At 35.5% G+C, this 72,089-nt stretch overlaps 6 protein-coding genes and 1 non-coding gene across 8 annotated transcripts in view; 4 read left to right on the forward strand and 3 right to left on the reverse strand.

Moving 5' to 3' along the window:
- The first annotated feature begins 11,455 nt into the window (after positions 1–11,455).
- On the forward strand, positions 11,456–11,562 carry LOC146904016 (small nucleolar RNA R71). The gene has a single exon (XR_015020814.1). It is a non-coding gene; the product is annotated as a small nucleolar RNA R71 (small nucleolar RNA).
- Positions 11,563–24,016: 12,454 nt separating this feature from the next.
- Positions 24,017–30,517, forward strand: LOC146904017 (TMV resistance protein N-like). 2 transcript variants are annotated; one of them, XM_085723370.1, is made up of 8 exons: positions 24,017–24,277; positions 24,915–25,441; positions 25,499–25,566; positions 25,738–26,842; positions 27,120–27,395; positions 27,500–28,312; positions 29,002–29,458; positions 29,860–30,517. In XM_085723370.1, the coding sequence occupies exons 1-7, from the start codon at positions 24,103–24,105 to the stop codon at positions 29,389–29,391; spliced, it is 3,354 nt and encodes a 1,117-aa protein (XP_085579496.1). In that variant the 5' UTR covers positions 24,017–24,102; the 3' UTR covers positions 29,392–29,458; positions 29,860–30,517. The 2 variants fall into 2 exon arrangements, with proteins under 2 accessions (XP_085579496.1, XP_085579495.1); XM_085723369.1 differs by having other exon boundaries at positions 24,915–25,566.
- Positions 30,518–31,833: 1,316 nt separating this feature from the next.
- On the reverse strand, positions 31,834–40,155 carry LOC146904018 (disease resistance protein RPV1-like). Its single transcript, XM_085723371.1, has 9 exons — positions 40,026–40,155; positions 39,846–39,897; positions 38,865–38,896; positions 38,687–38,738; positions 36,398–36,872; positions 35,195–36,299; positions 34,624–34,899; positions 33,476–34,276; positions 31,834–32,524 (listed from the first exon to the last, which is right to left on the reverse strand). The coding sequence occupies exons 1-9, from the start codon at positions 40,071–40,073 to the stop codon at positions 32,063–32,065; spliced, it is 3,303 nt and encodes a 1,100-aa protein (XP_085579497.1). The 5' UTR covers positions 40,074–40,155; the 3' UTR covers positions 31,834–32,062.
- A 21,931-nt stretch (positions 40,156–62,086) lies between these two features.
- Positions 62,087–62,524, forward strand: LOC146904019 (uncharacterized). The gene is made up of 2 exons (XM_085728213.1): positions 62,087–62,237; positions 62,313–62,524. Exons 1-2 carry the CDS (start codon positions 62,087–62,089, stop codon positions 62,522–62,524), a joined length of 363 nt encoding a protein of 120 aa, XP_085584339.1.
- Positions 62,525–66,814: 4,290 nt separating this feature from the next.
- On the reverse strand, positions 66,815–70,601 carry LOC146904020 (pentatricopeptide repeat-containing protein At3g61360-like). The gene has a single exon (XM_085724748.1). It carries the CDS (start codon positions 70,405–70,407, stop codon positions 68,875–68,877), a length of 1,533 nt encoding a protein of 510 aa, XP_085580874.1. The 5' UTR covers positions 70,408–70,601; the 3' UTR covers positions 66,815–68,874.
- Positions 67,184–67,795, reverse strand: LOC146904021 (two pore potassium channel c-like). Its single transcript, XM_085724750.1, has one exon. It carries the CDS (start codon positions 67,793–67,795, stop codon positions 67,184–67,186), a length of 612 nt encoding a protein of 203 aa, XP_085580876.1.
- Positions 70,602–71,335: 734 nt separating the features above from the next.
- Positions 71,336–72,089, forward strand: part of LOC146904022 (uncharacterized) — a 6,542-nt gene continuing 5,788 nt past the window's right edge. Inside the window, exon 1 of the mRNA XM_085724749.1 lies at positions 71,336–71,594. Within this exon, the coding sequence (XP_085580875.1) occupies positions 71,398–71,594 (197 nt within the window). The 5' untranslated portion in view covers positions 71,336–71,397. The remainder of the gene's footprint in view (positions 71,595–72,089) is intronic.

A 72,089-nucleotide genomic window follows, 5' to 3' on the forward strand; every position in this document is an offset into this window, starting at 1 on the left:
TTATGCACTTTTTTAAGAAGTATTCGTTGAATACACAAATTGATTAATAGGCAATGAAATGGCCAAATATAAAATGCTTGTTAAAGCCAACGGTAACAAGATCAAATAGGTCAATTAGTTATGGCAAAAATATGAAATGAAATATATTTTAATACATAATTGATTATTCAAAAATCATGCTAAAAAATGTTTCTGTCAAAAATAAATATGCAATTTTCCAAAATCAATTATGTCTTTTCATTCAAAAACATTGTAATGCATATCACATTTAAATGAAAATCAATGAATGTGTGATTTATTTTAATGAGAGTTTTAGGCATTGCTTCATATGGGGACTTAGAAAAAGATTTGTAATTATTTTCTGAGCATTCTAAGTCTTGTTAAATGTTAAGAATGATAGTGTCAAAGATAAGAACCATACTTACAAAAATATAACTATGAAGCCTAAGTCCCATTATCTTCATTCTTCAACTTGAGCCTCCATATAGTTTTTCTTCTTTTGTGATGTGAGTTTGTTATCATCAAAACCCAGCCAAGTCTAAGAAGGAAATCTTCTTCACACATTCAACTTGTTTCTGAATACCCATTTTGTTCCAATAATGTTCTTATGATGAGGTTTAGGTACCAGATCCCACACATCTTTTCTTTGAAATTGATTCAAGTCTTCTTGCATAGCTAATATCCATCCATCATCTGAAAGTGCTTCATCAACTGTTGTAGGTTCAATCATTGAAATCAGTCCAATCATTGAACCTTCTTGTTTGAAGTATGATCTTATTCTTCTTGGACTATCTTTGCTTCCAATGATTAACTCCTCTGGATGTGAAGGCTTATGCTTGAATGTGTTTCTGGGAGGATCAGCTTGATGTGAGCCGTCTTGTGCTTCATCAGAAGCAGCTTCATCTTGTGCTTCTGATGTGGGTTCAGCTTCTGGACTTTCATCAGATTCAGCTATCTGATCAGGTTCTGGAGTATCTTCAGGAACCTGTATCTCTGCAAAACTTTCATCTTGCTTTGAAGTTTTGTCTTCAAGCTCTTTGTCATCAAATTTAACGTGCATAGATTCTTCAACACAGAGTGTTTCTGAATTATACACTCTGTATGCCTTTGACCTTTCAGAGTAACCTAAGAAGATTCCTCTTTGGGCCTTGGCATCAAATTTCTTTAGGTAGAGCTTGTTATTCATAATGTAACATGTACATCCAAATTGATGAAAGTAAGAGATATTGGGTTTCCTTCCTTTAAAGAGTTCATATGTTGTTTTCTCCAAGATATGTCTGATAAAGATCCTGTTCTGGACAAAAATGTTTTGCTAAATTGTTTTCATGAATCATGGTTCTGGCCATTTCTTATAAAGTTTTATTCTTTCTCTCTACAACCCCATTTTGTTGTGGAGTTCTAGGATAAGAGAATTCATGGATAATTCCATGTTTTTCACAAAAAGCTTCAAATGGCTCGTTTTCAAATTCTCCACCATGATCACTTCTAACTTTCAAAATCTTTGATTCTTTTTCAGATTGTATTTGAGTGCAGAAACTACTGAATACATCACAAGCAATATCTTTACTCTTTAGGAATTTTACCCAAGTTCATCTGTTATAATCATCAACAATGACTAATCCATATCTACTTCCATATAAGGATGCAGTACTGACTGGTCCAAATAAATCAATATGGAGTAGTTCTAAGGGTCTGGAGGTTGAGACAATGTCTTTTGTTTTAAAAGATGATTTCACAATTTTCCCTTTCTGACATGCACCATAGAGTGCATCTGAATGATAGTCAATGTCTGGTAGGCCTTTGACAAGTTGTAACTTACTAAGCTTAGAGATTAATCTCCAGTTAGCATGTTCCAACCTTCTGTGCCACATCCATTTCTTATCATTCACTGACAGAAGACAAATTACCTTCTGGTCAGCTAGTTCAGACAAATTGATTTTGTAAACATTCTCAACCCTCTTTCCCTTGAACACAATGGATTTGTCTTCCTTGTTGATTACAGTACAGTTGGCTTTCTCAAATAACACATCATAACCATTGTCACAAAATTGACTAATGCTCAAAAGGTTATGTTCAAGACCATCTACCAACCATACGTTATTAATTGAGGTAGAGGAATTACCAATAGTTCCTGTACCTATGATCTTGCCAGACTGGTTGCCTCCAAATTTCACACTTCCTCCTTCCTTCATTGTTAGGCTGAGGAAACTGGACATCTCTCCTGTCATGTGTCTTGAGCAACCGCTGTCTAGGTACCATGATTTTTGTTTCACCTTTGTTTTTAGACATACCTGCATTATTGACATTTACAGATTTAGGTACCCATTGTCTTATGGGTCCTCTCAGGTTAGTACTGGAAGTTTTACTCTTTACTTCTTGTGCCTTGTGCTGTAAGCTGGGTTGCTTCTGATTAACCATCACCTTAGGTTTAACAACCTTTGGTTTTGGTGCTTCAGGAGCAGCAACTGTCTTCTTCTGAAACTTAGACTTCAGAACCTCAGATTTTGGTTTCACCAGACTCTGAGGAACAGGTTCTGATCTTTTTAGAATCCTGATCTTTGAAGTCTTGGAATCAGAGTTGATCATAGCCTTTGGCTTAGAGTTCTTTGGCTTTGAAGCAATCTTAGCCTTGGAGCTAGAAGCTTCAGGTTTTGATTGAACAACAGTTTCCAACTCAACACCTTCAGGTACAAAGAAGGTTTTTCAATCCTTCCTTGATGCATTCACAACATGCATTGAGACTGATTTCATTAGGTTTCCCTCCTGAAAAGCCAATCCCTTTGCCATTGTTTCTGTAAATGTTGTATATCATTGAAGCCACTCTGCTTCTGTCAATGCCAGACATGATAAAATCTTCAAGAGAAATTTCATGGTTGCTTAAAGGTTTTTCATTACACTTTTCTTGTAGCTTCTGACATAAGAACTTGAGCTTGTCTTCATACGTTTTACAAATGAAGTCAAAGCCCCTAAGTCCTTCTTCTGAAGCTTTCAGATCCAATAGAGTTGATTTTTGTTGTTTCACTAAATCAACATATTTTTCTTTTAAATCCTTCAACTCATTGGTTCTTACTTCAAAATGTGTAAGAAGTTCTTTAAGTGACTCAACAAGTTCATTTCTGGGAATTTTGGAATATACCTCGTTTTCATCTTCTGAGTCTGAATCTGATTCAGCTTCTGATGTTGTTGTTGCTACCAACCCAACAGCTATCTTTGCATCTTCATCAGCTTCCTCTTTATCAGATCCAGATTCACTTCCCAAATCATCCCAGGTTGCCATTAAACTCTACTTAATCTGCTTCTTGAATTTGCTTGGTTTGAAAGATGACTTCTTTGACTTGTCTTTTGACTTTTCCTTCTGAAGATCAGGGCAATCAGCAATAAAATGTCCAGGCTTCTTACAGTTGAAGCATCCCTTCTGATCTTCTTTCCTTGAGCTTCTAGAGTTACTCCTCTTGGTCAGAAACTTCCTATTCTTCTTGGCCAGATACTGAAGTCTGTTGGAGAGCATAGCCATTTCAACAGCATCCTCTTCAGAGTCTGAACCAGTTGGTTCTTCTTCTTCTTCAAATTCGACCACTTTGACAGCTTTTGATGACTTGTCATTGGATGGAAGAGCTATTGATTTACTCTTCTTAGTAGAATAATGTTCATTAAGACTTAACTCATGAACTTTAAGAGAACTAACAAGATCTTCAACACTTAAAGTGTTTAAATCTTTAGCTTCCTCAATGGCAGTCACCTTTGGTCTCCATCTAGCAGGCAGACTTCTGAGTATCTTGCTCACATGATCAGAAGCAACATAACTCTTCTTCAGTATTTGAAGTCCAGAGACCAGAGTTTGAAACCTTGAGTACATCTCCTCAATAGTTTCATCATCCTTCATCTTGAACAACTCATACTGATGTACAAGCATAAGAGCCTTTGCTTCTCTGACTTTCTTGCTGCCTTCATAGTTAGCACAAAGAGAAGCAAACATTGCTTTAGCTGTTGACTTGTCACTCATCTTCATGTATTCTGCTTTAGGAATAGCAGTGATAAGTGCTCCTCTGATGATATGATGCTTCTTGTAGATCTTCTTCTGAGCAGGAGTATGTTTCTTTCTATCAACAGCAGCTCCTTCTTCATCAAGAACCAAGTCATCACCAACACCTTCTTCTAGTATGTCCCAGAGTTCTTCGTCCAAACTCATGACATAGCTATAAAAGTTGGTTTTCCACCAAGAAAATTCTTCAGGGTCTCCATTGAATCTAGGAATCTTTCCTACACTGGATTTCTTGTTGTCACCATAATCATATGGAACACTGTTGTTGTTGTTGCCAGATCCATTACCAGAAACAGATGATTCACCAGACATGTTTTTCTCAGATCTTGGACTGTTACACTGTTAGGTGTTATCAACAGAACCAAGGCTCTAGATACCAATTGAAGGTGATAAAAACACAAGAAGGGGGGCTGAATTGTGTTTTGAAAAATTCTTCGTTTCTCCTAAAAACTGAACACACTGGTCAGAAGCTATGTGAGACAGCTTCTGAAGTGATAAACAGAATCTAAATGCAGCGGAATAAAACAGAGAGAAAGAGAAGAAGAAAGACACAAAGCAATTATACTGGTTCCTTCCACAATCCGGAAGTAGTCCAGTCCCCCTTGCACTTCCAAGGAGATTTGACTAGAATGTAATATCTGATTACAATTGCTCAAGCACACAGCAAGAGACTTCCTTTGCTCAAGCACACTTTGCAAAAGTCTTCCTATGCTCAAGAACACAATCAAGAGACTTATATGCTCAAGCACAACTGCAAGAGACTTCTAAACAAACAAAATTACAAAGAATAATGTTTGAGATTGAACACTTGATATACAATCAGAGGTGCTCACAAAACAAATCAGATACAGACTCTAAGACTCAAGAATTTTTAAGATAAGAACTTTGTGAAACAGAAATTCTAAGTGAATGCAGAACAATTTCAGCAGAGGTTTGACACTTGTAAAAATGTTGAGAGTCTTTCGTTCAGCATTACCAAATCTTTAAGTCTTCACTTCTTTATATAGAGGTGTGAAAGAGACGTTGTGAAATTGCCAGCACATCAAAAGAGTCGTTGTTGAAGCTTGATCTTTCATCAATGATCTTTTGCCTGATTTGGTTGTTGTCCTATGAAGAACCAATTTGAAATCCATTCCTAATGCAAAGGAACATCTTTGCAGGCGAAGCCGTATTCTGGAGTTGTTTTCTTGTCTTGTAGCGTGGACACAAAACAGAGTAGTGGAGAAGGTGGTTGTATAGTTCGTACACAGTACAATGTCAACGCTTTCGTTTCTTTTGCAAGCAAATGCCTTCAAATACATTTGAAATGGCCGTTGCAAAGTTCCATTAGTCTTCTGTTGTCCTTAGATGAATTTCGATCCAAGAAACAACTCTTGAATCCTTGAATTTTGCAAATTCAGTTGATCTTCAGCTTCTGGTGAAATGGCTTCTGATAAGGCAGCTTCTGATGATGTTGCTTCTGATGATGACGTGGCATTCAAGACCTCTAGTCTTCGGGAGCACTTGACTTCAGGAGCGCTTTTCTCTCTTCATGAGCAAATTGACTTCAGGAGCGTCTAAGCTTCAATTTTGTTGATTTCTTTTGCTCTTTATTTGCTCATTTAGTACCAATAAATGATGTAAAAAATTTAACTATGGTCTTGTACACTTGAACAAATATTAGCTAGTCTAATTTACAATTTTTAATACCTTGTTATCATCAAAACTCTTTATGGTTTATTGTTAAACACATTTTGTTCCAACACTCACTTCAGCATTAGCACCAGCACCAGCATTGGGATGTTGCCCCACGGCCTGAGCTACAGCTTCCAATGCAGCAGCAATCGCAGCATCATTTCTTCCAGCCATCCTAGTTCTCTGCACATCACACAACAATCAGAATAACATAATAATGGTATCCCAACTGTTTAAACGACACTACTCGACTCAACTACTTGGCCGGACGGACCGACCTGCTCTGATACCAATTGTAACACCCCGTTTTTTCCAACATAAAAATTTCATAAAAAATCAGAGTATCTTTCAATCATAAACGGAATGCTACACTTCTTAGAAATCGAAAAATAGAATAGATAACAATTTATCCTTCAAAAATTATTCAACTTAATCTTTAAAACTTCGCAGCGGAATTGGTTCAACATCATAAAAGTCTTTGGCACGCAGGCCTCATCATAAAAATCTCACAAAGTCTTTATAGCTTTACAATCGACTTAGAAACTAAGCAACTAAAAGGATAAAACAGTAAAGCTGCAACAGGGTAACTTGGGCCCGAAGAAAAAGCAGCAAAAGAGACTTCTGGAACGGGCACGGCCGTGCCACATGTTGGCACGGGCCGTGCCAAGCTTCTGGCTATGTGGGAACATATTTTTGTCCCGTATCTTCGTATTTTTGCACTGTATTTGCTCCAGTCCTCTTTCTTTCGCTCCAAGACACCTTCCACCATATATTCGTTCCTAAAATATAATAAAAAGCAATTTAAAGTAAAATATTCTAAAAGGAAATAAAATGCAATAAAATAAAACTAAATCTTAAATAAAACTAAACTAAATAATGCATTAAATTAGACTATTCTATGACTCATCAAACTCCCCTACACTTGAATCCTTGCTTGTCCTCAAGCAAAAGGCAATAGACATAGCAGCAACAAAAGATTTAATCATGGCAATATTAAGAACACATGTCTCAAAAAGAAAGGTTTTGCTTCAAGTACACTAATTACAATTTCAAACATTTCTCATGAACCTATTCTACCCAACATCAAGTCTCAAGTGAGTGTGTGTGTGCAGTCCAACCTTTTACTTGCTCCTGTATAAGACAGATATTATGAGGAATAAGTTCTATCCTTAGTGCTAAAGTAACCGAGAAAAGTCCTTTCTTCATTTCATATAAGAGTGATGGGAATTTGAGTTAAAATTAATTAAATTAACAATTAAGCACAAAAGGGGCTGCAGATGCTTAGGGGCTATCTATCCTCATAGGAAGTCTTTTTGGATGTAATTGTCCTTTCCTCCTAGATTCAAAATCACCCTAAGTAGTGCTGCAAAATTTTATCATCTCCGCGTAGGAAGTCTTTTTGGAGAGGGTGTCCTTTCCCCCTAGCATTGATGAATTTATTTTCCTCATTTGAGGGATTTGGAACTTAAGTTCAATTAGGGAGTCACCACCACAATTAGGAAGTTAGGGATTGTCCTTTCCCCCACATGTTGGAGCCATTCTCCCGCCCCATTTAACTTTAACAATTTAAGCATATAACAATTAAGAACATTTGATTATTTTCCCACACAAACTTATACTACTTTTACTCTGAAGACTTTAAAGGGTCTAAGTTAACACTAAAGATAGAACGTGCTCCTTAAAATACCTATTCATACACTTGCTCAAAGATTGCAACTGGGTGCTTTTCTCATTGGAGAATTTTCACAATAAAACAAGATATAGGTATAGCAAGAACACAAGAAACACGAGAAACTACTTTCATGTACAAGAAACAACCTTTAAAGAAGAGACAAAACAAAAAAATTTATGCCATATTTTACATTAAAAACAAGCTACTTGTCATGCCTCTTGCTATAAAAACAAAACAAAAAGAATAAAGTTCAAGGGAGTTTGGGAACACTACGACTCTAGACACTTTATTAGCCCCCCCCCCCCCCCCACACACTTAGGGGAAGCATTGTCCTCAATTATTCAAAAGAAAAAGAAATTGATAGAGAAGAAGAAGTAGAAGAAGAAGAAGGAGGAGGAGTAGGAGAAGAGTATGAGAAAGAGAAAAGAGAGAAGGGAAGAGAGGAAGAGGAAAGCTCACATGTTCTCATTGAGGTCCATAGGGAGGACCTTGGAGTTGTAGGTGTTGCATCATCCGGCGGAGCATCTCATTGTTTTCTTGTGTCAAGCGGTTGCCCCTTTGAACATCGTTCCTTAGTCCGGAGATTTCAACACCTTGCCTTTGTTGCTCGGTGCTCATCCTTTCAACTTCATTGTGAATCCATGCCCATCTTTGATCTTCATTAAGCTCACCGGCTTCATGGCCATGGTGTTCCTCATGGTGCAAGTTGGCACATTCTCCTTCTTCATGGTGCAAGTTAGCACCATCTCCCTCATCATCTTGCTCACCAAGAACCTGCACATCATCAACATACAACCAATTCTCTTCCACCTCGGTGGTAGTTCGAGATGGGTTAGGAAGTAAAAACATGATTGGTACATTTAGCTTGAGTTGGTAATGGAGAGGTGGATGATGTTTAATGAAATTCATAGCAATGAGGGTTTCCATTTTAAGCCTATTGTTTCCTTCAATTGGTTTGATCCCCTCATCTTCACCTACTCCAAAACACCTAGCTATGTATGTAATGATGCCACCCACCACTATGTCTCCTCTACCGGCCGGTCTAGTACCGACGAAGTCTAGGTAATCGATCAAATAGAAGCAAGTATTGACGGGGTGGTTGTAGAGCATTGCCCATAACATGAACAATTCATCGGTTCTAGTGTTTCCTAGCTTGGTTCTTCCCCAAATAGTGCAAGCCATCACCCTTTGAAGGTACCTAAGGACGGTGTTGTGAATGTTGCTAGCTTTGTTTGCCCTAGGGATGTATTTGTGAAGACCGGTGATTTGTTTCCAAAATTCAGCTGGTTCATAGGTATCCGGTTTTAGGCTAGGATCCCAATGAACATGAATATACCCCTCATTGACAAAACCTAAGGCTTCGCAAAAGTGCTCAAGTGACATATCATAAGTAGTATTCATTAATCGGAAAGACACTCTATGATTGGGGTTATCAAAATTCAACTTGTCTTTGGTGAAAACAATTGAGCTCAAAAATTCGTAAGTGAAATTTTCATAACCCCGCATAGGTTTCAACATAGCAGTCCAACCTAACTTCCCTATCAACCTAGTAACATCATCTAAAAGCTCCAGCACATCTAAAGTATGAGAATCAGGATACCGAGAAGGATGCAAGGTTTTAGAGATGAGATTTTTATACCTGTCCCGTTGCTTGTTGTCTCGGAATTGGATTCCATGATTCTTAACTTGTGCTTGCTTCTTTGAGGGAGGGCCGGAAGAGCCTGCTGGTTCCTTTCCACTTCTTCTTGTTGAAGCCATTTGACCTTAGTTGTGGTTGGGATGAAGGTTTGGGGTTGAGGAAGATTTGTGGTGGAAAGGATTGGTTTAGGATTGGGGTTAATGTTTTAGTAATGTTTATGGGTTTAGATGTGGAGATTGGTTAGGATTTTGTGGTGTTTGGGTTAGGTTTTGAAAGATTAGGGTCTGGTGAATTGTGTGTTTGAGTGGGTGAAAGTTGTTTTTGATTGGTGGTTTGTGGTTTGGGTGAAGTTTGTGGTTGTTTGGTGAAAGAATGGAGTGATTTGGTGAAGTTTTGAGTGAGATATGAAGGTTTGAGGGTTGATAGTTATGGAGGTTTAGAAGATGAAAGAAGTTTATGGTTTGAGAATGAATGGGGAGGAGGAAGAAAAATTGGTTTATAGTGGCTAGAGATCGGGCACGGCCGTGCAAACTATTGGCACGGGCCGTGCCAACTTACTGACTTCATTACCAAATTTTTGCTTAAAATCCTGGCACGGCCGTGCCAGCCTTAGCACGGGCCATGCCAACATTCTGGTCCTGGGGGCTTCAAAATTTTTCAATTTCTTGATTTTCTTCGAATCACACTTGGACAATTACCTACAAAACAACTTAAAACAAAGAAAAACAAAACAAAAGCGATTAAATGCGTGGGTTGCCTCCCACGAAGCGCTCTTTTAGTGTCATTAGCTTGACGGTTAGAAAGGGTCCTTAGAATGGATCAAAGATATCATATTGTGTAGATGACGCTACAAAACGTTCTTTCACAACATGATCATTAAGCATACAACAAGAGTAAAGAGCGGGACCTTTCATAACGTTTTCCAACTCAAATCCTACCATCTTATCACTCACTTGAAAACTATCCTACCGTTCTTGACATCTATAAGAGCTCCCGCAGTGGCGAGGAAAGGTCTACCTAGGATTATAGGGACGTCTTCGTCCTCAGCAATGTCAACGACTACAAAATCAGTCGGGATGTATATCCCTTCTATCTTAACAGGTATGTCCTCGACAAATCCTACAAGTTTCATGGTAGAACGATCAGCTAGCTTCAATTCTATTTCGGTAGGTTTCAATTCTCCTATCCCTATCCTTTTAAGAAGAGACAAAGGCAGCAAACTAACACTAGCTCCTAAGTCACATAAGGCTTTGTTTATGGTTTCATTCCCAATTTCACATGGTATGGAAAAGCTACCTGGATCTCTAAGCTTAGGGGGTGCCTCTTGAATGATTGCACTAGTGTCCTTAGCCAAGCTATTGTCTCACTATGCTCTATAGCCTTTTTCTTTGAAAAAATTTCCTTTAAAAACTTGGCATATAGAGGCATCTTAGACAAAGCCTCTGCAAAAGGAAGTTTAATGCAAATCTTCCTAAGTATGTTAACAAATTTTTCAAACTTACCCTCTAGTTTAAGCTTATCAAGATTTAGTGGGGATGGAGTCTTGTTTTCTTCAAGCGGTTTTACTTCTTCTATCACAATTTTATCACCTAAAGGCTTGACATTTTCTTTCCCAATGTTTTTAACCTTAGCAAAAGTTTCGCCTAACTTACTACCCCCAAAAGATATGACATTAACTTGGGCTTTGGGATTGGCTTCGGTTTGACCAGGAAAGACTCCCGGTTTTTGGGAAGAGGTAGCCACTTGTTGGGTTATTTGGGCGATTTGAGTTTCAAGCATTTTAGAGTGAGTAGCAATAGAATCAACCTTGGTATTGAGCTTGGAAAGAGTATCATTCAGAAATCCGGTTTGGTTTTTGAGTTCTTGAAGTTGTTTGTTTTGGTTGGCAATAGAGTTTTCCAACAAAATTTCCAAATTGGATTTCTGAGTGAATCTTTGGTTGTTTGCATAACCGGGTGGTGCTACTTGTCCATAGGGATTTTGGTTTTTATAAAAATTTTGATTATGTCTCATCCCTTGGTTGTATTGAGCATAATTCATTTGCTCAACACCGTTAATAGCACTACCTAGTTGGCAATCAACACCAGCATGACCAGTTATACCACAAATTTCACAAGAAGGAGTAGAAGCAGAACTGATAGCACTAACATTGAGTTTTTCAAGTTTTTCAGTTAGTGTATCAATTTTAGAAGCAAGGTGATCATAGTTAGAGATTTCGTATATACCTGCCTCTTTTTTGGAGGATGAAGAACTTGTGATGGCTCTCTCGTCGGTCCATTTGTAATGATTTTGAGCCATGTCTTCAATCAAGGCATACGCCTCCGTGTAGTTCTTGTTCATAAGTGCTCCACCTGCAGCTGCATCAACAGACATCTTAGTGGTATAAGACAAGCCATTATAAAAAGTGTGGACTATAAGCCACTTCTCTAGGCCATGGTGGGGACAAAGTCTTAGCATTTCTTTGAAACGCTCCCACGCCTCATAGAGAGACTCCCCATCTTTTTGGTTGAACCGTGTAATTTGGTCTCTAAGTTTAGCTGTTTTAGATGGCGGAAAGAATCGGGCAAGGAATGCTTGCCTCATCTGATCCCATGAAGTAATGGAACCGACTTCGAGGGAATGGAACCAAGCGCTAGCTCTATCCCTTAAGGAAAAGGGAAAGAGATGAAGTCTTACGGCCTCTTGGTTCTCCTTCATGGTTCCACTAATTCGTAGGAAAACATAGATGTGAAGATTGGGATCCTCAGTGGGGGATCCCGAAAATTGGTTTTGCTGCACCAAGTTAAGTAGGGCAGGCTTGATTTCAAAGTTGTCATCCTCAACCGTTGGGTACACAATAACAGCTTGTGGCTCAGCCGTATACGGCGTTGCATACACTTTGAGAGTGCGATTAGCCATGGCGGTGTTATTTTGTGCCTCTCTCCTCCTTCTATGTAAGAATCTTTTGATCTCGGGTATGAATACCGCTCGATTTCTAGTTCTTCGCATAAAAGGTTGAGAACCCAAGAAGTTAATGATAACAGAAAAATAAAAAGTTAAAAAGAAAAGAAGAAGAAGAAGAAGAAGAAGAAGAAGAAGAAGAAGAAGAAGAAGAAGAAGAAGAAGAAGAAGAAGAAGAAGAAGAAGAAGAAGAAGAAGAAGAAGAAGAAGAAGAAGAAGAAGAAGAAGAAGAAGAAGAAGAAGAAGAAGAAGAAGAAGAAGAAGAAGAAGAAGAAGAAGAAGAAGAAGAAGAAGAAGAAGAAGAAGAAGAAGAAGAAGAAGAAGAAGAAGAAGAAGAAGAAGAAGAAGAAGAAGAAGAAGAAGAAGAAGAAGAAGAAGAAGAAGAAGAAGAAGAAGAAGAAGAAGAAGAAGAAGAAGAAGAAGAAGAAGAAGAAGAAGAGAGAAATATAATCACTAAAAAAAGTTAATCAAATTAGTTAACTCCCCGGCAACGGCGCCAAAAACTTGATAGGGCCAAACCGCAAGTGCACGGCCTATCGAAGTAATAGTAGTAAGTAGAGTATCGTTCCGCTAGGGAGTTGTTCAACTTAATTAACTTTTTAAAGAATGATTAGATGAGAGGAAGTTTAGTAAAAAGGAGGGTTTTGATAGCTGAAGGTAAATAACAATATTAATAAAGAGCCTTGGGATTATTGGTTCGTCATAATAACAAACCCTTCACTAGTCAAGACTTAAACATCTAATTTCATGGTTTACACACTAATTTCTAAAGACCGGTTTCCCTTAGCCCCTCACCTTTCCGATGAAAGTCCGGCGAGAGTTTACTTCTATTAACCAAGCCTATTTCGCTGACTTGATTACTAGAAGATGCATAGAGGATTGAAACTACTCGTGTCTCAATAATTGCAAAGACTATTTCACTGTTTTGCAATTATTGTCTAGATTCACTTGTTGCAACATCAAAACTCCGCTCTCGCTTTATGAATTGATGTTTGGGATGATGGATTAACGATTATCAAACCCTCCGCTTTCGCTTCCACAGTTTGATAATTGTTAATCCAAGTTAAGACGGTGAATCTAGATTAGAAATTAGGGTTACATAGAATTAGGGTTTAAGCTTGGTTTGTTTAGGATTATGTCATTTAGACTCCCCAACAATCCCAAGACGAAGAAGTCTACTCACTCATGTTCATCGTAGACATGGGGGAAGAAGAGAGAAAATAACAGTAAAGTAAAATTGCGAGAAAGAAAGTAAAGAAATAAAGACTTTTATTGATAATAAAAATATTCTAAGCAAAAGTAAAGGTGGATGTTTATGGTGGAGAGCTACTCTATTTATAGCTTTACAATCGACTTAGAAACTAAGCAACTAAAAGGATAAAACAGTAAAGTTGCAACAGGGTAACTTGGGCCCGAAGAAAAAGCAGCAAAAGAGACTTCTGGAACGGGCACGGCCGTGCCACATGTTGGCACGGGCCGTGCCAAGCTTCTGGATATGTGGGAACATATTTTTGTCCCGTATCTTCGTATTTTTGCACTGTATTTGCTCCAGTCCTCTTTCTTTCGCTCCAAGGCACCTTCCACCATATATTCGTTCCTAAAATATAATAAAAAGCAATTTCAAGTAAAATATTCTAAAAGGAAATAAAATGCAATAAAATAAAACTAAATCTTAAATAAAGCTAAACTAAATAATGCATTAAATTAGACTATTCTATGACTCATCAGCATCAAGCCCCCAACATATATGAGCGTAAATAAGCTCCAGGGCATTAGGCCCCCACCTTAATTGAGCAAAAGCTCCAGGGCATCAAGCCCCCAACGTGGGTTGAGCAATGGCTCCAGGGCATCAAGCCCCCAACTTTAATGAGTATGCAAATGGACTCAACGTCTTACAACTTAGACATCTTGAACATCTTAATCATCTTATGTGACTCCAAGAGTTTGGACGACATTATACAAATTACAACTTAGACCAACTTATATAACCTCATGACATTAGTAATCAACATTTGAGACAACATCTTAGATCGACTCATGCAGCTTAATTCAGTAATAACAACAACGTGGTAGTACAGAAGCAACATCATAATATAACAACAACCAAGGAATATCAACAACATCTCAAACATCACACATAATTCACATAAAACATACATAACAATATCTCATTAATGATCAACCTTAGTCATCTTAAAATAAGCTCTCAGGACAACATAATGTTTATAAATAATTTCCATCTAATACCCCAAGGCTATCTCTTAACTACACGTGCGAAAAGAATCGCAAGGGAAACAATTTTGGGCAACTAACAGCATTACTTGCGAGGCGAGTGGGTGTGCTCGCATCGGCGAGCAAAACATGCTCTCTGGAACTCACAAAACACACTTGCTCACAGTGGCGAGCTAATCTGCTCGCGAGGCGAGCTCATTGGACTTGCTCGCAGTGGCGAGCTATTATGCTCGTGAGGCGAGCTCTCTAGGTTGGCTCGCAGTGGCGAACGATACTGCTCACGAGGCGAGCGATGTCTGTCAAGCTCGGGCAGAATTCTGATTTTCTCAAGTTTGCACCTAATCTCATGATTCTAACCTCAAAACAGCTCCTAATAATCACCCTATGGATATTCTAAGGTCTGTACACAACTTCTACATCAATTCAACAAGTTTTCATCATCCAATCATCAAATTCTCTCTTAAAACCCTAATCCTCAATCCTCACAATCTCAACCTACGTCATGTTAAATCTAATTTTCAGAATCATACACTTAATATTACTGAAAGTTAGTCTCACCCTTTACCTTATAGCAGATGAAATCGGCACTCTCCAGGTCTTCTCCTCTTCTCTGACTTTTTCTCCCTTTTTCACCAAAAACATACGTTCTGTGTCTTTCTACCTAACTTCTCTTATTTATATCTCTTCTATTCTTTTCTATTTCCTCTCAAACCACTAAACTCTCTAAATTTATAAAACAGCCCCACTTCTCTATAATTATTTTATTTTCGAATCTTATTTTATTTAATAATAAAATAAGTCACACCATCATTATAACTCACATAAATCTCATAAATCATATATATAAATCATATAAATCTTATAAATCACATAAATCATATAAATCATATAAATATATGCTAAAATCATTAAAATAATTAAATAATTACGACGGGCGTTACACGCCTCTCCACCGTCCTCCCAACCAAGAGTAAACATGTCAGCCACCGTACATAATTTACTATTCGATAATTCAAAAAGGCAACTAAACTGCGCACGTAACAACACATCTCCTAACCACCTGTCATACCAAAAGAAGGTACTAGTTTCGTCCCCCACCCTTTTCGACACCCTCTCCGCAAACCAACCCCCATCTGTTTCGCCTATCCCATCCCTAATCTTCTCTATCTCCCTCCATCAAAAAGAACCATTCCTGCCCCCAACCTCCAACCTCCTTGCCTCCTCACCATACCGCGCCACCAACACCCTATACCAAAACCCATCTATATCCACCAACATCCGCCAGCACCATTTCCCTAATAAAGCACTATTAAATTCCCTTAACTGCCTCACCCCCAACCCTCCATACTCCTTACGTAACCAGACTGAGCTCCTAGCAATCCAGGAAATTTTCCTGTTATCCTCACTCCTTCCGCAATTTTTTTTATTAAAAATAGATTCAGTGATAGAGATTATACCTGGCGGAGCTTTGAAGAAGGAAATAGCATAAACAGGGAGCGAAGTCAGGACAGACTTTAGAAGAACCAATCGGCCTCCAAAAGAGAGAAAGCGACTCTGCCACCCCGACAATCTAGATTTAATTGTATGCAACACAGGATCCCAAAATGCTAACCGATTCGGATTACCTCCAATAGAAAGGCCTAGATACAAGAACGGAACCTTGCCCACTTTACATTTTAAAATTGAAGCCGCCTCATTCAACCAAGACTCCGCAATATTAATTCCAACCAGCAAACTTTTATTAAAATTTACCTTCAAGCCTGACATCTCTGCAAACAAAGTCAACACTGCTCGCAAGGCACGCACATTGGCCCAGCTCTTAGTACCCAATAACAATGTGTCGTCCACAAATTTTAAATGAGAGAAAACGACCATATTAGAGGTACCAACCGTGTATCCTGTAAACAAGTTATTCCCCACCACCGAAGTCATCATAACATTCAACCCCTCGGCTGCTAGCAAAAACAAAAACGGAGAAAGAGGGTCCCCTTGACGCAACCCCCTTTGCATAGGAAACTCTTCTGTAGAGCTGTGTCATTAACTAAAATTGAAGCAGTCGATGTTGACACACATTCCTTTATCCATTTTCTCCACAACACCGGAAACGCCATTTTTTGCATTACCGCATCCAGGTATCCCCAATCGACAGAATCATATGCTTTTTCAAACTCAACTTTAAAAAGCATCTATTCCTTTTTAGCCTTTCTAGCCTCATCAACCACCTCGTTAGCAACCAAGATGTCATCAAGAATCTGTCTATTTTTTACGAATGCTGTCTGAGTATCCGAAACAACCGTTCCCATAACCATTTTCAGCCTGTTTGCTAACATCTTAGCCAATATTTTATAAAGAGAGCCAACCAGAGAAATAGGCCTAAAATCATTAAGACGCTGTGGGCTGTCAATTTTAGGAATAAGAGCTATAAAAGTATTGTTGATACCTCGAGACAATTTACCATTCTGATGAAACTCTGATATGAATTGCATAACATCATCCTTCAACTCATCCCAAAACTGCTTTATGAAACCAAAATTAACCCCATCAAGTCCGGGGCTCTTGTAACTATTCTTTATTACATATTTTGTTATTTACAAAATACAAGTTTTACGAGGACCATGACTCATTCCAATCGAATCAAAACAAGCGATAGTAACTTTTAAAAGAGCCAATAACTAAGCTAAGTATAACAAAAAGTGCTAAAAAGGCTTAGTTTTCAATTTCACATATTTGGAACGATTAGATTTTACAACTGAATATTTAAAAAGCTATATTTAAGCTATATTTGGAACGATTAGTTGTAAAATAGCCAATAACTGAATATTTGGAAAATATAACTTTTTTTGTGCATGTTAATTTATATCTGAATTTTTTTCTCACAAGTGTGGTTCATATAATATTATAGGTAGTTGTAGAAAGATGCTAATTCAACAACATTCAAACAAATGCTACATTTAATTAACGGCAAATATGTAGTTGTCACCTTTCTCTCAAAAAAAAAATGTAGTTGTCACCTTAATTATTAAATAAATGATAATGAATGAGAATGACAAATTGTAATTGTTAGAATGATAGTTTTGTTTTTAGTGGCTAAACGTGGGTAGTGGGTAGTTGTAGAAAGATGCTAATTCAACAACATTCAAACAAATGCTACATTTAATTAGAGAAATGATATTTCAATTTTCATTTAGTGACAACTTTTGCAACAACTTTCTCTCTCATACTCACATTACTTTTTACTTTATCTCTCTATTGCTATGGTTTCCGTGTCAATACCACTTTTTTCTTTGTAAAATATAGTTGTCAAATAAGTTGTCACCAAATTGGTTGTTCAAATAACACTCCTTATTTAATTAACGGCAAATATGTAGTTGTCACCTCTCTCTAAAAAAAAAAAATGTAGTTGTCACCTTAATTATTAAATAAATGAGAATGACAAATTGTAATTGTTAGAATGATAGTTTTGTTTTTAGTGGCTAAACGTGGGTAGTGGGTACTTTTTTCATTAATTTAATTACTAGAATGAGAGCTTCAAGGAAAAATATATTTGTTGGAGCGCTTGTAGGATTATTATAATATGGAGTAAACATGAGCAAATTTGTCAAAAAAAAATATATAATATGGAGTAAATTACACTCTCCTTCTTTTAAGATATTTGAATTACAGGTTTCTCTTTTTTCTAATGTTAAAATATACATTTCCCTCCCCTCATATTTAAAATATATTAGAACACATTTAACTTCTTTCCCCTAAGAGAAGTTTGAGTTACATTCACATCCCTTCTTATGTTAAAATTTACAGTTTACTCTCTCAATATATATTTTTTTATTTCTAATAATCAATAAAAAAAATTTAACATGCTTCGAAAAAAAACAATATTGCGGGTCCATTTTAATATGATCAAAATTTGAATACATATTTTTCGCTATTTTTTATTCACAATTTCATTAACATATAGTTTTAAATTCTTTCCTAAATTTTTTTAAATCCTATTATAAAATATGAAACAACCAAAATAAAATTAAAATATGTAAAAAATTACTAAAGACGATAAAGTATGATTATTTAAAATTTAATTTTATACTCTAAATTAATAGCACAAATATTTAAATTTAATTATCATTGACATTTAAATTATAAAGAAAGAAATTTATTTATTTTAAATGGTGGTTCAAAATTTTTATATATCATAAAAATCGTTATTTATATATCATAAAAACATTATTTATGTTAAAATAGATGAAAGTGTAGCGTATATTTAATTATTAAGGGAGAGAGTTGTAATTCAAGCATCTTATGGGAGAGGGAAATATAATTTTTTTTTTGTTGGGGCTAGAATTCACCTTTTTCAAGATAAGAGATTGTATATTTTAACATAAGATATATAGATATATATATATATATATATATATATATATATAGAGAGAGAGAGAGAGAGAGAGAGAGAGAGAGAGAGAAATGTAATTCAAGCTTCCCTTAGATGATGAAAATGTAATTCGTCCTTGAATTTGTAGGGATCGGCCAAAATCGTCCTCCAATTATGCGAAATATCAAATTAGTACATTAATTTGTATATGTCAATCAATTTAGTCTCTTTGTCCAATTGAGGTGAAAACGTTGCTGACGTGGCCGTTAACCTCTCACATGGGTTGCCATGTTAGATGCCACAAAAACAGGGACTAATTTGGCCGATAGTGACCAAAATTTCCAAGGACCAAATTGATTGATTTGCAAAAAATGTTCTGCTATTTCTTCCCCAACAGCTATTTCTTCCCCAAATATATAAAATTGTAACCCGAATTTTACAATCTGTAATCTACACTCCAAAATCCCTAAAATTTCTTCCAATAATTAGTGGTAACGTTCTTCTCGAATTCAAAAACTTCAAACCCTAATTTTTTTTTATTGAATCTGAAATCCGAAACCCCCAAAATTTCTTCAAGCAAAACTGTTCAAATTAATCTGAAATGTTGGGGGGTGGGCGTATGGGCAAAAACAGTTATGAAAGTCAAGTGTCATCTTCAAGCTCCTTGTTTAATGGTGATGTGAGACTGCTTGAATGTTCCTCGAATTTGTGTTGTAAAAAAAGCCAATACTCTCAAAAACCCAAGAAGGCCTTTCAATGTTTGCCCTCTGCCAAAGTTTTGTTTAACTATTAAACATGTGATGTCATCCTGGTTTGATCAATACCTTACTGATTCTGAGTTTTCTTTTGCACAGGATGATGTTGAAAATTATGAATTTTTTGTCTGGGTTGATAAAGCTGAAGAACTAGGATACTTTAAATATATTGGAAGTGGTGCTGCTCATGAAAGAAAGACAAGATTGTTGAAGAAGGTTCAGTTCATGGTTAAGGCTAAGGTTAAGGAAAGTGGCAATGAAGAGATTTGGAGGGCAACACTGATGCACAAAGTTGAGTGTATAGGAAGTGAGCTTAGGTTGATTAAGTTTTTGATAGTCATAATTTGGTTGTTTGAGTTTTTTAACATGTTACTGTATTGTTATATGAGTGTGTAAAGTTCTAAAGAAAAAATGTTGAAGATGAATGAAATGTAACCTTTATGTAATAATATTATCATCAAATTAGTCCCTGAATTATTTGACTAACTATCATATCGATCCAGACATTATATTAAAAACTCATCAAATAAGTCCTTGAATTATTTAATCAGATATCAATTTGATCCTTGAAGCATATATGTGCAGAATAAAGTAAAAAAGTTAGAAGACACAACTTGATCCTGAAATATTACATAGGAAAACGCCATAAGTCTTAATTCTGAAATATTGCATAAGCAAAAGCAACCCAACTATGAGGCATTAATAAGTAATAAGTTTTAAATATTACATAGACAAAAAGAAATCCAACTATGTGGCATAATTCAAACAAGTCTAAATATTACATTTTCAAAAGCATATTTTAAATATGTTTCCATCAAGCATCATTTCTTTCAAAAATGTGGGGGTTGGGATAAACTCCATGAATTTAGGTTGAATTGAACCGGATGGACCATAACTTGGATATGACACTCTAATAACGCCAGGAGCAGTTGGATGTGCTGGTGCAGGACCCTAACTTGAAGATGGTGAAGGTTTTAGTGGGAGGAGAAGAGTCAGGGACTTATTTGATGTGTCAGAATGAAATGTAAGGATGTAAATGAATGGGTAAGAGAGGGGTAAAATTGAAAAAACAAAAGAAGAAAAATGAAAGTGAAAAGTTTAAATGAAATTTGTTGCTTTTCAATCAAAATGGTCCTTGTACATGTGGCTGATTTGATGACACGTTTACAACACATCACAACATGCAGGAAGACACCTCATCACCACTAACAGAGAGATTGGACGGAGGCACTAAATTGATGGACGTCTGACGATTTTGGCTTATTCGTGAAAATTCAAGGACGAAGTTGATGAATCACTCACAAAATTATTACTTCCTGCGTCCCATAATAACCGAGTCGTTTGCAAAAAAAAGTCTCAAATTAACTGAGTCATTTTACTTTTCAATACAATATTTGTTGTGAAAGTGACTCAAAATTGGAGTTTTGAATATGTCAAAATCGGGGCCCGTATGGTGCTGTCAGGGGCCCAAATTTGGCTGTGATTTTTCAGCCTATTGGTACGACAAAAATCGGTGGCCGAATGGAGGAATTCGGTGGCTGATGTAGGTGATGTTTCTTACCTTGGGAGTGGAGCGGTGGTCGTCTGGAGAGACGTTAAACACTCAACATCAGCCTGGAGAGGCGGTGGTAAGAATACTTCTGATCTACCTGTGAGGTGGAGTTTCAAGTTGGAAGACATAGTGGGATGTACGCATTTGATAGTTGAGGTAGAGAACACTCAGATTAAGGTGGAGTTGAACACACCGAAAATGATACGACTATGGAGGACCTTAGGTGTTATGCTCTAGTTGTGAGCAAGGGAATTCTTCAAGAAGACAGAAGGCATTCCGGAGGTTGAAGAATGAATAGAATGGCTTGTGGGATTACCCTAAAAGGTCAAGGGTGATTGGATGCAAGGATCTTCGAGAAGGCGGAAGGCATTCTGATGGCTGAAGAGGTATGGTGTATACTTGTGGAACTACCTAAAATTCCTAGTGTAGTTTTGATGCAAGGATCTTCGAGAAGGCGGAAGGCATTCCGATGGCTGAAGAGGTTAAGGTGTAGACTTGTGGAACTACCTAAAATTCCTAGCGTAGTTGGATGCAAGAATCTTCAAAAGGCAGAAGGCATTCCGATGGTTGAAGAGGTTAAGGTTGAAACTTGTGGAACTACATGGTGTAGTGGGAAGCAAGGGAAAAAGAAGCAAGGTGGTTGATGTTAAATTGACATCATCACTAATTTAGAGTCAAGGTGGAGATTGTTGTGAAAGTGACTCAAAATTGGAGTTTTGAATTTGTCAAAATTGGGGCCCAAATGGTGTTGTTTGGGGCCCGAATTTGGCTATGGTTTTTCATCCTATTGGTGATAAGTCAATAATTAGTGTTTTTAAGAGTTTATTTTAGTTTATTTTATTTAGTTTTTATGTGTTTTTATTCACTTTCTAGAGCTTTGTTACTTCAATTGCTTGATATCTAATTTCAGGAACAAATATGGTAAAAGATTGAGTCTTAGAGCAAAAGAAAGGGTTTTGGAGCATGATTAAAGGATTGAAGGATCTAGAGCATGATTTGGAGATGATTGAAGATAAAAATATGAAGATCTTGTGCAAAAATATCAGGCACGGTCGTGCCTGACAATGGCGTGGTCGTGCCTCCAAGTCATTCAAAGAAGGCCATTTTTCAGAGAGGCTGGCACAGCCCGTGCCTGCAGGCGCACGGTCGTGCTCGAGTCCCAACCCCTTTTTACCATTTTGCTCTCCAAGGCTGGCACGGGCGTGCCAAGGTTCCAGGCTACTATTTTGAGTTATTTTCAGACCTAAAAGCCCATGGGTTGCTTGCTTTGTAATTCTTATTCACTTTCTTAGGGCTTAAGTAAGCTTTACGCAATATATAGAGCAGCCACAGACCTTATTTCTCATCTTTTGTTCTTGGGAATTATATGTAACAATTATTTCCATTAATCAAAGTTCTTCTTTTATTTCTTTTTATTATTCTTGCTATTTACTTTTTGTTCTTCTTCTTCTTCTTCTTCTTCTTCTTAATCTTTATGTCTACGATGAACATGAGTGAGTAGATTTCTTTGTCTTGGGATTGTTGGATGAGTCTAATGGCCTAACCTATTCAAACCAAGCCTAGAACCATAATTTTATGTAAACCCTATTTTTCTAATCTAATTTCATCGTTTTTAAACTTAGTAACAAGTATTAAACGAAAAACTTGATATGTAAAATCCGCAAGTGCACGGTTTTACCGAAGTAGTAAAAAGATTATCGTTCCGACAAGGAGTTGTGTATTTGATTTTCTTTTCAAACAGATTAGCTGAAAGTTTAAAGGTTCAAAAGTGGGATTTTTATTGATTGAAAATTAATAATAACAAAAGAGCCTCAGAATCGTCTGTTCATCATAATGACAAATCTTTCACAATTCAAACATATATACTAATTTTATGTTAGACCTATTTCTAAAGACCAGTTTCTCTAAGGTATTTCATATCTCCTTTCGGTCTCCATGAATGTGTTTCAACAACAACTGGTACGACAAATATTGGTGGCCGGATGGAGGAATTCGGGGCCCAAATTTGCCAGCAGAAAATATAACAAAAACACATTTTTGGGCTGAGATTTGTTCCAATTTTATGAGGGATACTTTTACTATAAATATAGACTTTGTATCAGAGTAAACCTTGAGATAGAGGGGGCTGAAACAAGGGTTTAGAAGTCAACAAGAAAACTAGGGTTTGTATAGAGTTTGCTCTTGGCAATAAACACTAGGGTTGGGGTTGATTCACCTTGGGAAACATTATTAGGATTGAGTCTCTTAATCACGGGAAGAGATTGGGACTTTGAGTAAAATTAGGCGGGAGACTTATTCTTGTAACTCATTGATATCTCTTTTGTAAAGTTACTCATCATTATAGTGGAACAGAAGGCTGCTATCTCCCCCATACTAGGTCAGTATTGTACTGAACTGGGTAAACAAATTTCGTGTGTTCTCTCTTTCTTTCTCTCTTTTTTTTTCTACTTTTGCTTGTGTTTATAATTGTTCCCACGTTGATTTTGGTTGTTTGATTATTACTTGCTCCACACATCAAGTATTTTATTGGTGTGATTTTTTCATCGAATTCACAACAATAGTAATTACTTTTTTTCCCTTTATAACTCTAATTAATAATACTTTCATCCCTCCAATTCAATATATTTCATTTTGCATTTATGATAATGGAGAATGCACCAATACTCTCTTCGTTTCTAATTATAAACAAAATTGACTTTTTAGGTTCATTCAATTAATGATGTATGTGCCACATACATCATTAATTGAATGAACCTAAAAAGTCAATTTTGTTTATAATTAAAAACGGAGGAAGTACTTAACAAGAGCACTTAATATCATTTTTCTTTCCCCTTCATTTATACATTTTTTTAAGGGTCATGTTAACTTGTGCCCTAAGGGCACATGTTAAGGAACCTAAAAAAGCAACTTTGCATTAGAAAACATCATGTTTTAACTTTTTAGAAGTTAACTACACGACTTTTGATGCATACATTTCTATAATGAGTTCCTTAAAATGTGTATTTGAAGACATAAGTTAACATTTGCCTTTTTTTAAATATATGTGAAATTAACAAATCCCTTAGATAATCCGGAGGGAGTACACTATATTTGGAGAACCGTGCGACCCTTGGTATGTAAAAGCCACAACAAAACATCTTCGGACTTACACAGACACTTCAAAACACAACAAAACATCTCTTTTTCTTCACTGTCTTATAATTTTCTGATTCATTACTTCTCATCGCTCCACCATGTTTTCCTCTTCGGGATGCAGAGGTGGCGACTCAAACAATCGCTCACTCTCGACGTTGTCCTTTTCATCGACACACAACCATGTTGACCCACACAGCCCAGGACCGTTGATGTCTTCCTTATCGTCCAGTACCAGAATTGTTGATCCATTCAGATCCATCATTCGTCCACAATGTAAATATTTTATTTTACTTGATTTTTTGTTTAAAAGAAGTCTAGCAGATAAAGTGAGTTATTGTGGGTTTGAAAGAGCTCAGTATAGGATCAAGATCTCAAAGAAATGGAATAATGAATGACTGTATTTATGAGAAAAAGGCACATTAAAAAAGTTTAGGTAGTTGGGCTCCGAGGTCATTAGGGTCAGCGTAAGGGCAGACCTCAAGTCTCAGCGAGTGCTAACAGAAGTAGTTAGAGATCGGCCATCAAAGAGGCCGGAAATAAACGACACCCTTAGAAGTTATGAGTCAACTCCTTATCAACTGAGTCAACCTTGTTTGGTTTTCTATTGATTATGTTATGTCTACCTGTTTTAGTTAGTTTGTTAAGCTATGACTTAATGTGACAGTTGTAATCAGTTAGCTACAAAGTTGTTGGACTTCATATGTCTACATGTAAGTTTCACTCACTCATCAATGATATGAGAAATTCAATAAAATTCATCTTGGTTATGCAAGAAACACTGCACGTAGATGACTTTTTTTATTTTATTTTTTAAATAAATATTTTACTTTATTACATGGATTTTACTAGTAGTTAATTCAAACCACTCATTTATTATTCTTCTTCTTTTTAATTTAATCATTTTTTACAGTTTACCGGGCTGTGCAAAAATGCCGCCAAAAACAGGATGCCGGAAAAAAACGTCAAAAACATGATGTGCGAAAAAGATCAACAAGGAGATATGAAGTGTTCTTAAGTTTCAGAGGCAAAGATACTCGTGCTACCTTCACTTCACATCTCTATGCTTCTCTTCGAAATGCTGGAATTAATGTTTTTAGGGATGATGATTCGCTTAAATGGGGAACTGTCATTTCACCATCACTACTACGAGCAATTGAAGAGTCTCAAATTGCCGTGATAGTTTTTTCTAAAAACTATGCAGATTCACGATGGTGTCTGGATGAGTTGGTGAAGATAATGGAGTGTTTTAGAACCATAGGGCAGTTGGTTCTGCCAATTTTCTACGGTGTAGATCCATCTGATGTACGTCACCAAAGAGGTGAATTTGGCAATGCATTTGAAAGTCTCCTGAGTAGAATTTCAAATAATGAAGAAGGTATATTTGCAAAAGCGGTTAATTTTTTCCGAAGAAGAACCCGTAAAGAGTTGCCGATGCAGGTGCTGAGATCGGTTAATTTTTTCCGAAGAAGAACCCGTAAAGAGTTGCCGATGCAGGTGCTGAGATGGAAAGAAGCACTTGGTCAGGCAGCAGGGATTGCAGGATCTGTAGTGCTAAATTCCAGGTAATTCAATTCAACAAGAATTCCTTCAAGCAAAGTATTTGGAAAAAAAGTTATCTCTTGGATTATATTTTAATATTTTGGATTTTATTATTAAATTTCCACTGTACTTTTTGACATACGAATTGATAGATACATCCCTGTATGTATGTATGTATTTGGCTTTTTAAATAGGAATGAAAGTGATGCTATCAAGGATATTGTTGAAAATGTTACATGTTTGCTCAACAAGAGAGACTTGTTTGTTGCTAATAATCCAGTGGGAGTTGAACCTCGAGTGCGAGATGTGATTCAACTGCTAAACATCTCACAATCAGATGATGTTCTACTACTAGGGATGTGGGGTATGGGCGGAGTTGGGAAAACCACCATTGCAAAAGCCGTGTACAATAAAATTGGCCACAAATTTGAAGCTAGAAGCTTCTTAGCAAATGTTAGGGAAGTTTGGGAGAAAAATGACAGACAAGTGTCTTTACAAGAACAGCTTCTCTCTAATATTTGCATGGATATGACACCCAACATAGAAAACATTGACGAAGGAAAAACTATACTAGAGAATAGACTCCGCTATAAAAGAGTACTTCTTGTACTTGATGATGTGAATACATTGGATCAATTGAATGCTTTGTGTGGAAGTCGTCAATGGTTTGGTCCGGGGAGTAGAATAATCATTACAACTAGAGATATGCATTTACTTAGAGGGAAGAAAGTTGACCATTTATACCCAATGACAGAAATGGATGAAAGTGAATCAATTGAGCTATTTAGTTGGCATGCATTCAAGCAAGTGAGACCTAAAGAAGATTTTGCTGATATTTCCGTAAATGTTGTTGAGTACTCTGGGGGACTGCCGCTAGCTCTAGAAGTCCTTGGGACTCTTTTGTTTGGTAGGCCAGTAAAAGAGTGGAAGTGTGTATTGGAAAAACTCAAAAGAATTCCTAACAATCAAGTCCAAGAGAAGTTAAAAATAAGCTATGATGGTTTAAATGATTTTACTCAGAAAAATATATTCCTTGACGTAGCTTGTTTCTTTATTGGGATGGACAGAAATGATGTTATAGATATATTAAATGAATGCGAATTTTATCCAGAAAATGGAATAAATGTCCTTGTGGAGCGAAGCCTGGTCATTGTTGATGAGATGAACAAACTTAGAATGCATGATTTGCTGCGAGATATGGGAAGAGAAATCATTCGTGAAAAATCACCGATGTGTCTTGAGGAGCATAGCAGGTTGTGGTTTAGTAAGGATGTGCTTGATGTATTATCAAAACGAACTGTAAGCACTTCATCTACCTTCATATTTTTATGATTTTAATTTATCCTTTCTATTCTGGACAAATATTTATGAGTACATTTAACATGAATATGTTTTGGTGAGTATCACCTGAACACAAATTAAAATCAGTTTACTTGTGACTTTAAAATTAGTTTGGTTGTGAATTATATTGTACTTCATAGGTCATAGTATCAAATGATTGGTTCATCAAAGATTTTTATCTGCCTTGTATATTCATTCTATGGTTTTTTAATTTTGGGTCCACATTGTGTCATAGGGAACAAAATTTGTCGAGGGACTTGCTTTAATTTTGCCAAGAGCTAATGCAGAACATTTTAGTACTAAGGCATTTAAGAAGATGACGGAACTCAGATTGCTTCAACTTGCTGGAGTAAAACTTAATGATGACTTTGAATACTTATCAAGAAATTTGAGATGGATTTCTTGGAATCGATTTCAAGAACCATGTATACCTACAAGCTTTTATTTAGGAAATATAGTTTCTATTGAGTTAGAAAACAGCAACATCGAATTTCTCTGGAAAGAAACCCAGGTATTAATTTGATTTCACATTTTTTTTCTGCACACAATATTTAAATACTATTTTATTCAATTTTTCTTCCCTATGCTTTCTATATAACTTTCTTGTTCTTGTAGAGTCTGGAGAAGCTGAAAATTCTCAATCTTAGTCATTCTCATTATCTCACACAGACCCCAAACTTTTCAAAGTTGCCTAATCTTGAAAAGTTAGTACTCATCGATTGTCCAAAATTGTCTGAAGTTTCCGATACTTTTGAAGATCACAATAAACTTGTTCTGATAAATTTGGAAGACTGTATTAGCCTTCGGAGCCTTCCAAGAAGTATCTATAAGTTGAAATCTCTAAAATCTCACATTCTTTCCGGGTGTTCAATGATTGAAAAGTTGGAAGAGGAGTTGGGACTGATGGAGTCTTTAACACACTTGATTGCTAATGACACCGCAATAACAACAGTTCCCTTTTCGGTAGGTAGGTTGAAAAACATTGGATATATTTCTCTGTGCGGCTATGAAGGATTCTCACGTGATGTAGTTCCATCTATCATTCGGTTTTGGATGTCACCAACAAACAATCTCCCATCCCCATTTCAAATATCAGTTGCCATGTCATCCCGTGTTCCTTTAGATGTACTAAATAGTAGTTCCCATGAGTTATCGTCTATGTCCAAGTATCTTCCATGGCTTCCTTGTCTTTGGGTGAAATGCGACTCAGAAGTCAATCTTTCTCGAGGCACAAAGAGAATTTTGAAAGCCTTACATGCCACACATTCTAAAGAATTGGTACAAGTATTGAACATTGAAAGTTCTGCACTAATTCAAAGCTTCAGTCAAGCTCACATTTCAGGATCAATAACTTCCTTCAAACCTCTGTTTATTCAAATTGGAATGAATTGCCAAGTAACTGAAACTCTGAAACAGAACATTGTACAGGTTTCACATAGAACTCTTCCCCCTTTCATGTATCTAATAATTCCAATTGTCATAATTTTATAAGACATCGATTTTGTCAAACCTAATATTCCATATTTTGAAATTAACAACACATACCTTTTCAAATTAACAACAACTATAAGAACCTAGTGGATGCATATTGTATTATCATAACTTATTTTAATTCACTACTTGTGATTTACTAATGATTTTCATGAAAATGTACCAATAATGATATTATAGAACAATTGAAAACCCTATCCGTAGGTATATTAACTCTATCAAAGTAGTATCAGTTCATCAATCCAGTCCTTGAAAACAAGAAATCTATGAATATGGATTTTGCTTTAGGTTGTATGTAGGCCTGTAGGGTTATATGACGCCATTTATATGAACTTTGTTTTATTAAAAAACAATTAAAATTTTAAAAGTGCATACTTTAGTTAGTAGTACAATTTGTCATTATTAGGGTATAAACATCAAAAGAAAATTGGAACAATTTGATACATTTTGCTTGTAAATTATCATTACTTAAGATCTCTTTTATATTGTCGAGATATCATACATTTTATTCTTCAAAATATGATTAGTAAACTAATGAGGAAAATTGAAAACTAAATCTTCAATTGTTGAAAAATTATATCAACATATTGTTATATAAAGTTTTGAGCCTATTTTCACCGTTACAGGGTAAGGGTGAGAGTCATCTATCTTGTTTAAACTTCAATAGCAATGGTACTTCTGTGAAATTTACGGTGCCTCAAGTAGAAGGGCGTATCTTAAAGACAATTATGTGTGCTGTCTATCCTTCAACTCCAGATAACATAATGTCAGACAGCCTTATTAAAAATCTGTTGTTGATAAATTACACAAAGGCCACCATTCTCCTCTATAAGGGAGAAGCTTTAGCATCCTTTGAAGATGAGGAGTTTCAGAGCGCTGTATCAAGTATAGAATCTGGTAATAAAGTTGAGTTTGTTGTTGTTTTTGAGAACAATTTCATTGTGAAGAACACAAGAATTTGTCTCATATATGATGGACCAATTCACAAAGAACTGGGTTTCAGTCTGGTACATTGATCTCTTGAAGTTGAAGAGGAAAAATGTTGCTCTTGGGGACTTGAGCAGGGAATTGAGAGTTGAGAAGGTAAAGTTTTCCCTTTATGTACACTTTGCGTGAAGGAACTGTGTAATTCTCTGTCGTTTTGACAGATTATTCGGTGTGATGTTTGAAATTTGAAGTAGCTTGACAGTGCTATTAATAATTTCAAACATAAATAATAGTTTGGACAAACAAATGGAAAGCTCTTGAATACATCAGTGTTTCTTGATGGAATAACTGAACCTTTTATTGGTGCAAATATGAATTAGAATCATCTGATTTTAGTAGTGATTTATTTTCAATTCTGCTACTTTCTCTTGGCCATTTTACCTGATGATGTTGAATCTTTAACTTTTGTTGGCAATTGAGGAATTAATTTTTCATATTCCAAGGAGATTACAATTTAACCGGGGCGATTACAATTGGTGGTTTTGTATTGCATATAGGTACAGGGTTAGTGTGGCATTGAAGAAACTAAACATACGTTGGTGAAAGATTTTCAATGATGTCAGTAGACAAAGGCATGTCATTGAGTGGTGTTAGACCTGTTATTGAAGTGCATCTCCTGTTGGATTTTCATTTCACCAAATGATGTCTTCATGTCAACATATTGGTGTTACCATGTTTATCACAGACAGGTGGTTCCATGTTCGCGACAGATTCAATTTTATTCTCCTGCTTGCAAATTTCGTGAAGGTGCTGCTGAGAATATTGTGGTGTTAATAGGTTTTGTCATGGAGGAAATTTTGAGATAATTGTAGTCCAGATGCAGTTGGATGTCAAGAACTGATTGTGATGATTAGAAGCATTAATTCTGGTTTGGGTTCAGACATAAAACTAAACTGTCAATAGGTCTACTTAATATTGAAATAGTTTGAGTCATACTTGGAAAACCAGAGAGGAAACTTGGTTCCGAATTCAAACCTCTAACATAAGGTATGTGTAAGAGAAGACGGGGGCTACGTTTGTCTTTGATCTATCCAATATTGGCTCTGATTGTTTAATTATTTGGACCAATATAGGTTCTGATGGTGTTTTTTTTTTCCTCTGTCCAGATATTGTAATATTTCGGTTCTAATAATATATTTCCACGTCTTGTGCCTAGATTATAGTTTTATTTCTAAATGAAGATGTTGAATTTATTTGATGGACAAGTCAAAGAATACATGATACCTTTATTCAAAATGCTTGATACCTTCTTGAAAAAGGAGAAAATTAGGATACCAGATCAGAGAGAGATCTTGCTCACTGGTTATCTAGTTGAAGTTATATTGTAATATAGAAATTTCTTCTTTGCTTACCGATGTTTGCAGAATATGGATTGGCTAAGCTTTTATTATTGTTAATTTCGGAGTCAAACAAAGAAGTCTTCTCAGCAGACTACCGATCCTTGGGCTGCCAGGGACATATCCGATTTTTTTGCAGAGACTTATCAGAGTTGAGATCAAGCAATGACATTGGCCTCATTTTTGCAATGCATTCTTCATGCAGAAAGCTTAAACAACATTATTTCATAAAAACATAGTGAAAGATGGCTCTACGAATGTAAGTGTTGATAATCAATTGTGCATATAAATTGTTTACCATAGCTTTCAATAAGTTGGAATTTGCTTGCAGTGTGATAGTCTAAGTATGCATCAAGCCTCCGAGTAAGAAAAATGTTGAGAAGCTGATACAACAATGCATATTTGGCATCCTTCTCCAGCTGCCCAACAGCTGGTATGTTTAGTAAATCACACTACGCCATAAAAATCAAAATACAATATTATGAATGCTCTACCAGAAATTTGCTAAGAACATAGTACCTACTAGGTTCAATCTAGGAAGAGAAGTTCACCAATTTATGCAATGCCCCCTGACATAATTGGCCTGGTGTACTTCACAATTGGGGGTTCATACCCCAGGCAGTATTTATCTGGCAGCTAAGATGACTTACATGTTACATATGTAAGACAAATTTTCTGCACCAGCCTCTGAAATATCTGATTCGATATAAATAATGTTGTCTTCGACAATCAAGTTTTTAATCCAATATCTTATTGCTACTTGGACCATGTCAAAAAATTTAATCAGGCTAACCGATAAATAAGAAATCAGACCTCTCAACAACCTTATTGGTAAAAGGTGAGAAGTCACGACCTTAGAGACAAATGTTATGGTGAATGAACTCATTGCTAAACTAGGTTGAAGACTGTCCTGTCCAATTTGTTGTTAGGGACAAAAATAAATGTTTACTCAAAAATAAAGTTATGAAGGTTTCTGTAGCAAAGGAAATGAGCTTGAGCATTATAACCATAAATTCTGATGCTGAGGTAAAATGCTCATTGCTCAAATCAGAGTTTCTTCTTGGCAGCGATATATCCTACTATTTAGGACTAAAGAAGTTTGCTAAGCATTTAAATTCTATAACTATCGAGTCCATTTTGTTAAAAGACATTTAAACGGTACATGACAATTGTAACATAACAAATTAGAATCTTTCAGAACTCTTTGTGAATACAAAAATTCACCAAGGATAAAATCTAGAAACAACAGATCAAAAATCAGATAATCACAGAGCGGCACGTAAGCCAAAAATGGAAAACAATTGTTAGCAGTCACCATAAAATTAATTTTTGCTCGGCCATTGCTTTACTATCTTTCATTGATTCATTCCATTCGGTTTTTCTTCTTTCTGTTCTGATTGAAGTCATCAGTGGGCTCTTCAGTAGACAATCTCTTGACAGATGGTTCATCGTATACAAGATAAACTACTGTCTTTTTCACAATGAAACTGTTCTCAAAAACAACAACTACCTCCACTTTGTTACCGGGTTCTATACTTGATACTACCCTCTGCCCCTCTACATCTTCAAAGGAGACTAATGCCTCACTCTTATAGAGCTGAATGGTGGCCTTTGTGTAATTTTTCACCAACACGTTTTTAAGGCCACTTGATGTTATGTTATCCGGGGTTGAAGTATAGACAATGCACATCATTGTCTTCAAGTTACGCCCTTCCACTTGAGGGACTTCTAAAGTTACAGAAGAACCTTCCGAAAGAAAGGTTAACCAATTTGGATAACTATCACCAGGAAGCAAACAACCACCATTCCTATTGACATCCATATTCTGCAATATTTCGTCAAAATGTATGTTAGCTTCAACTTATCATTTATTCAACAATTAAAGATTTAACTTTCCTCAGAAGGTAAATAATCATATTTTGACAGAGTGGCAATTCTCATAAAACCAACTATCAGTCCTACTTATGAACTCCATACAAACCAATATAATAGTGAGGGAAGATAACGATAGTAACAAATTTTACCGCTCTAAAATGCGCTTTTTGAAGCCTGTAAGTTTGTAACAGTTTTTTCATAAAAACAAAGTTCATACAAATGATGTCACAACAACTCATATTCTTCGATTACTTGAAAATCCAATATATAACTAGCATGGAAGATGTAAACTCATGTTCTTCTAATGTGTAAGAAGTCTTTATTGTTAATTTGAAAAACGATATGTATAAAAGTGATTTTATGAATGTCAATTTTAACTGGTAAACATATTTAATCATCAATTTCAATTTATATATATTTTGTTATCTTCAATAGGAGTCACTTACATGGACTATATGTAGTTTCAATGAATATATTTTTTCTAATGTGCCCTCTCATGTCTCATCCCAAAAAGTAATTCAGTTATAAATGTACTTTCTGCTCTTAACAGAGTGGCAATTCTCATGCATCTGTTAAGGTTTAATAAAAAAATTGCTTATAAAAAAATAAGCATTTCAATTATAGATTAGTGATTTAGGATCAATTATTTAAAAGCAAGCAAAATAAGAGAGTATATCTTGAAAAAATTGTAAAGACTATAATTCTTCCACATGTGTCAAGTAAGTTGTCAATGACTGATAGCAAACTTTGTGAAAATTTGGAAGACAATTTTCATTATTTTGATTTTTAAGTATTTTACCCTTACATGTGTTGTTATAAACTTATGCACTTAAGATTTCAAATGTTTGAGGGGATACACACACAGACATATAAAAGGGGACAGAGAGAGAGTATGTCAAACCTGCAAAATTATATCTTTCAAAATATTAGTGGCTTGGCAATTCATTCCAATTTGAATTAAAAGAGATTTCAAAGAATGTTTTGATACTTGTGATGTAGAGGTAGCCATATTTGACACTTGTGATGTAGTTACAGTTTGTTCATACTCATAATTTGTGGCATACAAGGCATCCAAAATTATTGCTGCATCATGAGAAAGTTGAAGTTCTGAGCTGCACTCCACCCAAAGACTTTGAAGACTTGGAAGGTACTGGGAAATCGATGATAGTTCGTGGGAACTACTATGTGGTGCATCTAAAGGAACAAGAGATGACATGATGTTAGATGTTTGAAATGGGGATGGGAGATTATTTGTTGGTGACATCCAAGACCAAATGATAGATGGAAACACATCACGTGAAAATCCTTCATAGCCGCACAGAGAAATATACCCAATGCTTTTTGACCTTACTACTGAAAAGGGTACTCTTGTTATTGCTGTGTTATGTGCAAGCAGAGTGGTTAAAGATTCCATTTGTTCTATGTCCTCTTCCAACTTGTCAATCATTATACACCCTGAAAGAATGAGAGTTTTCAGAGATTTCAACTTATAGATGCTTTTTGGAAGGCTACAAAGGCCAACACAATCTTCCAAATCTATTAGAAGTATTTCACTGAGATTTCCAATGGTAGGAGAAACCTCAGACAACATTGGACAATCTTTGAGTACTAGCTTTTCAAGATTAGGCAAATATGAAAAGTCCGGGGTGTGTGTTAGATGATGAGAATGACTAAGATTGAGAATTTTCAGCTTCTCCAGCCTCTGCAGAAACAGAAATGTTATTGAGAAAATATGGGGAAGAAACAAAAAAAATAAATGGAAGCAATTACAATGCGTCACAAACATTGAGAGTGGAAAGTAAAATTCAAATTAGTGCAGTCATGTAATGTCAATTATTTCAAGACTAACACACATTGTAATTGCTTCAATAATACAATATAAAATAGAAGACTAACAGATACAAAGACAAAACAATGTCAAAAGTACCATAATACAATATAAAATAGTATTACAATTTAAAACTGAGAATCTTAATTTTAATTTCATGCATAAATATGAAGAGTGAAAACAACAAATGAAGTACAAAAAACTAAAATCAAAATGTATACCTGGGCCTCTTTCCACACAAGGTTGAGATTACTTTTTTCTAACTCAATAGAAACTAAATTTCCTTGATAAAAGCTTGTAGGTATGCATCTTAAAGGAAATCCATTCCAACTCAGCCATTTCAGTTTCCTTGAAACATATTTAAAGTCTCCATAAAGTTGTACACCAGCAAGTTGAAGCAATCTGAGTTTTTTCATATTCTGAAAGGCTTCTGTACTAAAACATTTTGCATCAGCACTTGGTAACTTCAAAGCCAGTCCTTCGACAGATTTTGTTCCCTGTGAGGCATAATGGACGAAAAGATTAAACATGCACAACTTAAAAGATACAAGGATGGTGTCAAAAAAAAAAAAAAATAGTGAATAAACCAATCATTTGTTTCTAAGAACCAGGAAGCAGAAAATGATTTGGAACGAAACTAATCTTCAAATCATACAAACTAAATTTCAAAGCTCTTGTGGTGATCAATAAAATAAATGAATGTTAACAATGGACTCATAAGTGTTTGTTTTAATTCCTTAAGCTTTATATATTATAAATCCAGAACCACAAAAAGAAATATGAAGTTCTTACAGTTTGTGCCGATAATACATCAAGCACATCCTCGTGAAACCACAACCTGCTACGCTCCTCTGGCTCCTTTCTTGGTGTATCACAAATGATTTCTCTTCCCATATCTCGAAGCAAGCCATGCATTCCAAGCCTGTTTTCATCATCGATAGTTACAAGACTTCGCTCAACAAGGACACTTATTTCATTTTCTGGAAAAAGTTCGCAAGTACTTAATATATGTATAACATCATTACGGTCCATCCCAATAAAGAAACAAGTTATATCAAGGAATATCGCTCTCTGGAAATCATCATCCAATCCATCATAGCTTATTTTTAACTTACTTTGCACTTTGTTATTGGGTATTCTTTTGAGTTTCTCCAGTACACATTTCCATTCTGTTACCTTCCTACCATACAAATAACGTCCAAGGACCTCTAAAGCTAGCGGTAATCTCCCACAATACTCAACCACGTTCCTAGAAATTTGAGCAAAATCTTTTATGGGACTCACTTGTTTGAATGCATGCCAGCTAAAAAGCTCAATTGATTCTGTGTCATCCATTTCTTTCATTGTGTATGCTTTGTCAACTCTACTCCCTCTAAGTATATGCATATCTCTGGTTGTGATGATTATTCTACTACCCCGACCAAACCATTCATGACTACCACACAAAGCATCCAGTTGGTCCAATTCATTCACATCGTCGATAACAAGAAGTACTCTTTTGTGGCAAAGTCTATCCCTTAGTATAACTTTTCCGGAATCAATGTTATGTATTTTGGTCGTTGTTCCTTTGAAGATATCAAACAGAAGTTGTTCTTGTAAATACACTTGTCCCGCAGTTTGCTCCCATACTTCCCTTACATTTGCAAGGAAGCTCCTCCCATCAAAATTGCGGCCAATTTCATTATAAATGGCTTTGGCAATGGTTGTTTTACCAATCCCCCCCATACCCCACATCCCTATTATTAGAACATTATTTGATTGTTGGATGTGTAGAAGTTGAATTATATCTCGCACTCGAGATTCAACTCCCACAGGATTATTAACAATGAACAAGTCAGTCTTGTCGAGAATACGTGTAACTTTTTCAACAATATCCTTTATATTCTCACTTTCATTCCTACAAAAAAAAAAAAAAAAGGTTTGTGTATATAGATACAAAAATAAACATAAGAAAGAATGAAGAATTTAAAAGCAGGAATTGGGAACACAAATCACCTGGAATTTAGAACTATAAACCCTGCAAGGTCAGCTGCCTCACGAAGCGCAGCTCTCCAGCACGGTTCCAAAGTCAAAACCTCGTTTGAAATTTTATTCAAGAGACTTTGAAATGCTTTTCCAAACTCACCTTTCTGATGCCGTACCTCAGATGGATCTACATTGTAGAACACTGGCAAAACCACCTGCCCTATGGTTCTACGGCACTCCATTATTTTCACCAACTCATCCAAACACCATCGTGAATCTGCATAATTTCTTGAAAAAACAATAACAGCAATTTGAGATTGTTCAATTGCTCGCAATAGTGATGTTGAAATGTGATTTCCTCTTTGAAGCGAATGATCGTCCTTAAAAACATTGATTCCATCATTTTGAAGAGAAGCATGGAGATGTGAAGTGAAGGAAGCCCGGGTATCTTCCCCTCTGAAACTTAAGAACACTTCATACTTCCTTATTGTTTCAGCCCGTTTAGCTACAAAAAAAATAAATTTTTAGTTTTAAAACTTTATTTGAATACTCCCTCAGTCCCTAAATATAACACCATTTCTAAGGGGCAACCGATGCACTAAAGCATAGTTGTCAAAGCGGAAACGCGGCGAGGCGCGGCCACCCCAAAAATTGACGCGGCGCGGGCGCTATTACATGACGCGGACACTAAAACTAAATATTATATTATTAATTAAGAACTAAAAAAGTATTAAAAAAATATATTTAGTATTAATATAGATGAGAAATTAAAGATGATTAATTTTTTAGTATTAAATACTATTATAAAATGTATTTAATAATTAATATTAATATAAATGAAGCATATATTTATTATTATTTTTTAACAAATATATTTATTAATTTATTAATATAAATGAAAAATTTATTTTGCGTTCACATTTAGTATTAATACCATTGTTATTTACCATTGTTATTTACTTATTTAAAATCTGTAAGCTAATGTCATTGGGCCTAGCCCAATGACCCAATCCAATCAAGAATACAATACACTAACCCTAGTTCCCCCACTGTCTTTCTCTCTCCCAGCCGCCACACTTTTTGACAGATCTAACTTTGACGGTAAAAAAAAGGACAATGAAGAGAGAGCAGAGAACGGATGAGATTTATCCCCAGATCGTCTTCATCTTGATCATATTAATTCCTAGATCTCTAGATCTCTAATCAATCTTTCACTTCTTCCCCTTCTTCATCATTTTGACTGTAAAAAAAGGATGATTAACAGAGAACAGAGATGAGATTTTGTGGTTTCTGATGAAATTTTTTTGTTGGCCCGCTTTTTGGCCACCTTGCTCCATGAAAGCGGCCGCGAAACCCAGTTTTGTTCCGCTTTTGCCTAACGCGCGACTCGGTCGCGTTCTGACGCGCTAGGCTGTTTTCAGCTGCGATCGCGCCACGTTTGACCGCTATTGACAACAAAGCACTAAAGCTTCTTCATATGCAGAGTCTGGGAGGGGGACCCACCAATTGGTGTATTGTACACAACTTTACACTATTTTTTTACACGAGAGGTGTTGTTTCCAGGACTTGAACTCATGAACTTTTAAATAAACCCCTACTTAATGCTGCTTTGAAATAGGAAAAGTCAAAATGTATTACACATATATACAAAAGGGTGGGAAATTATAAATATAAATTGATTTTTCACCATTAGATTAAAGAACAATGATTTTGTTAGAGCATCCACAATGGAGTTTCTCATCTTTGAGGTCTTAAATGGGTCCCACATTGACACATCACTTTTTAATAATTTTTTAACAATAGTACCTAATAGGTACTCAACCACTTCAATGGAGATCCTCCAACAAAAGGTCTAATTGGATCCCACCAATATTATTTATTTAATACACTATCTATTTTAATACACTTTTTAATTATTATTTTAATAAAAAGGTGATGTTGGCCCATTTAAGAATGAGGTCTTAATTTAGACCTTACATCTTTTAAGACCCTCACTTTTTTCACAATGGGGGTACCTATTAGGTACCAGGTCTTAAATGTTTAAGACTCTCCCATTGTAGATGCTCTTATACTCTAACCACACTATATCTTTACTCACTTTCTCTTCAATTTTGTTTTTAACAGCTTACTGGCAAGAAATTCACTTGTTAAGTTGAAGTTGAATAAGGTGAGGTATCTGGTTCAAAATTTGACTAATACATATGTTATGAAATGTTTTTGTAAACTTGAGTTAAGCTCACGGGACTTATGATAAGATTAGTGTTTCTCTCTACTCGGAATAGAGATCTGACATCATGAAAAGCAATAATAATTGTGTACCTTGGTGTCTACGAACAGCTCGTTGGATCCTCTTGACGTCATTCCTTATTGCCTAATTCAATAAATAATGTAGCGTGAGTGACAAATGAATGAAAATGGTAAACGAACGGATTTTTTATTATTTTTCCTTGAAAAAAAAAACTGAAGAGAAAATACTATGAAAATGAAACTGACTAACCTTGAAACCGTCCTCGTAGAAACTGTTTTTAGCTACAAAAAAATAAATTTTTAGTTTTAAAACTTTATTTGAATACTCCCTCAGTCCCTAAATATAACACCATTTCTAAGGGGCAACCGATGCACTAAAGCTTCTTCATATGCAGAGTCTGGGAGGGAGATCCACCAATTGGTGTATTGTACACAACTTTACACTGTTTTTTTACACGAGAGGTGTTGTTTCCAGAATTTGAACTCATGAACTTTTAAATAAACCCCTACTTAATGCTGCTTTGAAATAGGAAAAGTCAAAATGTATTACACATATATACAAAAGGGTGGGAAATTATAAATATAAATTGATTTTTCACCATTAGATTAAAGAACAATGATTTTGTTAGAGCATCCACAATGGAGTTTCTCATCTTTGAGGTCTTAAATGGGTCCCACATTGACACATCACTTTTTAATAATTTTTTAACAATAGTACCTAATAGGTACTCAACCACTTCAATGGAGATCCTCCAACAAAAGGTCTAATTGGATCCCACCAATATTATTTATTTAATACACTATCTATTTTAATACACTTTTTAATTATTATTTTAATAAAAAGGTGATGTTGGCCCATTTAAGAATGAGGTCTTAATTTAGACCTTACATCTTTTAAGACCCTCACTTTTTTCACAATGGGGGTACCTATTAGGTACCAGGTCTTAAATGTTTAAGACTCTCCCATTGTAGATGCTCTTATACTCTAACCACACTATATCTTTACTCACTTTCTCTTCAATTTTGTTTTTAACAGCTTACTGGCAAGAAATTCACTTGTTAAGTTGAAGTTGAATAAGGTGAGGTATCTGGTTCAAAATTTGACTAATACATATGTTATGAAATGTTTTTGTAAACTTGAGTTAAGCTCACGGGACTTATGATAAGATTAGTGTTTCTCTCTACTCGGAATAGAGATCTGACATCATGAAAAGCAATAATAATTGTGTACCTTGGTGTCTACGAACAGCTCGTTGGATCCTCTTGACGGCACTCCTTACTGCCTAATTCAGTAAATAATGTAGCGTGAGTGACAAATGAATGAAAATGATAAACGAACGGATTTTTTATTATTTTTCCTTGAAAAAAAAAAAACTGAAGAGAAAATACTATGAAAATGAAACTGACTAACCTTGAAACTGTCCTCGTAGGCACTGTTTGATCCGTCTGTTTGGGGCATAACGAACGGATGAGTCAACGGAGGGATTTCACGCTCAGAAAGAGATCTAAAATGGATAATGTATGGTTCTATGGGATGATGCAACACACACTTTGACTGAATCTCTATTATAAACACTAGTGTAGTGACTTGTGCCAAGCACAGAAAATAAAAAAAAAAACTTGATCAAATGTATAGATTTTATATTATGTTATTTAAAGTTATAAGTGTGGTTATAATTTAAATTTGATATGAAAAAATATCATCTTAATTTTGTTAATTTTGTATATATTTTGATATATCTAAACATTGCACATAACGATTAAAGTATTTGAATTTGTACTTATACTAATTATTTGTAGTATAAGATGTATTCATTGTTAAACTTAGCATATGTAATATTTTTGCAAAAATACGTCGACGTATTGTATATTATTATTTGTTGACATAATGTATTTTATTAATCATAAAAAGAAAAAATTTTGTATTTTTTATATAATAGTCAGTGTCAGATGTATGCACCTATTCTGTGAATGCAAACGTTAAATTTTTTACGGATGTGTATAAATATAGTTTGGGCTACAGAAACGCCGATTGTTATTTGTTTTTATTTTTTTACAAAATCAATGGTCTAATGTAAGTATTGTATTTTAGGGTAACAACGATGTAAAAAAAAAAAAATTTCCGCGTATTGTTATACCTGAAAAGTGCATCAATTAAAAGTCAATGGCAGGAGAATATGCTTATATAGAAATTGCATGTCCTGTAATGACCAGTACGTGTAACGCCCTCCTTTTTATTTAATTATTTTAATTAGTTTTAGAAAATATTTATATATTTATATGATGTATACGAGGGATATATGATTTGTTGAGATTAGATATCTTTTTATAATTTAGTTAATATATTTTGTTGAGTGATATTTTGTTATGTTATATGTTGGTATTTACTAGCATAATATATTTGTTAATTGTTATAGATATGTATTTGTTATTTGGTGTATTATTATATATTTAGTAGAGAAATATTATTTATTAGAATATGATGATTATTAGTGTGAGTGGATTTGGGGGTTAGAATAGAAAGAAGAATAAGTTGTTGGGCCTAAATAGATTTGGGAAGAATATTTTAGTATTATAAATAGAGAAGCTAGGTTGAGAGAATAGTTTACAACATACGTTCAGTTTTGGAGAAAAAGAGGAGGAAAGAGAAGAGAAGAACCTTGGAGAGAAGAAGCTGTGATTTTTGCATATTAAGATGAGGGTGAGACTATCTTGCTTTAATATTAAGTTGTTAAATCATTAGATTACATCTAACAAGTTGGGGAGAGTTTGTGAGATTAAGAGGATTAGGGTTTATGAGCGATTTTGATGATTAGATGTTGAAGAACCGTAGAATTGATGAAAGAATCATGAACAGACCTTAGATATCCCATAGGAATGTTATTAGAAGTAGTTTGATGGTTAGAAACATGAGAATGGATGAAAAGTTGAGATTTTTAGGATTCTGGCTGTACTGACATGCATCGCTCGCAACGGCGAGCAGACTTACTCGCAATGGCGAGTGATGATCTTCATCGCTCGCAATGGCGAGCAAACCCACTCACAATGGCAAGTAAGACCAGAAGCCGTTCGCAATGGTGAGCAAATCGCCCGCAATGGCGAGCAAACCAGCAGAAATCATGATGTTGCATTTAGATGTTTTAGGCCAAGTTTTAGATGGTTTTGAGTGCCTTAATAGTTATGAGTTGATCCTAGAAGAAAGATGAAGATTGTTAGGACATTAGAAGCTGTCCAGAAAACCAAACTAATATGGTATAGATTGTGATTAATGTGATATTGATAAATATGCTTTATGTGATTCTTTTTGATGATTAAGTTGATATGATTCATTTCTTTAATGATAATATGATATTCAAGCACTGTTATATGCTGTATTTGTCGCTGTTTGCTGCTGTTAAACCTTGATTAATGTTATAAGTAAAGTGATATCGTTATAAATATAGTAAAGTGATGCATTCATTGATGATAATATGTTGTGAATCGTCCATATGTTGTCTATGTTGCTATTGAATCTTAGTGAAGATGTATAAGTCGGTCTAAGTTGTAAATATCTAAGAAGTTGTCCACATTAATGGAATTATGAGAGATGTTCATGAAGTTGTCTAAGTTGTAGAAAGTTGAGTCCATTGCATACTTATATAAGTTGATTGGGGGCTTGATGCCCTGGAATGCTTAGTCATTCACACGATGGGTGAGGGCTTGATGCCCTGGAGCTTTTGCTCACTATGTTGGGGGCTTGATGCCCTGAAGAGCCTATTTACGCTCATATAAGTTGGTTGGGAGCTTGATGCTCTGTATTGGTACCAAATGCATTTGCATATCAAGAGGTTTTAAAGATGTTAAGTTGTCGAGTTGTCAAGTTGTTAAGATATCAGGTTGCCAAGTTGTTAAGATGCTAAGATGATTTGAGATGTTAAGAGTGGCATAGTCGAGTTGAGTCGCATTGTCGAGCTAAGTGAGTTTTGATTATGAAGTTGATTGTGATTTGATGATTATGATTTAATGATGATGATGTTTGTTTATGAAGTTGATTATGAATTTAATTATGAAGTTGTTTTCGATAATGCTATGTCTTGATAATGATACTATGTGAATGACATGATGATGCTTATGATTATGTTTGATGTTAGATGATGAAGCTTATGATTATGTTTGATGTTAGATGTTGATGCTTATGATTATTATTGATGTTAGATGTTATGTGATTTATGATAAGGTGTTTGTGATTATTATTTGATGACATGTGATGATGTTTTTATGATTAATAATTGAGGTTATTTGATGAAGTTTATAACTAATGTAGGAAGAATAATGACACTAGTTAAAGAAGTTTAAGTTGTTAGATATGATTAATGAATTATAAGATGTTTAAGTTATTGAATGTACTTTATATGATTTATATGTTTAATATTATTGTTTGAGAAATCTCACCCCTCTGCTTGGAAATGTTGCTCTTCGTATGGGTAACTTGCAGGTAATCAAGGTTAGCTGCAGTCGTGGGTGGCTATCTCTCACAGTGTCTTTAGGTGCTCTGATACGTAACGGGATGGGATTTATGAACTGTTTTCTATTCCTTTGCGTATTATTTTATGAAGCTTTGATGAACACTGATGACTATGATTTATGAGACTTTTATAATAAGGCCTGCGTGCCAAAGACTTTTTATGTTGAACGAACTAATTTCCACTGCAAGGTTTTGAATTACTTATGTTAAAGAATAAATTGTTATTTATTCAGTTTATGGATTTTTAAGAAGTGTAGCATTCCGTTTAAAGTTGTTAAACTCTGATTTTAAATTATGAAATTTTTACGTTGGGAAAACGGGGTGTTACAGTACGTCTTACAAAGAAATTAAAAAAAACGACTTCCAAACAATACGCAACTTTAGTTTTCTAAATTATGGCAACAACAATTCTAAAACATAACCAATGATCATACTTTTTGAAAAACTTCACGATACACAACATTTGTGGTCTCCTTGCAAACATTATTATCTTCATCCAAGATGAGCAGCTTCAAACCTTTTCTAGAAGTAACTCGAGAGACAGAGACATAGAGTTGTACATGCGTGAACACAGGCTTAGGAATATAAACTCCCACTCGAGATAAAGATTGATCCTGACTTTTATTTATTGTCATTGCAAAACAAAGCGTCAATGGAAATTGTTTGCGCCTGAATTTGAAGGGTAGTCCTGGATCACTCAGAATAAGATTCATCCTGGGAATGAATACCCTCGTACATGCCCTTTTTCCTGTAACTACGGTAGCAGCTATCGTGCTCTTCCCTAGATGTGTGACTGTCAGCCTCGTACAATTACACAGTCCATTGGCCTTATCGATGTTTCTCATCAGCATGACTGGACATCCCACCCTTAGTTTCAACCGGTGATTTGAAATTCCAGAGCTCTTAATACCATTAAGAAATTTCGTTGTGAACCACTCGCTTTGGACATCAGAATTTTCACTCGATCGACAAACAAAATCAGAGCTTAAATACTCTTTCTCTTCACCTGGAATCAGTGACATCATATATTCGTTTACATGCTCAACCGAATCAAGCGTTGGTGCGAGTATTCCCCTTTCTTGGAAAAATAGCGGGTCACCAAGGTTATCATTCAAATCGGGATAACAAAGTCTATAGGTGACATCAACGGATTTGTTGTGTCTGATATGAGCAAATCTTTAGGAATTTGTACCTTCATTTCACCATTCTCATCCGAAGCGTCGTTGCTGTCTCCAATTGAGAGTATCTACTTGCCAAAATTAGCAATTTCTTCCTGCTCTGCAGGTACCAAAGATGCACTCAATGTCATATTAACAGTAAGCCTCAACACATTACAATAAGCCCATATCTTTGCTGAATTGATTGAGGCATCAACAATATCCTGTCTCGTTCCTTTTCGGACAACATGTAATATCTGCCTGAAATCACCACCTAAAACTACTGTCATTCCACCGAAATGTCTAAACTCATTTAGGGGATCATTCTTGGACATGATATCACACATTGATCGGTCAACTGCCTCAAAACACCATCGGTGCATCATTGGAGCCTCATCCCAAATTATCGACTTTGCAGCACGCTCCAGGTCTACCCTAGGATTGTCCTTTTCCATCGTTGTTATACCCTAATTTTGGACCTAAAAATATTTGCTAAAAATGTTTTCTATCGCTGATATGTGTCTTTGACCTTTGAGAGATTGCCTATTTGTTACTGTTTACTCTGATATTTTACTCTACTGTATTTGCATATTTCTACTGTCTGTGTTTGAAAATATTTTCAATTGTGATTTTGTCTATGTTTTCTTGCATTTGAAACCACACAAAGGTTTTTCTTGCACCTCAAGTCATTTGAATTTGTCTCTGATCAATTGCATAATTCTCTGCATTTTATTTGAACCTTATTTGCAAAAATCATTGAAAAGGGCATTTTAGTCATTTCCTGTGTTAAAACCCCTTTTAATCTTTGAAAATTGTCTCTGAGTCTTTTCAATTAGTTTGTATAGATCCTTGCTTTAATTCCATGTTAAAATCCATTTCAAAAATTGCATTTGAGTCATTTTGAGTCAGTTTAGTCCATAGGGGCATTTTGGTCATTTCACATAAAATTTTGACAGAGAGAGGTTACTTTAAAGTACCTCATTTTGTAGTTGGTTCATTTTAGTCCTTTTTGTGTTTTTTTAATTGTTTCACTTTACTTTATTTTCAATTTACCAATTTTAAACCAAATTTTATTATTATCTTCAATTTAGTACTTCCTTTCATTTTATTTTTTCTTTTTAGTCTTTTTGCATTTTAGTCCTCTGAGTTTTTTTTAAATTGCAGTTTAGTCCCTTAATCAAATTGCAGGTCAGTCCTTTATTTTTCAGAAATTGCACAAAGGCCCTCAAGTCCAAGAACTCAGCAAAGTCGAGCCTTTCTTAGTCCAATCCAGGTGTCACCATTTCATTGGTTTACAAGTCCAAGTGTCAAGCTATAAAAGGAGCAGTTTCTGCAGAATTTCAGGAGGATCAATGATTGAGAGCCACGTCACCACAAACAAAAACTTCACATTCTCTCTCTTCTAACCGAATTAAAGCTCAGAAGCTTGAAGAAGTTCATCAAAGAACTTCAACAACCTTCATCTTCAACCTCTCAAACCGCCACAAATTTCCAGAAATTCACCAGAATTCACAACACAAACCGATCCAAATTCAACAGTTCTTCACCAAATCCAATCAATTTGCAATGGTTCTCAGTGATTCTTTGTGAGAATCTTCATCACCGAACCATTTTTCCTTGCAATTCAAGCGTAAATCCGTCAACAACTGCGACGAGCTCAACGAGATCACAAGGAGAGTTCCGAGAGAAGGAAGAAGAGGGATTGAAGCAAAAATGGGACCGGTGAAGAAGAAGAAAGAGATAACCGATTTATTTTCGGTGAAAGTTCTTACCAGAAGGTGCGAAGAGGATAACACGAAGTTTTCCGGCGTATTCCTCCTCTCTTTTCTCCGATTGAACTTCCGGTAAACCCTAAACCTTCGAATCTTGTTTCCAAACCGTTGTTTTGCGTTTATTGCTTCGTATCACATAGATCCAAGGTTACGAAACGAAGAATAGTGAAAACACACCGCTAAACCTCCGTTTTAGCAAAAGATAGAAGAAGAACAGACGGAATCCGTCTTTCTCACCGGAGAAGATGAAGATTCCGTCCTTCTTTGAGGTTTACGGCGTGTTCATCGCCGTTTCTTCATGTCACCGACGCCGTTTTAGGTTAATCGGAGATGAAGAGAGGACGAGAGAGATGTGAGAGGAAGAAAGAGAAAAACCGGTTGGAAATGAAGAAAAGATCGGCTCACAACCTTTTATAGGGAGTGAACCGGACCGGTTCACCTGAACCAGTCTGGTTCGCTCCCAAACCGTCTTTTCTTCCCTTCTGACCGTTTGATTTGCTTTCCAGTGACGTGTACGGTGTAGATCTATCCTTCATGTGTAACTGTTTTGCCTTACCATGCGCTGTGTGTTCTGGATCGTTAGATCTAAGTCAAACTTGGATCTAGATCAATCCAATGGTTGTCTGGCTGATGGATAGTCCAGATCCAATTTGTACCTTGGGCTTGGGCCTATCTTTGATGCTAATCTCGTGTTTTACTGTTTTTTTGCTATTTTTTATACTGCTTTTGCTTTTTACACCTCTAATAGGTTTAAAATCTCTTGTAAAAATTCCTAAAGATATTTCTATGTGTTCTTGACAATTTTCTTGATATTTTTGTGATACTGTTACATGTTGAAACCTAATGAAAAATATGTGTGATATTTCTTGTTAATTGTTTACTTTTTTGTTGAAGTTTGTGAAGTTTTTACATGTTCTTGATCCTAAAATCTTGCTATGATATATTGATCCTTGATATGTGAATTTACAATGTGTATGCCTCTGATTTGGTGCTATTCTCTACTGTTTTGTGATTTGATTTGTTAGTTTCTTGTTTTACAAGTTATGTGAATATTTCTATGCGAAAATAAAGTGTGAAATGTGCTTAAAATGTGTCATAATTTTTGGCTTGATATTGCTTTATAATTTTCATGTCATAGCTGAAATAAAACTCTTTGAAAAATTGTCATGGCATGGAAATTATAGGCCTTATGTTTGTGTGAATTTTATGTCAAAGTTTAAGCACATTTTACCACTTTTTGAGCTAAGTTTTTGTTACTTTTTTTTGTCAAGTTTCATTACTTTACTATGCTATTTTACTTGCTTCTATTTCAATTCCTATTATTCCTTATGCCACTAACCATTTTATTTCATGTTTCATTCATCCATAAGCACATCTCATCTCATCTCATATTCTAGTTTTATTTTCTTGCCATTTAAATTTCATGCAAAGATTTAGAATGTAAAAAACCTAGGGATTTTGTATTTTACTTTATGCTTTTATTTTCTTGCAAGAAGTAGAATGTAAACTAGGGCCAATGATGTAAAAGGACAATGGACTCTAAAGATGTACACCGACACTCACCGACACATGCACACACATCACATGTATGCTTTAGATGTATGCTTAGGGAATGTATGCTTTAGATGTATGTTTAGGATTTGAAACTTAGAAAAATCCATTTTCCAAATAAACGTGAATAACTTCACTTGAAAACTTTTTCATAATAAATGGGAGTCAAAACTCCCCTATTTTCTTTTTACGTTCTTAAGAAAAACCTCAGTGAATCTTAACTATACTTAGACATTTTTTTCAAAATCACTAATTCAACCTCACGTTTTTCTAAATCTCATGCCCTTGAGGCCTCTCATCTCAACTCTTCAAAATTCCATTTTTCAAACTTAAAATCAACCAACAAAAACAAAAACATCTTTTTTGGAAGAGAACTACATGGAGTTTGATCCCTTAAAAGGGTATGTAGGCAAGAAGTAAAAACTTCTCCAAGTCCAATAAAACAAAAATCCAAACACATTCTTCTCCCTCCAAATTCTTAACCTAGCAAACCCTTAGGTGTAAATAACATTTTCAATAAATAGCATATAAAAGCAAAGCGTTAGGTGTAGAAAGTAAAGACGGTTCCTATAGGATAATATAGTCGTTATAGGTGCCTAACACCTTCCTATAACGGAAACAACTCCCGAACCTCGATTCTCAAGGATTTTTTCTTATTTTTCCCTTCCCAAGAAAAAATGAGATATCAAAGGTTAAAAAGGTTCAAACTTAATCAATGTTTGACACCCGAAAAACCAAGATAAAACAATCGTAAGCAATGATGCCTCATTAATCTCAATAGGGACTGTCAGCGTCGAGTGCGAGGTTCTTCCACCTGGTAATAGAAGAGCCGCTATACCGCTAGATGCAGCATTCAATACAATTAACCCCTTCGATCTAACAACAGCCGACAATGTTTTCCATATAAAGGTTTTTCCAGTACCATCGTACCATATAAGAAAAAGAAACCATCGTCGTCATAACAAACGGACTCCATGATCTTATCATGCATAGGGGTGTGCAAATGGGTTATCCAAACTGATCCAAACTAGATTTATGGATACAGTTTGGATCAAAAATCTACTTTCACAAACAATTTGGATTTTTTTAAAACTGGTTTGATACAATTCAGTCCGGTTCAGTACTGGTTCATGGTACCTGAACCGGATTTTGTCCTGAACCGGTTTTTGATACCCGAACCGTTTTTGACTGAACCGGTTTTCCATATGAACCGGGTTTTTGTCTGAATCGTTTTTTTTGCCCAAACCGGTTTTTTTGCCTGAACCGGTAATACCAATGACTTACTCATCACATTCCTCATATTTTGCACATTTTTCTCTTTTTATAACTCCATCAACCACGTCATTACATCATCAAAATCACTCAAAAACAATGAAACAATAACCTCAAACAACATAAACTTCAAGCTAGGATTTTTCAGTCCATCAAATTCAATCAACCGTTACCTAGGAATTTGGTATATCAACGATACAAACATTATATGGATTGCAAACAGAGACGAACCACTCAAAGATTCAAATGGAATACTCACAATTCACAAAGATGGAAATCTTGTGATTTTGAACAAACAAAATGGTATCATCATTTGGTCAACAAATATTTCAATTTCATCAAATATTTCAATTTACACAAATAAAACATCTAAAACAAACATTTTAAAAAACCCATTTGATTCAAAATCGAAAACTATTGGCCTAAATGATTCAAAAACGAAAACCCACAATGCATAAACACTAGAACAAAAAGGAAAGAGAATAGTTGTACCTGAAAGTGTGAAGAAAGCAGCTGAGATTTGTGAAGAAGTTGAAGAATCACGTTTGGAGTAGAAGAAGCTGAGAAGAAGCTGAGATTGTGGAGTTGGAGAATCGCGTTTTCATATTTTGGAGAATCATGAGAATCGCGTTTTGGAGAATCATAAGAATCGTGTTTTCAGTTTTCAGAAGCCAAAATCGACAGTATGAGAAGTAACAAACAATTCGGACAGAACGCAGGTTTGAAGTGGCTAGGGTTTAACGTGTTTTGCAGGGTCTGAAAAGATAAATGGGTAACCGACCCGTTTTAATTGGTATCCAATCCGGTTTGTTTTTTTTTTTAAAATGGATTGGATCAGGTCAGATGAAAGTGAATTGGGCTTTTCTAGTTGGTTCATCAGATTTACGGTTTGGGTCAGCTAATCTAGTTTTTATGCACACCCCTAATCATGCAAGCATCTTTGTTCATCAGTCAACATCAGTAACATATCAGCGTGTGTCTTTTCCAGTTCATCTTTGTTGTAATTTAGATCATCAACAATAAGCTTGTTTGTGAAAGTTGGCATGTTTGCTGCGTTTAGTCTGGGCATAGATTTGAAGTCAGTAAGCGACCGCCCGTTTTACTGAAGCATCATTTCAATTTCAATCAAACACAGGTTCTTCAAGTCATCGTCACCAATACGCAGATCTGCATATTAAATGTAAAGTCACGAAATTAATATTAACATTTTGCATGCATATGTGTGCACGTTGAAGAGAGAGAAAAAAATATTAGCTTTAAATGAGAATCCTTTATATTTAAACATATCAGCTTAAAAAATGTGGAAAATGTTGAATGGTATCGTAGAGTTAGTAACTCTTAGTTTGTTCTTTACTATATCCTAAAAAAAGTACCTCTTAACTACTTAAACTACTCTAATCAGCCTTTACTATATCCTAAAAAATACACCCCTCGAAAACAAACTTGTCATCAAGGTTGGAATGTGCTAAATTTCTTAATGTGTAATAGTCTTCAAATGTATCACCCTTATCCCTATTTTTTATTAGTGAAGTATTGTTTTGATTCTCACTTTAATTTGAACTCTTTGGATCCACCAAGATTCTTTACTCCTAGATAGGTCCAAAACCTATTAATTCTTCTAGTGTCTCTTTTGCTACTTTTCTAATCTCATATGTCATCTTGTTCCACGTATCATTTTCGCTTCTATGTAGCTTAACACAACCTTCCTTCAAAATCTTTTGTAGGAAAACACTTTGGTTTTGATCCTTTAAATGTCACCACTTGATCCTTGTATCGCAATCATGGCCTCTCATCTCCGCTCTTATCTTAACCCTTACATCCATAACCAATACTATATTTTAGATAGTCAAACTCTCTCCATGTAAAACTTTAAATTCAAACAAACATTTCTGTCATAATTCCTAATAAGAAATAAATCTATTTGAGAACATGAAATCCCACTCTTGTATGTAATAAATTTCCTTTTTATTTTCCTAAAGTAAGATTAAAAGACAACAAAAAATTTAGGATGGATTTACCCTATGCATTTATGTCCCCGATGCTATACCCTCATTCACGCCTTTAAAACTTATCAAACACTCCTTACATTCCCATATAGATCCCCTCCTAGAAAAACATTTTCTCCTTGTGGTATATCTTGAATTAAACCTTTCAAATCCTTCCAAAATTTAACTTTAGAATATTCTTCCAAACCTACCTAAGGTGAGTAAACACTCATAACATTAAAGATGTCTTATTTCCTTTAAAAAAAATAAAAAATAAAGATGCCTTATTAAACTAAAAATTCGTGGGATACAATCAAATCTTACATCCTCTTTACATCCACAATATCCTTTTTCAATTCCTTATCCACAATAATGCCTACACCATTTCTCGATCTAACTTTTCCAGATTATCAATGCTTATATCTCGAACTATCTAATTCTTTCGCCTTTTCACCTACCCACATAGTTTCTTGTTGGGACATAAAATTAATCTTCATTTTAGTCATAGCCGTAACTATTTCCATATATGTTCAAGTAAGGGTGCCTTTATTCCATGTTCTAAAACTGATCATACTCTCATTAACTAACTTCTTTACCCACACTCGTTCACAAAGATGTGGAGACACTTGTTTATTTTTTTACTGCATTCAGGCAGCGATGTATCCATCCTTGCTCATTTAACATTGTATCTGAGCTATACATCGCGTTTCTGCTACACATTGACCCAGTGTTTACACTATTATTGTAACACCCCGTTTTTCAGCAACAAAAATTGTGTCTGTTTTTTTTTTTTTAAAACGAAAGAATAAAGTTTAAACCTTTTAAATCACAAGTCATAGACTTTTATTAACAAAATAAACTAAAGGTTACTTTTTAAAATGAACGTCAGAGTTATATAGCGCTTTGCATGACAACTCAATAATTTACAAGATACAACTACATCCCTACACAGAGGGTGAATTTCCAAACCAAAGTATTAACTAAAATAAAAAGAACCCTAAGCTGATCTTTAACTATGAAAAATATAAAGTTGGGAACTGGACCTACCAATGACCTCACCCTAAAGGATTTCTCCTACTAACAATACGGGTGGTCTCGAGTACGTCCCTCGTTTACGTGATCTATCATGCGGTTGGATCAAATACCCTAAATGAAATAGTCCACTCATCCGGGAAGAAGGAATCGCCATCTTCCGCCGTCGTATCTCGGCTTTCCTCGAAATCTTCACAATCTAATGGCGTATAGCCCACACATCCACTGAAAGGGTCACCAATCCGAAAATAACAAATATACAGGAAACATAAACAGAGAAAACATTATCCGTGAATTAGAGATCACAATCTAACTCACGTACAGAAACAAGTATAAAAAGTGATCATAATAAAGATAATGCACATTTAGCCTAAAATGCAGACTCTACATGAGTGTGAAGCCTATCACAGGACATCACATGCAAATGATTCTGGAATTAATACACCTCCGCAGAGGGTTGTGGCAACTCCACATAAGGAGATGAGTATCTACCCATCTATCAGACTCAATGATCCACTACGGGATAAGGTGGTCTTCAACGCACCCCGTGCCACCTCTCCGGTGTGCACCTCGTGACTCCTCTCTGGTGGCCACGTTTACTATGAAATGCATGAGCATACGATTCCCCTTATATGCTAATGCAACAACTTACATATCTCAATTTTAGCATAAGCATATGTAAATAATTTATCTCATGCATAAAAGACTGCACATATATAATCATTTATTCACCTTGGAAATTAAGCATCATCAAGCACACATGAAAATACAGGGCAAATATACATAATTAATTATCATATTTATATATCTAAAAATGGATAGGTGCCCTTACCTCGACTAGCTTTTTTTTTATCCACACAAATATGTCTATCTTCCCTTTAATTTCTTTTAGTCATCGAAGTCCCTCCAAGTAAATGTTTTAATTTCTCTTCTTACTCACTTCATCAAACTCTCACAACACCAACACTCAAGAGAAACGAAAAATAAAACTAAAGGAGTACAGAGAGAGATGATCGGACTCGAGAGAAAGTGAGAAAGATAGAACTTGACTAGTTTCTACCCAAAGAGACCACGATATTGAAGATCAAGAATAAGGCCAGGATTTATTGTTACTATTGTTATTTATTTTATTTGTTTAGGCAAAAGCTAACATTATTAGAAGTTTTTCTTATCTAAAATTAACTAACACTTCAAAAATAACCTTTGATCAATCAAACTTTTCTAACTTCAATCAAGTTATATATCTTATTTTAAACTAACCAAGAATTATAATAATTCTTAACGTTTTTGTCTCTAAATTTCTACAAACAAAATTCTACAAAGTCTCTTTTATTTTTATGTCCTTTCTCAAACTTCGTTAAATCCGTTAAAATATTAAACGTGCAATCTAAATTTATAAACAATATCATAAACATTATTTTCCATTGTTGTTTAATCAAATAAGTTCATCCTTAAGTCATTTATTTATTATTATTTTAAAGGACCTATTAATACATAATAAAACAATTATTTTTCTAAAACATTGCCTTGAGAAAAATAAATCTAGCCGGTATAATTTTTATTATAAAGTTCTCATTCTAAAAATATTAGTATCTTTAGTGTCTAATAACGATTCTTTTTAGTTACTAACTAACTCATTGGTTTTAGACCCAAAGTAATAATAAAGGTTCAATTTTAGGATTCCCTTAAAACTATCAAAATTATTAGAAGAAAAATCAGTCATGTTAAATAATCTATTTCACACCATAACTAAGTTTAATTTCAAAGTCCATAAATTCAACTCTTAAGTCTACTTCAATTAACTTAACATTATATTTTTTTTTCTCTATATAGACACATAGTTATATATTTTATTTTTCTTTTCGACAGTCCCAAAGCTACATCAATATATATCTATATATATATCCAAAAATAGTTTGTCGAGTCCAACCCATATATAATTTTTTCTCTAAAGTTGTTATTCTAAAAATAATAGTACCTTCTATCCCTTTTAAGTTACTAACTAAATCATTGACTTTTAGACTAAAAGTAGTTAAAATTTAATCATACTTCATAATATACTTTCACACTAAAATAAGCTTCTTTTCTAAAGTCCATAACTATATCTAGTCTACCAAATTAATTTATAATATCTTTTATTTGTTTTACACAACTCACATCGTTACATACTTAGTTAGTGAATAAAAATCAAAGTCCGATATGTATATATATTTATTTTTCATTTCTCATAAAATACCATCAATTTTAGTAATAATTAAATGAAGGGAAGAAGGACATAAGGACAAAAATAGAGTAAATATAAAGGAGGAAAAGACCTGTGTTCATAAACTAGAAAAAGGGAGTTAACAATAAAATGGTTTACAAAATACAAGTTCTAAGTCCACAAAGTTATACTTTGTTAGTCATGGTAAAATCAAAGTCCAATAATTTATGATTAAGAAAATTTTAAACCCAACACACCCAAAACTTATTATTGGTTCGGTCAAGAGAGGGAAAGGAGAAGGGTTTGTGTTTTGTTACCTTATCTAATATCACTATAATCACAAGAGAAAGACCAAACTTTCCTCTTCAAAAACCTTCTCCAAAAACGCTATGGATCTAAGGCCAAAATATGGTTTCATCTATACTTTGTTCAATCACCAACTCTTAAGTTATTGTTATTATTTTTATTTAATAGGATATCATACTTGTGAGGATTAAACATATATGTATGGTCATGGATGAAGGTTTTCTAATAATTTATTGAAAGTATAGAAGGGTCATAAAATTAAACATAGCAAGGGAAGTGAGAATGACCAAGAAGGGATAAGATCAAAAATGAAATATATGAAGCAATAATTTGAAAGCAAGAGGAATAAGAAACAAAAGTGAAAGCTTAAAGAGTCCAATCTTTGATATTGATATGGTTTTGGTTTGTGGTGTATATGTATATAGAGGTAGAAATGTTTTTGTAGAAGAGGAAGAAAGAAGAAATAAGAAAGATGGAAGAACATAGTGTTGGAACAAAATGTGTTTAACAATGAATCTTAAAGAGTTTTGATGATAACAAGGTATTAAAAATTGTAAATTGGACTAGCTAATATTTGTTCAAGTGTACAGGATCATAGTTAAAAAGTTACATCATTTATTGGTTCTGAATGAGCAAATAAAGAGCAAAAGAAATCAACGAAATTGAAGCTTAGATGCTCCTGAAGGCAATACGCTCCTGAAGATGGAAAGCGCTCCTGAAGTCTAGCTGCTCCTGAAGATGGAAAGCGCTCCTGAAGTCTAGCTGCTCCTGAAGAGAGAATAGCACTCCTGAAAAATAACGCTCCTGAAGACTAGTGCTCCTGAAGACTGGAAGTCCTGAAGCGCCACGTCATCATCAGAAGCTACATTATCATAAGCTGCCTCATCAGAAGTCATTTCACCAGAAGCTGAAGATCAACTGGATTTGCAAAATCCAAGGATTCAAGAGTTGTTTCAAGGATCGAAATTCATCAAAGGACATCAAAAGATTAGTGGAACTTTGCAACGATCATTTCAAAGGTTTTTGAAGGCATGTGCTTGCAATTTGGACGAAAGCGTTGACATTGTACTATTGTACGAACTGTACAACCACCTTCTCCACTACTCTGTTTTGTGTCCACGCTACAAGACAAGAAAACAGCTCCAGAATACGGCTTCGCCTGCAAAGATGTTCCTTTGGATAAGGAATGGATTTCAAATTTGTTCTTCATAGGACAACAACCAAATCAGGCAAAAGATTATTGGTGAAAGATCAAGCTTCAACAACGACTCTTTGATGTGCTGGCAATTTCACAACGTCTCTTTCACACCTCTATATAAAGGAGTGAAAACTTAGAGAATTGGTAATGCTGAACGAAAGACTCTCAACATTCTTACAAGTGTCAAACCTCTGCTGAAATTGTTCTGCATTCACTTAGAATTTCTGTGTCTCAAAGTCATATCTTAGAAATTCATAAGTCATTGAGTTTGTATCTGATTTGTATTATGAGCACCTCTGATTGTATATCAAGTGTTCAACCTTAAACAATTTTCTGTGTAATTTTGTTTAGAAGTCTCTTGCAGTTGTGCTTGAGCAAAGGAAGTCTCTTGCAGTTGTGCTTGAGTATAAAAGTCTCTTGATTGTGTTCTTGAGCATAGGAAGACTCTTGCAAAGTGTGCTTGAGCAAAGGAAGTCTCTTGCTTGTGTGCTTGAGCAATTGTAATCAGATATTACTCTTAGTGAAATCTCCATGGAAGTGCAAGGGGGACTGGACTACTTCCGATTTGTGGAAGGAACCAGTATAATTGCTTTGTGTCTTTCTTCTTCTCTCTCTGTTTTATTCCGTTGCGTTCAGATTCTGATTATCACTTCAGAAGCTGTTTCACTTAACTTCTGATTAGTGTGTTCAGTTTTAGGAGAAACGAAGAATTTTTTAAAACACAATTCAACCCCCCCTTCTTTTTTTTTCTCACCTTCAATTGGTATCAGAGCCTGGTTTGTTGTTTAACACTTAACCGTGCAACAGTAAAAGATCTTAGAAAAACATGTCTGGTCCTATTCCTACTCCTATTCCTAGTGAAACTAGCTATAATAATGTCTCACATGATTATAGTGATAGTAAGAGATCCAGTGTTGGAAAAGTTCCAAAGTTCAATGGAGATGCTGAAGAATTTTCTTGGTGGAAAACCAACTTCTATAGTTATATCATGAGCTTAGATGAAGAACTATGGGATATACTAGAAGAAGGAGTTGGTGGCTTGTTCTTGATGAAGAAGGAGCTGCTGTGGATAGAAAGAAACATACTCCTGAGCTGAAGAAACTCTACAAGAAGCATCATATTATCAGGGGAACTCTTGTCACTGCTATTCCTAAAGCAGAGTACATGAAGATGAGTGACAAATCCACTGCTAAAGCTATGTTTGCTTCTCTCTGTTCAAACTATGAAGGCAGCAAGAAGGTCAAAGAAGCTAAAGCTCTCATGCTTGTACATCAGTACGAGTTATTCAAGATGAAGGATGATGAAACTATTGAGGAGATGTACTCAAGGTTTCAAACCTTAGTCTCTGGGCTACAAATCCTGAAGAAGAGCTATGTTGCTTCTGACCATGTGAGCAAGATACTCAGAAGCTTGCCTGCCAGATGGAGACCAAAGGTGACTGCCATTGAGGAAGCTAAAGATTTAAACACTTTAAGTGTCGAAGATCTTGTTAGTTCTCTCAAAGTTCATGAGTTAAGTCTTAATGAACAAGAGTCCACTCAGAAGAGTAAATCAATAGCTCTTCCATCCAAAGGCAAGTCATCAAAAGCTCTCAAAGTGGTTGAATCTGAAGAAGAAGAACAATCAAGTTTAGATTCTGAACCAGATGCTGCTGAGATGGCTATGCTCTCCAACAAACTTCAGTATCTGGCCAAGAAAAACAGGAAGTTTCTAGCCAGAAGGGGTAACTCCAGAAGCTCAAAGAAAGAAGATCAGAAGGGATGCTTCAACTGCAAGAAGCCTGGACATTTCATTGCTGAATGCCCTGATCTTCAGAAGGAGAAATCTAAGGACAAGTCAAAGAAGTCAACATTCAAACCAAGCAAATATAAGAAGCAGATTAAGCAGAGTTTAATGGCAACCTGAGATGATTTAGGAAGTGAATCTAGATCTGATAAAGAGGAAGATGATGAAGACGCAAAGGTAGCTGTTGGGTTAGTGGCTACAGCAACTTCAGAAGCAGGATCAGATTCAGACTCAGAAGATGAAAATGAGGTATATTTTAATATTCCCAGAGATGAACTTGTTGAGTCACTTAAAGAACTTCTTACACATTTTGAAGTAAGAACCAATGAGTTGAAGGATTTAAAAGAAAAATATGTTGATTTGGTAAAACAGCAAAAATCAACTCTATTGGATCTGAAAGCTTCTGAACAAGGACTTAGGGGCTTTGACTTCATGTGTAAAATGTATGAAGATCAGCTCAGGTTCTTATGTCAGAAGCTACACGAAAAGTGTAATGAAAAACCTTTAAGTAACCATGAAATTGCTCTTGAAGATTTTATCATATCTGGCATTGACAGAAGCAGAGTGGCTTCTATGATTTATAGCATTTACAAGAACAATGGCAGAGGAATTGGTTTTCCAGAAGTGAAACTTGAGAAAACCAATCTAAAATCTTGTTGTGAATGCATCAAGAAAGGTCTGAAAACCTTCTTTGTGCCTGAAGGTGCTGAGTTGGAAACTGTTGTTCAATCAGAACATAAAGCTTCTAGTTCTAAGGCTAAGATGACTTCAAAGCCAAAGAACTCTAAGTCAAAGGTTATGACCAAATCTGATTCCAAGACTTCAAAGGTTAGGATCCTGAAAAGATCAGAACCTATTCCTCAGAGTCTGGTGAAACCAAAATCTAATGTTTTAAAGTCTAAGTTTCAGAAGAAGATAGTTACTGCTTCTGAAGTACCAAAACCTAAGGTAATGGTTAATCAGAAGCAACCCAACTCACAGCACAAGGTATAGGAAGTGAAGAGTAAAGCCTTAAGTACTAACCTTCCAGGACTCATAGGACAATGGGTACCTAAATCCAAAAATGTCAATAATGCAGGTATGTCTAAGAGCAGTGCCAAAGCAAAGATCATGGTACCTAGACAGCGGTTTCTCAAGACACACGACAGGAGAGAAGTCATTGTTCCTCAGCCTAACAATGAAAGAGGGAGGAAATGTGAAATTTGGAGGCAACCAGTTTGGCAAAATCATAGGTACAGGAACTATTGGTAATTCCTCTACCTCAATTAATAATGTTTGGTTGGTAGATGGTCTTGAACATAACCTTTTGAGCATTAGTCAATTTTGTGATAATGGTTATGATGTGCTTTTTGAGAAAACCAACTGTACTGTAATCAACAAGGAAGACAAATCCATTGTGTTCAAGGGAAAGAGAGTTGATAATGTCTACAAAATCAATTTTTCTGAACTGGCTGATCAGAAGGTGATTTGCCTTCTATCAGTGAATGATAAGAAATGGATGTGGCACAGAAGGTTGGGACATGCTAACTGGAGATTAATCTCTAAGCTTAGTAAGTTACAACTTGTCAAAGGCCTACCAGATATTGACTATCATTCAGATGCACTCTGTGGTGCATGTCAGAGAGGGGAAAATTGTGAAATCATCTTTTAATACCAAAGACATTGTTTCAACCTCCAGACCCTTAAAATTACTCCATATTGATCTATTTGGACCAGTGAGTACTGCATCCTTATATGGAAGTAAATATGGATTAGTCATTGTTGATGATTATAGCAGATGAACTTGGGTGAAATTCCTGAAAAGTAAAGGTCATGCATATGATGTATTCAGTAACTTCTGCACACTGATTCAAACTGAGAAAGAGTCAAAGATTTTGAAAATCAGAAGTGATCATGGTGGAGAATTTGAAAACGAGCCATTTGAAGCTTTTTGTGAAAAACATGGAATTCTCCATGAATTTTCTTCTTCTAGAACTCCACAACAAAATGGGGTTGTAGAGAGAAAGAATAGAACTTTACAAGAAATGGCCAGAACCATGATCCATGAAAACAATTTGGCAAAACATTTTTGGGCAGAAGCAGTGAATACAGCATGTTATGTCCATAACAGGATCTATATCAGACCTATGTTGGAGAAAACAGCATATGAACTCTTTAAAGGAAGAAAACTCAATATCTCTTACTTTCATCAATTTGGATGTACATGTTACATTCTAAACAACAAGCTCTACCTAAAGAAATTTGATGCCAAGGCCCATAGAGGAATCTTCTTAGGTTACTCTGAAAGGTCAAAGGCATACAAAGTGTATAATTCAGAGACACTCTGTGTTGAAGAATCTATGCACGTTAAATTTGATGACAAAGAGCTTGAAGATAAAACTTCAAAGCAAGGTGAAAGTTTTGCAGAGATACAGGTTCATGAAGTTACTCCAGAACCTGATCAGATAGCTGAATCTGAAGATAGTCCAGAAGCTGAACCCACATCAGAAGCACAAGATGAAGCTGCTTCTGATGAAGCACAAGATGGCTCACATCAAGCAGATCCTCCCAGAAACACATTTAAGCATAAGTCTTCACATCCTGAGGAGCTAATCATTGGAAACAAAGACAGTCCAAGAAGAACAAGATCATACTTCAGACAAGAAGAGTCAATGATTGGACTGATCTCAATGATTGAACCTACAACTGTTGATGAAGCACTTTCAGATGATGGATGGATCTTAGCTATGCAAGAAGAGCTGAATCAATTTCAAAGAAATGATGTGTGGGATCTGGTACCCAAACCTCAGCACAAGAACATTATTGGAACAAAATGGGTATTCAGAAACAAGTTGAATGAGCAAGGAGAAGTAACAAGAAACAAAGCAAGACTTGTTGCGCAAGGTTACAGTCAACAAGAAGGGATTGATTATACTGAAACATTTGCTCCAGTTGCAAGACTGGAAGCAATCAGGTTACTTCTGTCCTATGCAGTTAATCATGGCATAATATTATATCAGATGGATGTCAAGAGTGCTTTTCTAAATGGTGTCATTGAAGAAGAAGTGTATGCCAAGCAACCTCCTGTATTTGAGGATATTAAATATCCTGACCATGTTTTTAAACTGAAGAAATCACTATATGGCTTGAAACAAGCTCCCAGAGCTTGGTATGATAGACTAAGTAATTTCTTAATCAAAAATGATTTTAAAAGAGGACAGGTTGATACAAAACTCTTCAGAAGGACTCTTGGGAAAGATATTCTTGTTGTGCAAATATATGTTGATGATATAATATTTGGTTCTACTAATGCATCTCTTTGCAAGAAATTTTCTAAGTTGATGCAGGATGAATTTGAAATGAGCATGATGGGAGAGCTGAAGTTCTTCCTTGGCATTCAAATCAACCAATGCAAAGATGGAGTTTATGTTCATCAATCAAAGTATACAAAGGAGCTTCTGAAGAAGTTTAAGCTTGAAGATTGTAAAGTGATGAACACTCCAATGCACCCTACGTGCACCTTAAGCAAAGAAGATGAAGAAGCTAAAGTAGATCAGAAACTGTACAGAGGTATGATTGGTTCTTTGTTATACCTCACTGCATCTAGGCCAGATATTTTATTCAGTGTATGCCTATGTGCAAGATTCCAATCAGATCCTAGAGAATCTCATATGACTGCTGTCAAGAGAATCTTCAGGTATTTGAAAGGAACAACTAATCTTGGACTCCTCTATAAGAAATCCTTAGATTATAAGCTAATTGGATTCTGTGATGCTGATTATGCTGGTGATAGGATTGAAAGAAAGTCAACTAGTGGCAATTGTCAATTTCTGGGTGATAATCTTATATCCTGGGCTAGCAAAAGACAAACAACTATTGCTATGTCTACAGCAGAAGCAGAATACATTTCAGCTGCAAGTTGTTGTACACAACTACTTTGGATGAAACATCAGTTGGAAGACTATCAGATAATTGCTAACAGTATTCCCATTTATTGTGATAATACTGCTGCTATTTGTTTGTCTAAAAATCCAATTTTTCATTCAAGAGCTAAGTATATTGAAATCAAACACCATTTTATCAGAGATTATGTTCAAAAAGGAATTTTAGATATACAATTCATTGATACTGAGAATCAATGGGCTGATATATTTACTACGCCTTTAACTGTTGAAATATTTGAATTTATAAAGAAAAATTTGAACATGCACTACGTGTCTGATTAAAGCTTGCTTGCTCCTGAATAGGATTTTAGGTTCTGAAGTTAGTTCAGAACCAGTAGTCCATCAGAAGCTCTTTATTGAGGTTCTGAGGAAAACTCGCTTCTGACGATGACGTCAGCATCTAAAGGTCAGAAGCTGGATTTTGTGCTTCTGAATAGTGGAGTTAGTGGAAACGTTGGGAGTTACTTTATTTGGTAACTTCTGGCCCACTAACTTGGTAGTTACTCTGAGAACTTCCGACGTAGCTTATCTGTATTAGTGTATAACTTAAAAAGGCAATGATGATTTAATAGCTTTGAAAGTACTTTTCACGCGCCCCCAATTTTGTCATTAATGTTATGTTTGTTTGTCTCTTTTGAATTGCAATCGTTTTACTTTTAACACTTTGTCAATTCACACACTACTCACTCACAACAAACACATTTGCTCTCAAACCTCTTGCGAAGTAAGCGCAAAAACCCTAGAACCTTCAATCTTCTTCTAAATCTTCTTCAAATCTTCATCAATGGCATCATCAAGCTCTCAACATCAAGCATCAAGATCTGGGTCAGTTTACAAAGAAAAGGCTATGACTATTCCTCTCAACTCTCTGATCGTCCAAATAGAATCACCAGTGGACTTTGCTTCACTTAAGAAGTACGATGTGGACATGAAAGGTTTGGTAGATACTTAGAAGCTATCTGAGTACTTCAAGATGCTGAATGGGCCAACTTATGTGAACTTGGTCAAAGACTTCTGGTTAAGGGATGAGGTCTTCAATGGAAAGCCTGCGAAGGTCGTAGGGAAACAAGCTGGGTCGAAGAAAGGAAAGATGACGGTGGAAATGAATCCCACCTCTTTCAGTAGCTTAGAAATAAGGTCTGAAGTGATGGACATTCCTATAAACATCACTGAGGATGTTATAGCTAAAGCATGTAGAGTGGATGCAGAAGGAAGATTCTAAGAAATAGTAAAGAAGGAAGATGTCCTGCTGAAGAGCTACTACAACTTGCTTCTGAGTGGAAACTCAGAGGCCAAGCCTTCAGAAATGGAGATTCACAACAGGATGTTGGTGAAATTCTGCACTGATTGCCTCTTTCAGAGAGCATGAGGGTCTGATCAACCCAATAATCAACAAAAGCTGGTAATTTACTTCATGGCCATGTTTCAAAAGATTAATTTCCCAAGATATGTCCTGGATCATCTCTGTTGGGCAATTAATGAAGGCACTGTCAAAGGAAGAAAGCAAGTACCCTATGGAAGATTGTTGTCTGAAATTTTCCATCAAGGTAGAGTGCTGGAGGTTCTGAAAAAATCAAGAGATGCTTCTGACGAATGCTTCAAGGCTTCTACTGCTGAGAAAACTATCAGTAGAAAGACCTTGCACTCCATGCATCTTTTCAAGAAAGCCCCTCAAGATGAGAAGTGGATAGAGATGACCACAGAAGAAACTGAGATTATCAAGGACTTTCCTTCCATCATTAAAGAAAGTAATCCTGAAATCTTAGCTAAATCAATTGTTGAGTATGTCATGGAGAAATATGCAAGCTCTCAGGAGGAAGCTGCTCCTGTTAAGACCAAAGGAAAGAAGGTCAAGGGAATTACTGCATCAGAAGCTGCAGCTGAAAAGGCCAAGCAACAGAAGGATGCTATGAGAAAAAGGGGGAAAGCTGAGAAGGAGACGGTGCAAGAAGCTCTTGAGAGGCTAAAACAAGAAGATATGGAGCCTAAAAAGAAAAAGAAGAAGGCTTCTGAATCTAAGGCTCTTCCCATGTTTGAAGTCACTCCTGAAATGAAAAAAAGAGCTAAAGAGCAAAGGGATCAGTTTTTAGCTGATAGGAAGAGAAAGGAAGCTCTAAACAAAAAGAATAGGGATGCCAAGCTCAGGGAAGCTGGTTTAGACAAGGATGAAGGCTTGGTTGAAGTAAGGGAAATCGCTGATAAGACTGAAGAATTAGTCAAGAAGAAAGCTGACACTTCTGATTCTACAAGTCCAAAGCCTACTTCAGAAGCAGTAGATAACTCAGCAATGTTTTCTAAGGTACCTCAAGTTTCTCACACATCTTGTACCACATCTTCTATTACCTCTGAAGACACCTCCTTCTTAGATCACCTAGAAAGCCATTATCTAGGTGAACTACCCCAATCTAGCTTTAACACAAACTCAGAGAAAGCCTCTGAAATGACTCCAGAAGCATCTGCTTCTGAAAAAGTCACTTCAGAAAGCCCCCAACACCATGAACCTGAACCACAAAAGCCTTCACCAGAAAAGACCACCTCACCCCCACAACAACAACCAGAACCAGAAAAAGCCTCTTCACCCCCTCAACCAGAACCTACAACTTCATCACCCCCAACCGTTCCTGAACATATTGTTCCTGAACAACCAGTTACTAAACTCAGTCCTGAACCCATTCCTGAAACTGCTGCTCATGAACATCATGTTCCTGAGCCAACCCCTTCTTCCATCACTCCTTTACCCGTACAAGTTGTCAAGATCACTCACTACAATGATGTGTGTGATATGGACACTGACTCTGAGGATGATCAAGATGATCATTCCTCTGATATGATTGTTGACAACTGTGCTGACCAACCATCAACCAGCCAACCCTCAACTACAAATGAACAACCACCAAACCTAACCATTGTACACACTGCCCCTCCTAAACCTTCAAAACAACCTTCACCACCCACCATTTTCCTAGACTCTCGTGTATTACAAGATGTGTGGGAGGATATTACTTCTGAAGTGCATAGACTGATCAAAAGCAGAAGTGACTTGGGTCACAAAATCAGTTATCAGAAGTAATGGAGGCGGATCAAGGAAAGGATCATCAATCTCATCTCAACTCTGCATGATTCATGCCTACAAGCTCAAGAGGAGGCCAAGCAGAAGTTGGAAAACTGGATCAATGGGATTGATGAGGACATGGATGACATAGAAGTCCTTGGAACCTGGGTGAAGCATCCTATGAGCATCAGAGGAAGAAATTCTGAAGATTTTCTTCCCAATTACATTCATCCCAAGGATCTGGACTTATCTTACCTTTCCAAGATCAACTTGAAGAATGCTGCACCTGACCTGACTCTAGTTCAGGAAAACAAGGTGCTAAAGAAAAGAAATGAAGAGCTGGAACAGAAGCTACAAGAGCAGGATCAGAAGCTGGTAGAACTTCAAGCTGAAATGAAGAAGAACAAGTCAGAAATGGATCAGAAATATGCAGAAACTCAAGAGATTCTGAAGAAGATTCTAGAGAGCCAAAATAATCCAAACCCTTAGTTGCACAACTTTAGCTTGTTTTTGATTCTTTATGCTTCTAATGTACTTTGATCATTTCTGCTTCTGACGTAGTTTTAACTTCTGACTTTACATGCTTCTGAACTTGTTTAGCTTCTGAATTCTATAACTGTTTATATTACGTATATTAGTTTTTGCTCTGATTAGCAACTTAGAAGATGGTTATATGCGTTATTTATTTGATTTACATGCTCTGAACCTTTATCCTATGTTTCATCTCTTCTTTTTGTTTAATTCTTTTTGCTAATGACAAAAGGGGGAGTATATGTGATAGTATTTAAAGGCTCTGAGCCCCATTAATAGTATTTGAAAATTTTGAAGATGGTGTCAGATTATAATTTGAGCCAGCTAGAAGATTGATTATTCTATCCCAATATGAATTTATGTAATTAACTGCCAAATTCTTTAGTTTGGAATATTGTTTATTTTATTATGACATTCACTATGTGGAACTGTGAAAGTTTTGGACATTGTATCATATAGACATTAATGTTTTATGTGTGTTCTTATGTAGCTGATATATTGTTTGGCATTATCTACAGCTGAGATAACATTACTTGAGAACAATATCATTATTTACAAATTTTCACAAGACCTGCATTTCTTTGTCACTGGAAGCGATGACGAAAATGAGATTGTTTTAGCTTCAGTTCTTCAGGGCTTCTTTGATGCAATCACCCTTCTGTTGAGGTATTTTGGCTGTAAATTTATATCTAGAATCAATATGTCATGGATCCTATTTTATTCATCATTCCATTTTATAAAGTAATTTTTGTATCATTTATAGGAATAATGTTGACAAAAGAGAGCACTTGAGAACTTGGATCTCATTCTGTTATGCCTTGACGAGATAGTTGATGGAGGGTATGCATTTGGTTTTTAGTCACATTTTGTTACTTTCGTATGAGTTCCATTCGTTTTTTTTAAAAAAAATATTCCCTCACTTGAAGGATGATACTCGAAACAAGTGGACCACTTATCGCCGAAAAAGTTACATCGCACACCATAGATGCCGACTCTGCCTTGTCTGAGCAGGTAGTGCAACATCCTTTCTGTTAACTTCAATTCTGTAGAAAATCCAGTTCATAATTTTCCGTACAGCATGTGGTTGCTAGAATTATTCCTCAACCATGTTTTAGTTTTGAGGACAACAAACAGTTATTATCTTGCTCATTATCACGCAGTTTTGACAGTTAGATTTTAGGATAAAATCATGTTACTTTGGCCTTCGACCTTACTTAACTTTTCATATTGCAGACACTAACTCAAGCATGGGCTACAGCTAGAGAACATTTGACAAGAACCCTTTTAAAATGATGTTTCAACTTTGAATGGAGTGAAGAGAGTTTTGTTATATTTGAGGGACTTTTCTATCTAGACAATTAGTTTTATGCACTCATTTGTTGTAAGTTGCCTTGTTAAGTTGGTATGGCGAGGAAGATCATATGATAAAAGCTGATCTAGGTTTGTTTTATTCTGTTATAGTTCTGGTTTTGTTAGTCAAATACTTGAAATGAGTTATTTTCCTAAATAACCACTTAACACCAATATATGCTTAATTAAGTTCTGGTTTCCCAACATAATTGTGATTGAAACAATTTTCTCCTTTTACCCTGACAAAAGGATTATGCAGAAGAGCTATATAGCATTCGGCTAAAACTTAATTTGGTATGTGTGGATAAACAACTTAATTAAGCATATATTGCATAAGCGCTTATCATATAATATAAGGGCTTATTTATAATCTATTTATATAACAAAAGATAAAATAAAGCCAAACTGTTTTTATATAAGCTACAAACTGTTTTTATAAGCTATTCGGGAGAGCTTATTGAAAAAGCTAAAAACAGCTTATGGAGTATGGAGCATGGAACGGATTGAACACTAAATCACTAGCTTTTTTTTTTTATTTTTTTATATAAAGAATAAAGACATTCATTTTCAAAATGAATATGTACAAAATAATTATTTAACCAACCAAAATTGTCCCCTCCATTACCACAAGATCATATACTGTAATTGATAATACGTTCCATCAAGATCAATTGCAAAATGCCGGCAAAAGAACACAGAATTTCACCAGCATATTGTGCCTCGTCAAGTTACTGATTGTGCGACAAAAGGGTATGAGAGGGGAAATCACCAGCATGTAACTTGATAATCTATTCTCCTTCCTAACCCTCAAAAGAAAAAAGTTTCCATCAAATGTGATCTACACTAATCAGCATGCAACTTGAGAATCTGGCACTCCCTTTTTTACGTGACAACAATGGATTTAGACTCCCCTAGCTCTTTGGATAGCCTCGACGCTGATTGAGCTCATCAATTATGACCCTTCATGAGATCACCAAGTGTTATTTTTCCACAGTTTCCGGTATCTAGTCTATCAATCTTCTCACTGATCTGCATGATGTCCTTCTCAGTCACTTTTCCCATCTCCTTGAGCTTGTATATAACATAGTCTGATTTACTAACAAATCCATTATTGTCTATGTCAGCAGCAAGAAACTCAGCAACAGTCATATCCTGACCAAGAATCCACTTAGCCATCCTCCTATGCCGCTTATCCATTCTCGCCTCAGCCAAATAAAGGAACGCTTGGGCAACTGCAAGCCTAGACACGAGCAGCCAAATTGCGGCGAAGATACGACCATGCAAAGTTTTGAAAGCATGATCACCATACACAACTGTCGTAAAAGACATAACCGAAAGATAAAAAAAATCTACGCATCCAAGCCTTTCAACAAAATGCATAACCGTGACACCAAGTCCAATACAAAGTACCACTACCCCTAATGCCAATGCCACCTCCATCCTAATCCTCATCCTCCCTTTCTTCACATCAACTATATATGACCTCCCATCCTTCTGCCCTCTTCCCTTCACTGTCCTTAACAAATGATTCTCTTGCAAATCAAGAACATAACTAACCATTCCACTCAGCAGTATATCAATAAAACCAACACAAATCAACACAAACAATATAGAGAAAATCTTGGTTGCATTACTATTAGGTTGGTTGCAGTACTATTAGTTGTAATATCACCGTACCCTATTGTACACGTTGTAACTATACAAAAATACAATGCATCAACTATAGGATGAGTTTCAGTTGCTGTAAGCTCAAACCAAGTAAACATAAATATTTAGGTGGCTAGATAAAACAGTAGTGTGTCACTGCGTAAGTGCTGTCACTTGGGATTGCGGTATAATGAAGTAGCTATTCATTTAATTTAATCATAATTTAAAGAATTACTCATGTTAATATACCGGAAGAAATTCACCAAAATCAAACAGTAGCTACAGCCTTGGAAACACCATATGGTAGCTGCAGAGGATCCCGGTTTGTAAATTTCGCTATATATATGAAGTTGCTAAAATTATTCCTATAAACTTGTTTTATATTTTAGGTTGCAATCACATGTCTCCTTTTACCCTGACACAAGGATTATGCAGAAGTACTATATAGCATTGGGCTAAAACTTGATTTGGTATGTTTGCATAAACAGTTAAATCAAGCGTTTATTGCATAAGGGCTTATGTATACGCTATTTCTATAACCAAAGATAAAATAAAGTCAATGTTTTCATAAGCTATCCGGAAGAGATTATGGAAATAACTAAAAACAACTTATGAACATGTCATAAGCTATTTCTATAAGTTCTTCCAAACAAACTCAAACCATAAGCTATTTCTATAAGTTCTTCCAAACAAACTCAAACAAGTACTTACATTCGTAGAGATAAATTCAAATTTGGCAATCCAAAGTCCAAACAGGCCCGAAATGATTATGCATGGAACAGATTGAATACAAAACCACTAGGTCAAACCAACTAAACATAAATATTAGATGGCTAGATAAAATGTAAGTGCGTTAGTTTTGTCACTTGTGGGTATAATGAAGTAGCTATTCATTTAATCATAATTTAAAGAATTACACATGTTAATATACAGGAAAAAACCACCAAAATCAGGCGGCAACAAAATTTATTATATTTGAAATTAAAAAGATGCTACACTATAACCTTGGAGTCAGAAATACCAGTAGCATGTCCTCTAGACGGTGGTAAGACATTTTGCAATTTCTTAATCATCTGATCAAGCTCCTTTAATTTGTCGACATCCCGTGATTGCTTCAAAAGCCTCTCCAGCATTAGAAATGCTGTAGAACTAATATATCTTCCTCTCTCCAACGTTTGTTTCGAGCACGAAAAAGCTTCTTGCACCAAACCCCTTGAACATAACCCAGTTACCAAAAGATCTAAAGCATGAGCATGAGGACAGTGACCTTTCTCCACAAGGTAATTCCATAAACTTAAACTCAAATCAAGACGGCTATTGTGACAAAAATATTTCATCAGCACCACAACTGTCCTTGTTTTCGGAACAAATTTCCTATGAGTCATTTTCAGATAAAGCTCAGACACACCTTCAATCCCTCTTGACTTCATTAATCCTAAGAAAATTGTATGATAAGTTACACCATCCGGCTCAATTTGTTTTTCAATCATCTCATCCATCAACGAAAGCGCAGATACAACATCTCTATTTCTAACCAACGTCGTAATTAAAGCATTATAAGCACCAGAATCAACAACCAAGTTTCTCAATGGAATCTCATTAAACAACTGCCACGCCTTACCCGTATTCTGCACCAACCCTGCTCCATGAATCAACGTAGTAATCGTTTCAACCGACACAACAAACTTCCTACTCTCCATCTCCTCCAAAAGCCTCAAAGCATCACCAAACCTTCCTTTCTTACAATAAGCATCAATCCTAATACCAAAACTCACACTATCCGGCTTAAACCCTCGCTTAACCATCTCATGATAAAACAGCTCAACAGACGTAACATCACCCGTTTCCTTAAACCCTAACAACAAAATATTCATACTCTTCGTATCCGCCTTAAACCTATCCACAAACCTAACAAAAACCGACCTCGCCTCCTTCATTTGCCTCTGCGTCGCAAACGCTTTTAACAACACATTAAACTCATCACTCCCAAACTCTCTCCCAAAAAAAACCTCCTCCTCCATCCTCCTAAACCCATCAAGCGTTTCCTCAAAAGATTGATACTTCGCTATCTTCGCCAACATTATACTCATTGCCTTCAATGTAAGCAAATCAGGATGTGTATTCGCAATTTGTATCAACAAGCTCCAAGCTTTATCGAAGTAACGCATTCTTGTTAGTATATGAAGTGTGATTTCAAGTGAACTTGAACATGGGTTGGTGTGAGTGTTTTTTATAGTGAAATTGAAAAACTCCAATGCTTTGAGACCATTTGAATGCGAAGCGAATAAGCGTATAAGAATGTTTTGGATTAAGGAAGATGGGATTGGTGTTGATGGTGGGAAATAATGGAGGAGTGTTGGGTGTAAGGGTTTTTGTGGAAATGGGTGATTGTTGATGATTGTTGTGATTGTATCTATGTTAGGGAGATTTATGGATTGTGTTGTGAAGAGGTTGTTGAATAGGTATGAGGTTAGTTTTGGAGTGTGGATATGGTTTTTGAGATTGTTGAAGAAGAGTTTGTGCATTTTTTGGTGTTATGGAAGAGACCCACCATGTGTTTGATAAAATGCGTGAAAGGAAACAGAGGAATGAGAAGGGAACTGGAGAACGGAACTTTCTGTAACTTGTTCGTCTTCGCTATAGTTTTTCTTTATTTCTTTCTCTTTTCGATTTCCTTTTTTGAAGGGTGATTTTTGCTTTAATTTTTTTATCCGAAATCACTTTTTTTTTTTTTTCATTTATCTTCTCTATTTTAATTTAATTAAATATTTTTTTAAAATTTTTATCTTTCGTGATTTTATCGTTTGGATGAGGCATTGGGTTATTCTTTGTTTTGTTGGTGATTGTTTGAATTTTGTCTTGTTGTGATGTTTGTTTGATTCTTGTTGAAAGATCGGTTTTATTCAATTACGACTTCAATCAAATGATTTGAATGTCAATGTTGCAAATACATGATATTTTGATCATTTTGATATTTTTCATTATATTTGTAAACATTTTTTTATTATATACAATTAACTTATATGCTGTGAGTTTGTTCACATATTCATCTTTTACGATTTTAACAACGTTGAATATATGAATGTATTTGATATATTCGATTAATTTGAATGGATGGTCGGATCTATACTATTACTTCTTATTTATCTTTTAAAAATGTATTTGGCTTAAGGATCTATATATGAAACCTCAAAGTAGATTCTTAAAAGAGACCAATGAAGGTGATCTTAGCAATTAAAAATGACCACATTTTTTAGAAATAAAAGCTAAGATTCTTTTTTTGAGATAGCAAAGAAATTTATTCTATTTTTTGACAAAAGAATTTCTTTTTAATAATGATATTTGCACCCAAAAAAAAATGGTTGTTGATTTCTTTTAATATATTTTGTTTCCACGTTAGAGTAAAACTTCGGGACATGCAATGGATAAGCCTCTTATAAATCTTTTCACAAAACACAAGAGAAGAACAATAACAAGAACAAGTAGAAGAACCTTGCAACTACTACAAAACAACAATGACCTCTGCAAGTACAACCTTAACCATGTACCAATGTCAATGGTTGTCTTCTTCAACTTCTTCTATGCGTCTTCCTAGTAGGGTTACATGCAAAGTCTCTGAGTCTCATCCTCAGCTTTCAGTATCCACCACAGTTGACAAAACCATCTGCCAAATCAAGAATTCTGGTGTCATTGCTTGTCTCAGAGCCAATAGGTCCCACCTTCCACTTTCTTCTTTGCTTTCATTTTTGTTTCTCTTTCTCATTTTTATCAATTACTTTAGGGGAAGAACAAATAAGTAGAACTAGTTAAAACTTAATTTGGTCCCTTATAATTTTCATATGGAAAAATAATATCCAAATTGTTTATAACTCAATTTTCTCATTTTAATTATAACAGTGAGACTAATTTGTCAGTGTATTATATCTCCCTCTCCTAGTAAACTTTGAGGGACTGAATTATGTTTTTAGTCAACACGTAATCAATTTTTGGGATCAGGGCAAGATGGGAGGGCGTAGAATTTCATTAGTACTTGATGCAATTTTGTGGTTGAATATAGTATCGACATTTCAAATTGAAAGCGTGTTAGAGTGTATCACACGACGATGACACATGCGGTTAGATACAATCACTTTTTTCTTTCTATCGAATTATCGGTGTAATATTAATCGATTGAAGGTATGTTGAGTGGTCGACACAATAATGACAT

Source organism: Medicago sativa, chromosome 7 (assembly GCF_051527215.1).
Source record: "Medicago sativa cultivar Bolivia chromosome 7, Bolivia_mono, whole genome shotgun sequence".
Classification (NCBI taxonomy): Eukaryota; Viridiplantae; Streptophyta; class Magnoliopsida; order Fabales; family Fabaceae; genus Medicago; species Medicago sativa.

Coding starts and splice junctions, on each gene's coding strand:
- LOC146904019 (XM_085728213.1), top strand. CDS start 62,087: ATGGCATCATCAAGCTCTCAACATCAAGCATCAAGATCTGGGTCAGTT. Junction 62,238..62,312: donor GTACGATGTGGACATGAAAG/GTTTGGTAGATA, acceptor ACTTGGTCAAAG/ACTTCTGGTTAAGGGATGAG.
- LOC146904020 (XM_085724748.1), bottom strand. CDS start 70,407: ATGCACAAACTCTTCTTCAACAATCTCAAAAACCATATCCACACTCCA.
- LOC146904021 (XM_085724750.1), bottom strand. CDS start 67,795: ATGGTTAGTTATGTTCTTGATTTGCAAGAGAATCATTTGTTAAGGACA.
- LOC146904017 (XM_085723369.1), top strand. CDS start 24,103: ATGTTTTCCTCTTCGGGATGCAGAGGTGGCGACTCAAACAATCGCTCA. Junction 25,567..25,737: donor TCTGTAGTGCTAAATTCCAG/GTAATTCAATTC, acceptor CTTTTTAAATAG/GAATGAAAGTGATGCTATCA. Junction 28,313..29,001: donor TGAAACAGAACATTGTACAG/GTTTCACATAGA, acceptor TCACCGTTACAG/GGTAAGGGTGAGAGTCATCT.
- LOC146904018 (XM_085723371.1), bottom strand. CDS start 40,073: ATGCCCCAAACAGACGGATCAAACAGTGCCTACGAGGACAGTTTCAAG. Junction 36,873..38,686: donor AGCTGTTCGTAGACACCAAG/GTACACAATTAT, acceptor TTTTTTTTGTAG/CTAAACGGGCTGAAACAATA. Junction 34,900..35,194: donor ATGTATTATCGGCACAAACT/GTAAGAACTTCA, acceptor TATGCCTCACAG/GGAACAAAATCTGTCGAAGG.